The 72089-nt window shown below is 36.1% G+C and overlaps 3 protein-coding genes across 9 annotated transcripts; 1 reads left to right on the top strand and 2 right to left on the bottom strand.

Moving 5' to 3' along the window:
• Positions 1 to 2054: 2054 nt before the first annotated feature.
• On the bottom strand, positions 2055 to 7764 carry LOC109049751 (ganglioside-induced differentiation-associated protein 1-like). Of its 2 annotated transcripts, none has more exons than XM_042756243.1 (6): positions 7432 to 7764; positions 6820 to 7012; positions 5288 to 5614; positions 4233 to 4327; positions 3912 to 4026; positions 2055 to 2870 (listed from the first exon to the last, which is right to left on the bottom strand). In XM_042756243.1, the coding sequence occupies exons 3-6, from the start codon at positions 5487 to 5489 to the stop codon at positions 2518 to 2520; spliced, it is 765 nt and encodes a 254-aa protein (XP_042612177.1). In that variant the 5' UTR covers positions 5490 to 5614; positions 6820 to 7012; positions 7432 to 7764; the 3' UTR covers positions 2055 to 2517. The 2 variants fall into 2 exon arrangements, with proteins under 2 accessions (XP_042612177.1, XP_018922953.2); XM_019067408.2 differs by having other exon boundaries at positions 5288 to 5461; positions 7432 to 7761.
• Positions 7765 to 13729: 5965 nt separating this feature from the next.
• LOC109049753 (junctophilin-1-like) lies at positions 13730 to 56602 on the top strand. Of its 5 annotated transcripts, XM_042756236.1 has the most exons (6): positions 13730 to 14490; positions 16147 to 16909; positions 40946 to 41064; positions 50902 to 51557; positions 51639 to 51735; positions 54466 to 56602. In XM_042756236.1, exons 1-5 carry the CDS (start codon positions 14112 to 14114, stop codon positions 51717 to 51719), a joined length of 1998 nt encoding a protein of 665 aa, XP_042612170.1. In that variant the 5' UTR covers positions 13730 to 14111; the 3' UTR covers positions 51720 to 51735; positions 54466 to 56602. The 5 variants fall into 5 exon arrangements, with proteins under 5 accessions (XP_042612170.1, XP_042612173.1, XP_042612174.1 ...); XM_042756239.1 differs by lacking the exons at positions 40946 to 41064; positions 50902 to 51557; positions 51639 to 51735; positions 54466 to 56602 and adding an exon at positions 30303 to 30381 and having other exon boundaries at positions 13733 to 14490; XM_042756240.1 differs by lacking the exons at positions 40946 to 41064; positions 50902 to 51557; positions 51639 to 51735; positions 54466 to 56602 and adding an exon at positions 21007 to 21559 and having other exon boundaries at positions 13735 to 14490.
• A 6097-nt stretch (positions 56603 to 62699) lies between these two features.
• Positions 62700 to 66158, bottom strand: LOC122145009 (thiamine-triphosphatase-like). 2 transcript variants are annotated; one of them, XM_042756247.1, is made up of 4 exons: positions 66092 to 66158; positions 65692 to 65767; positions 64989 to 65531; positions 62700 to 62845 (listed from the first exon to the last, which is right to left on the bottom strand). In XM_042756247.1, the coding sequence occupies exons 2-4, from the start codon at positions 65759 to 65761 to the stop codon at positions 62745 to 62747; spliced, it is 714 nt and encodes a 237-aa protein (XP_042612181.1). In that variant the 5' UTR covers positions 65762 to 65767; positions 66092 to 66158; the 3' UTR covers positions 62700 to 62744. The 2 variants fall into 2 exon arrangements, with proteins under 2 accessions (XP_042612181.1, XP_042612180.1); XM_042756246.1 differs by having other exon boundaries at positions 65990 to 66146.
• Between the last annotated feature and the right edge of the window lie 5931 nt (positions 66159 to 72089).

The raw sequence follows: 72089 nt of genomic DNA, 5'->3' as shown, positions 1-72089 counted from the left end.
GCAGGGATTTTTGGTCGATGAATCGTGCCTTGAGTTTGGGCCGGCTGATTCCAGTGCAACACAGAGACCTCGGCTACATGCCCAAGGTTTCTACCACCACCTTCAGGGACCAGGTGGTGCACCTGCAGGCGCTGCCCCTGGAGGAGGAAGACCCAGCCCTAGCTTTGCTCTGTCCTGTTCACGCTCTGCAACAGTACGTTGATAGAACTCAGAGCTTTAGGACCTCAGAACAGCTCTTTGTCTTTTACGGTGGACAGCAGAAGGGGAAGGCTGCCTCCAAGCAGAGGATGGAGGATAATGGATGCCATCACCTTGGCCTATGAAGCACAAGGTGTGCCCTGCCCACTCAGGCTGCGTGCTCAGTCCACTAGGGGTGTCGCATCATCCTGGGTGCTTGCACGTGATGCCTCGCTACACGTTCACTCCGAACACGTTCGCTAGGTTCTTACCTCAAACGTGTAGTTGCACTGAGAGCCCTGATTCAGAGTCGGCTTGCGGCATCCTGGACGCCTAGTTCTCCAGCGGCCAGATGTGACAGAGCGTCCAGCACCAGGCCTTTTAGCCACTGGATTCCAGAAATCTAGTGTGAGTCTAGTGCCAATAATTTGTCGGTCGTCACTGATGTGACATCTCCATTCCCTCCTTCAGGAAACAAGGGTTACATACGTAACCGAGACGTTCCTTGAAGGAACGTGACGCTGCATCGACGTGCTTTGGGAACACCCTCTGCGTGACCACGCTCTGAATCACTTGTGTAATCAGTCCAATGGAAGGGCAAGACGTCATGGGCGGGTGACATCATCGACCAGGAAGCTTAAAAGCACATGCAGTGGAGCTGGCGTCAGCTTCTAGGAATTTAGCAAGCGCTGGCAGGGATGCCGGAAGTATGCCACCGGGACGCAGTGTCTTGTTCCTTCAAGGAACCATGGTTACATAAGTAACCTGGAGACGTTCATCTTCAGGAACTTGAGCTGCATCGAAGCCCTTTGGGAACGAGAATGCCTACGCCACCAGACTTTCAAATCCCTGCCCATGTGTGTAGCTAGGGCAAGAGAGCAGAAGAGCCTGGAATGGCTTACATATCTAGACCCTAAAATTTGACAAATGTACTGGGCGTGGACCAACCCGCAGCGTCGCAGATGTCCTGCATAGACACACCTGCTAGAAAGGCTTTGGAGGCTGCCATACTTTGGGTCGAGTGAGCCTTGACCCCCAAAGGCGAGGGGAAATCAGAGGACTCATAAGCAATGGATATGGCATCCACTATCCACCGGCTGAGGGTCTGTTTAGTTAATGGAACACCTCTCTTAGGGGGACCGTAGCAAACAAGCAGTTGGTCTGCCCTCCTCCACAGGGCAGCTCTGTGGATGTATGTATCCAGTGCTCGCACTGGACACATACAATTAAGCTTCTGCTGGTCGGGCTCCCGGAAGGGAGGAGGGCAGAAGGCCTGAAGTATGACAGGCCGTGGTGCAGATGAGGGGACTTTAGGGGCATACCCCACTCGAGGGTACAGAAATACTTTGGCCAGGCCAGGCCGGGCACAGAGTCGTGTAAATAGCAAATCTGTCATGGCACAAGTGCAACTGGCTCTTAAAGGGAATGGAAGATGAGACTGATTGATTTATTGCATGTTATGCCCAAAAAACACCCATTATTCATAAAGAGAATAGGGACAACCCGTATAGACCATGCGCCTGGGCGCGCTGTTTTCCCGTCATTAAACTAGCAAAAATGGATTCAGACACTCCCTGAGTGCACCTGCGCCTTGCGCTTTAGACCATTCACTGCAATTATACAGATTGGAACAAACAGGACCATTTTGAATATAACTCTGAATGTGTTCATCTGAAAGAGGAATGTCAGACACGCCTTGGATGTACTGAGGGTGAGTAACACAGGCTAATTTTCATTTTTGGGTGAACTATCCCTTTAACCTAAAAAGATCTGTCAAACTATTTAATAAACCTGTCTGAAATTGATATCAGTTATCTAAAAAGATATGAGAAAGACACACACACACACACAACTATACTGTAAAACAGACACTTGCAAAACTGATAAATATGCTTTATTATATTTGACTTTTCTGTGCAGAGAAATTACTGTTGGATATACAGTAGTATTATATATCCTTTATCAAGTGAAAAGCATGACTGAACTGATGAAACATACTAATGCAGAACAGACAAATTCTTAAACAAAATCAGAAAGTTTTGTTTCTGTAATTGCTTCTACTGTATTTGTGACCAGACATTAATACAAACATTTTAGCACAAAACACAATGGCCACAAAGGACCTACAGCATGAACTGAAACCATTTAAGTCTGTTTAATGAACCTATCAATAAAAATATGAATTGTGTCTGTTTTTGAAACTGCTTTGCTTCTTATTATGACAAAAAAGTGCTTCTTGTGCAACAATTATCAAACTGTTAAAGCATATATAAGCCAAATGTGATAATAAACATACACAAGTCAGGACAGAGCAATGCTGAATGAGTCCCAATAGCTGTCTTAAGATATGAGAAGTCTCCTTTTAAAATAAGTGAAAGCCAGGTAAGTGGCACCCCCTATCAAACCAACCAATAAGGTGGCACCAACAAAGGCTGGAGCCTTTTTCTTTGCCACCCTGAATGCGGTGGGCAGCACAGCAGATATAAGGATGTTGTTGACATGTCCAAGCACTCTGCGGAAAGCCGGACGATTCAGGACACGTTCATAATACGTCTCCAGGTTGACCCGGGCACCATTTCCCCAGTACCGACGAGACAGACCCAGGAACTTGAGGCGGTGAAGGGTGACAGCAAGGGAGACGTCAGCAATGCTAAAGAAGTCGCCACAGAGCCAAGCCTGCTGACTGCCCTCTTCTGGAAAGATGATAAGTGACAGGTTAAGAAGCCAGATTTTTAAAAATGCTTGGCATGAAAAAAAAAAAGAAGTTGCATGAAAAGGAAATTTATTAATGAAAACTGTTTCTTAAATGCATCTTAATGATTTTAATGTAAACAATTCATCCATGCATATTTTATTTATTTGATTATTCACAATTCTTCTTATTTGCCTTTATTACAATAGGACAGTGTAGAGTAGCCTGGAAGTGAAGTGGGAGAAAGAGAAAGAGAGGGATGGGAGGTCCTCGAGCCAGGATTCGAACTCGGGATGCCCGTAATGCAACAATAGATAGTTATGTTTAGTGTAGAATTTAAGATGATTTTTAAAACTTTATAGTTATCATTGGTGTGAACAGGCCTTAAACGTTTTCAAAGGTTTTTGAGTGTTTTAAAATTAATATTATTATTATTATTTTTTTTTTTATAAAACCAGCTGTTCCCACGTCAAAGTTACTTGACAACACGTTTGCAATGCACCATAAAAAATTAATTGTACATAAAAGTTAAAAACCAAGGCAATGTTTTAGGTTTTCTCAACTATTGTCTTCATAATTGTACTAATTGATACTACTTTGTTTTTTCAATTTTAATTTGTTTGTTCACTAAATGTAAAATGCCTCATTCTGCCAATACATCCATTCATCAAGACAACTAATGACTTCTTGTTCAGCAAATTTTTATTAAGGAACAATAAATCAAATTATATTTTGATAGCTGTAATCTTATAGGACACTTGACATTTTAAGTGAACTATGCTATCTTTGTTTGTGAAGGAACAATCATCCTTCAAAGCAAAGGCATACTGTAGGCTTCAACACTTAACAAACAAACCTCAAGAATGGTGACAATCAACAGATATAAAAAGATGAGCTCTTTACAAATACAGTACACTAGTTGGGACAAAAGTTTAAAAGGCCATTTCTGTTGGTCTGACATGACCTGGGTTTTAATGTAATTTTTTTTTTTTTTTTTTTTTTTTTACAGTGCTTTTACTGATAACACAAAAAATTCTCCCACCTGGTGTCTCCTCAATCCTTCTCTGCAGCTCGGTCTCAACTTGATCCATAACATTCTCCAGTTCATCCAGGAGTTTCTTCAGGTATTTCATATTATCATGGTCAAACAATTTACTCTAGCGAGATTCAAACAAATAGTGTTTTGTGAAATTCAGCAATCACATTCTTGGCATTGTATACAAGATTGTAATCTAAATTAAGTGCACATACTCAAAGGAATAAAATCATTGAGATCATCTGAGGTCTTGGGTACTGTGCAACAAAGAGCAGTTGCCCAGAAACTTAATAATTGAAACTGAACACTGCATGAATGTTTACTTACTTTTAGACGTCTCTGTTTTGCAATATAAGCATCTTTAAGATCAGGATTCTCCGCTGCTAGTTTCTTAAGCTCGGATTCTGTGTTTAAAATCTGTGCTATAATACAGAAATTGCTGTTAAAGGAATAGTTCACCCAAAACCTAAATTTTCTTGTAATTTACTGACCCTTAGACCAGGGGTGTAGTTTTTCAATCAAGACCAGTGAGTGTTTTTCTGTTTTTTTCTTTGATTATCGTTTTTGGACACTCCCACCCTCAGGCCATCCAAGATATGTTTTTCTTCCTTGGAACAGATTTGGACTCCTCACCAATGGATCCTCTGCAGTGAATGGGTGCCGTCAAAATGACAGTCCAAACAGCTGATAAAAACATCACAATGATCCACAAGAAATCCAAACGACTCCAGTTCATCGATTAACCTCTTCTGAGGAAAAGCTGCTTATTTAAATCCATAATTATATCCACAAAGACATTTTTAACATTTTCAAACCATTGCCTCCAGCTAAAATACATATCCTATATCCAAAATATTGCTTTCTCCAGTGAAAAAAGGTGTCCCGTTTAAATTGGGAGAGAAATATGCACAGATCATGCACCGTTTACAAGCGAAAACACTCCAAAACAGTTCTAAACAAATATGTCAGTAGGTTTTGTTTTGAGAGGACTATAGGGGATGGACTTTTTGACTGGAGGAAGTGACATTATGGATTATGGACTGGTATTTTGGCCAGAAGCAATGTTTTAAAGTTAAAGTGCCTTAATCAGAAGATTTGATGGTCTGGAGTCGTGTGGATTATTGTGATGTTTTTACCAGCTGTTTGGACTCATTCTGACGGCACCCATTCACTGCAGAGGATCCACTGATAAGCAAGTGATCTGAGGTAATGCTAAATTTCTCCAAATCTGTTCTGATGAAGAAAAAAAACTCATCTACATCTTGGCTGGCCTCAGGTATGTACATTTTCAATTTTGTTTAGGATGAACTATTGATTTAATTCACAGTATTCACAATAATTTAAGGTTCATATTAAGTTATTATGCTCAGTCCCCTTCTTACTGCGAATGTGGGTGGTGGCATAAGCTGGGATCTGGGAGTCTACTGTGATCTCTGGGTGGAGGATGCAGCCATGGGTGTACGCATCCATCTGCAGGGAGTCCAGCAGTTCTCTGTAATGCTGAACTCGATGATAATACGTGCTTCCCTCTTCTGGAATCAGCTTTGGGGTGTGCTCTGATTCATTGAAGTGTACAAAGCACATATACAGTATGCATTATGGCCCAAAACTTTGGCTGCAATCTACATGAGCTGCTCTCCAGGGCAAATATCTTATTTTGACTCACCCTTCAGTGCCTCTCATTTTATCCAAATTTCTGCAGAGGCATGCTGAATGTAAAAGTACATGCAAACATAAATGCAACCAAATGAAAAGAAGATAACAAATGCACTGAACACAGCAAAAGAATCTAAAAAAAAAAAAACAAAAAAAAAAAAACATAAGCCTGCACTATCAAACAATTACAGCTATTAAGACATTGGAAATTAGCTGACATCTAATACAGATATTATGGAAATTAAGTGTTTTAAATGCATTTATTAATTGTGTATTCGGGTGCAGGAGTAAATTTGTTTAGTTGTACATTTATTGAACCCCCTGATGCATGAATTATTAAATCACTAAGACAAAACAGTAATTTTATGTAAATTAAAATAACTGTTTCCTATTTTAATGTATTTTAACATGTAATTTACTCATGTGAATTTTTAGCGCCCATTACAGTGTCACATGAGCCTTCAGAAATCATTCTAATATGCTGATTTGCTATGCAATTGTTATCAATTATTATTGGTGATCAAATGGTTCATATTATTATCAGTTTTTGCTTAATTTTTTAATCTATGATACTTAGATTTTTTCAAGATTCTTTAATGAATAGAAAATTCAATGAAAAGTGTTCATTTAAAATAGAAACCTTCTGTATTATTATAAATGTTTTTACTGTCACCTTTGATCAATCTGATGCATCCTTGCTGAATAAAAAAAAATGTATTGCTGCAAATCATCAGCATATTAAAATGATTTATAAAAGATCATGTGACACTGAAGACTGGAATAATGACAATTAACCTGAAAATTCAGCTTTGCCATCAGAGAAATACATTTTAGAATATATTAAAATAGAAAACAATTATTTTCAATTATAATATTTTACAATATTACTGTTTACTGTATTTTGATAAAATAAATGCAACCTGGTAAGACATTTTCACAAACATAAAAAAAAATCTTAATTATGTCAAACTTTTGACTGGTAGTCTAGAGATGCTTGGTTAGCTGTGTTGAATTAAATAAAAACATAAATTAAAAAATAAATTAAAAAATGACATATACAGTTAAATATAGAATTGCTATTATTATTTTTTTTTTTTTTTTTTTTTTATGTCACACCCTGAATTAAAAGGATTTTAAAGAAGCACTATATGACCTTGAGTACTCTTTTGTTTACAGCATTTTACGCTTCAAATCATGCCATTTGTAATTTAAATACTGTTTTACACATGGCATTAACCCCAAAATCCTGAGCATTTACCATCACAGAAGTTCTGCTCCAAATAGTCCATGATTTGTGTGGGGTCACAGACGACATTGTCATTGTGAACCAGCACAGGAACCTCTCCAGTGGGGTTCAGACGCATAAACCAGGGCTCATTGTGTTCACTCAGAGGCAGACTCACATCAATCTCCTCACACTGAAGACCTTTCTCAGCTATTGCCAGTCTCACCTATCACAGAAACACAACGTGATCATTATACCAAAGAAAGACTGAGACAGCAGTTATTTTGCACTCGTACTCTCATCTTGTTTAAGAAAACAACAGCAGGTTATGCTCTTGTTTTACAATTCTACAATACAGTTGTAATTCAGGCGTATGTGTTATGATTACAGTAATTCAACACAGCCTACACACTTGCATCATTACACTTCATAAATAATGCATAATTTATTAAAAATTAACATGTATGCTGTCAATCAGCAATTGTTTAATTGAGACAGCCACATGAATAGGAATAATTCAAATAATGCCAAGTTTTTTTTTATAATATGCGAATATCACAATCAAAACAACAGATCAGATGCTGTCTCCGCCCTTGTGCTCCTGGCCTGCCTACGCTAGTAACGTTGAATTATGGGACGACTTACCTTCTGAGAGCTGAATGACTGAGTCCAATGATACAGAATCAGTTTAGACTCTTTGTTTTTTGTTTTCTCGACAACCTCACCGCTGTCTTGTGACAGTGCATCCTTCTTAATAAGGATTTCCTTCTCATCCTGAGATTCACCGATGTTTTCAACCGCCATTTTATCAGACATTGGCTGTGTCTCAAAATCTAGTTGCCTAAAACGGAATGTCTGTGCATCTTACGCGCGTGCAGCATTCTTGCGCATCAAACGCGTTTGCAGTGATTTTCAGAAATGCTGTCTAGGTAGTCAGCACACTAGGTTTTGAGACACAGCTAGCGAGTCTAACGGCGCAGCCTCCAGTGGTGGCAGCGCCGGCGCTGTGGTGGGGCATTCGAGGGCCGTGCCCCCCCTAGCAGTCATTGATGCCCCTCCTAAAGGGCCATGGCGTGGCCCAAAAAAAATATCCCTTTTAGTTATTATTTTAATATTCAATGTTCAAACTGTAACTTAAATTAAATAAAATAAAAAGAATGGGGAAAATGCATAATTTTGGTTGTTCATGGCACGTTACTAGCAGAGCCGGATTATCCATAAGGGCACTTGGGCCAGTGCCCAGGGGCACCAACCATTCACAACCACTAGGGGGGCACCACATGACACAAGCTTTAAAAATATTTTTCGTAAATTGTTTTATTATTAACTTGAAATTCTTGAAAGACCATACATAACTTGTTTATGAACACTAACTTAACAACAATAATAATAATAATAAATTATAAATAAATAAAGATTACATGACTACTATTTTTAACCTTAAATAATACTGCCAGCTGAAAGGGCTCTCTGTATGTTTACAGCATTAGGTGAGATTTATTTTTTTTCTTGAGAAAAATTAATGCCTATCTTGTGTACCTAATATTTATCCAAATGAGTCAATATTAAATCAAATCACAATAATTGAATTGAATTAAAATTGTGAAATTTGTGTCAAGCAATAATAAAAAAATTTAGCTTACCAGAAATTGTACCATGTGCAAGTTTGGAGCTGTAAATATCAATCAATGTATTTTTTCTCTGACTTCACATTCAGAATATATTTTGGATTGAGACATTTGAATATAGTGCTCACTGCTTATATGCCTGCATGTATGTAGTTGGACAAGTTAATAAATTACATTTGAGAAATCACCTTAATTATGTCTGATGGGGGCGGGGCTTTTGAGGTATAGTGCCCAGGGGCACCACACTGTCTTAATACGGCCCTGGTTACTAGGCTTCGTCATGGTGAATGCTTATTGGTCGCCGAGTAAACTTGTTACATTTGATTTGCAGCACGCGTGCAAAATCCATTTCAAATTGAAGAACAGTTTGTCCGTCTATATTATAGACAGTTGTTGGCAGCTAATTTAAAAAAATTCTAAAAAAAAAAAAAAAAAAAAAAATGGATTTACGAAAATGGTTTAGACCTTCGCAGCCTCGTCAATCAGCAGACTTAGATACTCCGGCCACGACCACCAGTACCATGGTCTATGAGAGCCGAGCTGGCGCTTCTTCTGCAAATGCTAGCTCCGGGCAACCGCCAAAAGATTTAATACGCAGACATTTGTGTGATGATGTCCAACTCGTTTTATGAAGAAAAAAAACCTTAAGTTTTTAGAAACATCTATACGAAAAAACTTTGTCTGATGGGGACATTTTTTTTGCCGGTGTTTCAAAGCTTCAAACTGATTCAGTGTTTTATTTTTGTCGTCGTAATTTGTTAATTATTTAAGTATAAAAATATATATTGCTATTTATTGTAGGCCTATTTTATGTTTTTTTATTTAGCCTATATTATATTTATATTATTATTTTCTGTCCTGTTCTGTTGTTTAGGCTATCTGTTCTGGGCCGGGTTTCCCGATATCGATGTAGCCTAGCCTATCTTAGCTCTTAAAAGCGCTCTCTACGTGCAAGGTTATAAACATTAGCCGCAATTCCTCGCGCGTTTCCCAAAAATGTAGGCTACTGAACTTGTAGAACGCGAGAATAGGCTACTACGTGCTACTTGAGTCGCTGTCCATTCGCAAAGTGCTGAACTAGGCTATACTAACCTTATATGGAATCGTATTCTGAACGTTTTAACTAACAATCGTCATCTGTTGTGTATTAGGAATCAAGACAGGTAAAAATAAAAATAAAAAAATTATACAATGACATTCTTGTAATAATAAAAAACTCAATAGTCACGGGAAGAAGGAGGCGGGAACCGGCGAACATTCAAATAAAATTTTAATAACCAAATAAAGATAAAACAGCGCGACAGCCCCTCACGGTCGACTGCCGCGCACAAACAAAAACCAAACACAAAATAAAGCCCAGGCCTGGTCCTCTCTCGTCCTTCGCTGTCGTCGCTCCTCTTTTGTATCCTCCCAATCTCCTCCGTGGGACTCGAGACCGGTGAGTGGAGCAGGTGTCGCTCATTTCCCAATCACTCCACCGGCCTCGCTCCGTTCCCACGGCTCTCGGCCCCGCCCCCACTCGTCACAATTCTATATAGATAGATCATTGGAGCTAACATTCTAGGGTAGAATGTCATTCTATATAGATCATTGGAGCTAACTGACTCTTGCCGTATCCGGTCGGCAAAACAGCAAATTTCAGCGCTGTCTTCTGTTCCTCTTTTAGATAAAAACCCAAGTCTAAATCGTTCATTGTCATTCTATATAGATCTTTCAGATTTAGGTCTGGATTTCCATGCTACTATGATGTTGCCAATACGTCAAAAAATATTTATCAAACGACAGTGCCCCCCCGCCGATGATCCAATGCCCCTCCAGTAGATCTGCTCTGACGCCGACTCTGTTTGAGACACAGCTAGCGAGTCGAACGGCGCAGCCTCCAATATAGGCATAATATAAATTAGATATTTATGTTTTGATTTTTTTTTTCAATCTAGTGAAAATCTAACTCTTACTTTTTATAGTGATTTAAAATAAAAACAGTTAACAGTGAATATTTACATATAATGCATTTTCATCTTTGAAGATTATAAATTAGAAACGCAATTTTTAAATGAACCAATAGATGTCTCTGTAGACTATCTTCTCTATCAAATTACATTAAGCCGTTTATTACAAATTCACTGTTATAACATGAGATTTTTGTTTCTGTTGAGAAGATTGAAAATTTAGGCTACAGTTTATTTTTCATAATTTATAATATGCAGTATACTGCTAATAAAAAGCTTTCACACAATAAAAATAAACTATGCCAAGTTTCACAAATACTATATTATTTTGTAAACTATTACCAGCATGTAAAACACATAAATTGACAATTTGATTTAGTACACCCAAGGTTTGATTATATTGTAGGCCAATATGATTCATCTATCCAAATCACAGAGATTTTATATAACCATAAAGGGATGGCCGTCCAGCATATCAACCAAATAGTTGAGAGGAAGTATAAAGAGACATCTCCATAAAAAAAAAAAAAATCAGTGTTGGTTATAATATTAGTAATAATAATTGAAAATTGATGTTTACATAAATTGATTAATAAATAAGTAATTAAATCTGAATATATTTTATCATTTAATGGTATAAATAACTATATCTGTTCATGATAATATTCCAAACTATTAATATAATAAATCACAATTAGTTGAGGAGACAAATTAAAATAGGGAAAGATTAAATTAAGAAACATGATGTCATGTTTTTTTTTTTTGGTTTTGTTTATTTCTGTTGGTATAATTAGATTCAACACAATTGAGCTAATGTACAACAACATATTTACATTAGTCTGAACAGGTGTAGGCTGAAGCTCTTGCTTATAATGTCTACCCTTTTTTAAAACATCTTATCTTTTAATAAATAAACAAATAAAAATAAAGGAAAAAAAAACTGTTGTTTTACATCAATATACTGTTGACAAACTAGTATAACTAGACTACAATAACATTATTTTTGCCAATCAATACAGTTCCACAATCCAAAATACAACAAAAAGCCGCTTTCATTTATCACTCTTTAAATAGTTTCATATAGTTTCAGTGTTTTATTCTTAAATAGCTTCTTTTAATTTGCTAAGTGACCCACATATTTTTAATTCCTCTTGACAGCTGTTCCATAGAATTACACCTTTAACTGAAATACAATGGTATTTTGCATTGGTCCTCACTTGGTTCTTTTTAAACATACAAGTTCCCCTTAAATCATGTTGACATTCTCTTTCTGTAAACAACCCTTGGATACTTTCTGGCAATTGATGATTGTTTGCTTTGTACATAATTTGTAATGTTTTTAGTTCTATTTGTAAACTATACCTCATGCCAGTTTGTAGTGTTTAAATTCATTTATATTATTGTAATGTATTGGAAAGAAATGACACTCAGAACTATTCTGAGGCCCCCTAGTGGCTCCCAGGTCCCTGGTCTCATAAAAATTAAAGACCTTTCTAGATGAAAAAGAGTGGATGTTGCTAGTTGGCAGGCAAAGTTATCGGACAATTGGGAGATTTCAACAAATTCAGGCCTATGTCTACATTTCTACTCTTATATGCTTTTATCACAGCTAATGCATCTTTTTCAACACCCTGCAGATCATCTGTCCATGACATTATGGCCTATTACAGAAGTACTCTGAACACCCTGACCATTTTTAATTCAATGCCACAAGAACAAGCAGTAATACTAGTCACAGTATTAACAACATAAATAACCAAAAACAGTGGTATTAAAACATTACGTTTTCTATGTGTTTTTTTTTTATTCCAAAAGGTTAATGTGAGTCATTTATAAAATGTAAATCAAAAACTGCTTGCTAAAAGCCTTACTTAAATTAGCCTACTTAAATTGCTACTAAATTTCACAAATAATTTCAGAATAAGAAATTAACACAGAATTTTCTTGTTCTACTTTTGTTGTACATAAAGTTCGAAACATTCGAAATCAAACAATTTTCAATGACTTACAAGCATTTCACACAACTGTTTCCAGCACTTTAAAGCTCCTAAATGATCCAATTTGAATGTTATTTTCAATGGGATGACCAAAATATACTGTGGTGAACGAACACCTATGTAAAAATTTATTAGTCATTAATTTATACTTTTTCCTATATATTTTGAAATGATAAAAAAACAATTATAAAATCACTATTATAAAATATCAAATCATCAAGAAATCAGATTTTGTCAGTTTCGCTCAGTGCTTCGAGCAGTGTTTTGAAAAACAAACTTTTCTTCAATTTACGACTAAATCACACATAATCACTGAAGTTGTTGGTCAGTTTCATATAAGATGATAGAAGATAGTGGTACATTTAATAAGAGTACAGTATATGTCTTTTCTATATGAAAAAATAGATTTTGCATGTTACTGTTGTTAATAAAGTACATTTTTGGAAGCTTCCCAACTCAAGCTTAGTGCTTTACTGTCAAATGTGTATAAACATGAAATAAATAAGAACTGAACGTGTATTAGTAACTGCCCTTATTAATGCCAAACAATAGCAATTTTATCATATAATATATTTGTCATATCTCTCTGAAATTAAAAGAATACTGCACATTTTAATCTATGAGTTAAGTCTATTTATTATCAAAACAATTGCAATGATTGCATTGCAAGCCGATTCAAGTGTGCCCCTAAACTTTAGAGTAAATTAGAGTAAATTTGCTACATTAGAGTACATTAGAGTAAATTTGCTGAACCTAAACATAGAACATAAAAAATGCTCATTTTAGATGCCACTCAGGCTTTTGCATCCATCGGAACTCTTCATTTATTTATATATATATATATATATATTTATATATATATATATATATATATATATATATATATATATATATATATATATATATAGCATTTTTAAAATATGTATATAGGATTTTCCTACTAAGTAAATAATTACTTAATGTACTAACGCACAGCAAAAACAAAGATTTCTATAATACATCTACTTATCTATGATAGACAACATATATGTAGATCAGTGCATACATCCAGGTTCATGTGAATAGGTTTCCAAATCATCCCTGAATAATCTTGAGTAAGTAGAATGATTAAAAATGCAAAATATTGTTTTGTTTTTTTCCAGGCCACAAAATTCCCAGGTTTGTGTAATTCAGCTTAAATCTTTCCAAAACATGCTTAGCCTACATGTGCAGTATTTTGTAGAATACTTCTTTAATTTTGTTATTTATACAAACTTTGTTTAGCAACTTATTTTTTTAACCAAATAAAGAAGACACAGATCCGACTCTAGGAAAAGAAAAGAGACAAAACAATTGTAAACAATGAGCATTTCTTACAACCTCTGAACCTGCTCTCTTTCATTTAGTCCGGTGAGGGTGAAGTGGGCGGGGCCGCGGTGATGACGCGAGAGGATTGGCAGCTGGTTTCGCCGCCGCGCCGCGGTCTCCCTGTGTCTGCTCTGCGCAGCGCCTGCGAACGGAGGGAGTCGGTGAAACGCAGCGGCGGTTCCAGCGCGTGCGGCTTCGTTAACGATGCACTAAACCTGCCTCTCCATTCATACTCTCACAACCCAAAGCAGAAATACCAAACAACAACATCTCAATTGTGATTCGTTCTCTCCGGTTTATCTTTGCTGCTGAACTCGGCTTAGAAAAGAAGGTTTAATGAAAGAGAAAGACAAGAAGAAGCGCACGGCAACGTTACGACTGTTTTCATTTCCATCCCTTTCTGAATGACGGGCGGACGGTTCGACTTCGACGATGGAGGCACTTACTGTGGCGGATGGGAGGACGGGAAAGCCCACGGACACGGCATCTGCACGGGACCCAAGGGTCAAGGCGAGTACGCCGGGTCCTGGTCCCACGGTTTCGAGATAGTCGGGGTCTACACCTGGCCCAGCGGGAATACCTACCAGGGCTACTGGTCGCAGGGCAAACGCCACGGGCTGGGTGTTGAGACCAAGGGGAAGTGGGTTTATCGTGGGGAGTGGAGTCACGGGTTCAAGGGTCGCTATGGAGTTCGGCAGAGCACCAATACACCTGCTAGATACGATGGGACGTGGAGTAATGGACTACAGGATGGCTATGGAGTCGAAACCTATGGGGATGGTGGTAAGTGCCACTGCAAATGTCACGTATGTTTAGTGATGAGAATCATAAGCAGCTGAACGATTCCTCTTGTCGATGTCCCATTAATGATTCTTTTAGTACTTTTGAAAGATTAGAAAGAAATGTTTGAAAATAAGACATTCTTTGGTTTACATAAGAGTGATACTGAATGATCATATAACAAATCAGGGATAGCCTTCATTTTCTGTTTACAAAGACAAATGTTAGTCCTAACCATATATCGTAATCGCAGGCCTAAACATACCGAAATATGGTAACGTATTTCATTAATTAATTAATCCACACATACAGCAAAACTTATATCTTTGACTACAATTTGAACAACCAGTCAGTTACGACGCTGATTTAAGCTTCGGAGTCTTAAGTACAACATAACACTGTAACAGCTGTTGCTTCATTTCGAAAGTAATAACTTGTGGCTCAGTAAGTGAGTCAGATTAGTAACCGCTCCGTCTGATTCACCAAAAGAACCGGTTCATAAGAGTCATTCGTTCGTGTGTCGAACACAGTTTGATAGAGCTGAATGTTTTTGATTCTCTTAAAAGAATCGGATCAAACGAGTCATTCGTTTGAAAATTAGTTTTCTCTTAAATAAACTTTCTGGACTACTGACATAAACTGGTCGCATTGTATTTGTTTATTTATTTATTTATTTTTACATATTTTCCATTTAAAGTACATTAATGGCAGTGTTTTTACATGCAGTGTTGCCATGCATTATAAACACAAGTAATGACAAGAAAAAGACATTTATATTATTACAATAATATTACAACAAAAATAATATTAAAATAAAGTGATAAGAAATGAATAAAATACGATTAAAGAAAAATAAATTAAATCTGTACATATAATATAAACATATATAAAAAAAAATACTGTAATAGACTATGTGTACATATAGGTTGTTTTGAACATATTGGTTAATACAGTATATTCTCTAAAAACAGCCTCATCATGAGAGTCATTTACTCAGGAACTGTGAACACACTGGTCTCCCTGTATGTTTTTGGTTCAAAGAATCGGCTGGTGAGAATTATTCATTCAGGAATCAGAATGCACTGATCTATGTAGCTATGTTTTAAGCTGTAGATTCAGTAAAGGTCAAATTCCATAAGAATAAAATTTTCAAGGTTCTGATTCTATTTTTGCCAACTCTCAGGCCACACACAGGTCATAAATCTACAGGTGTAAATAACACCCAATTTTTTCAAAGTACACTGAAGAAATGCCGGTGACATGATGGTGAATATTTATATTCTTTGACATAAATTTGCATTTTCGGAGCCTACATCAGTTTCCGAATTAGTTTTGGGATCTGTGTCATTTGTGTCAGTGATTTTAGATTAGGCTGACTGATGAACACTGTGAACATAAAACACATTTGTCATGCATCACTGAAGGGGCAAGAGATTTTAATTATCCAATTTGCATTAGTTACACTCTTACGGTTCATGAGTTATGAATTGTTAACAAACATTAATTGATATTTGGTATGCTAATGTGCCTAAAGTGCATGCTTTTTATCATTAATATTACCACTGAATACGATTCAAACCAAATTAAGCAAGGTATGACACTTCATGCGCTGTTTGCTGACTTGCTCTACATGAGTTTAATGTTCCTTTCTGTTTCAAGGCACATATCAAGGCCAGTGGATGGGGGGCATGAGACATGGCTACGGTGTGCGACAGAGCGTGCCTTATGGAATGGCCACCATTATCCGCTCTCCGCTTCGCACCTCCCTGGCCTCCCTAAGAAGTGTGCAAAGCAATGGCGCCGTTCTGCAGGACGCGGTACCTGACACACCAGTTGGAAGCCGTGGTGGTTTTGTGCTGAATTTTCACAGCGACACCGAAGTCGTCACCGGGAAGAAGAAGGGCCTGTTCCGCCGCGGGTCCCTTTTCGGCAGCCTCCGCCAGCTACGTAAATCTGATTCCAAAACATCCATCTCTAGCAAACGGAGCTCGGCACGTAGCGACGCCACCATGAGCCGCATCAGCTCCAGTGACGCCAACTCCACCATCAGCTATGGAGACGGAGAGGTGCCTGATGAGTACACCCCCATGGAGGACCATGTGGACGCCACCACCACAGAGTCCTACATGGGCGAGTGGAAGAATGACAAACGCAATGGGTTTGGAGTCAGCGAGCGATCCAACGGGCTGAAGTACGAAGGGGAATGGATGAACAACAAGAGGCATGGATACGGATGCACAATATTCCCAGATGGAACCAAAGAGGAGGGGAAGTATAAAAATAACGTGTTGGTGCGTGGGATAAGGAAGCAGCTTATTCCTCTTAAAAACCATAAAACTAAAGAAAAAGTGGACAGGGCTGTGGAAGGGGCTCGAAGGGCGGCAGCTATCGCCAGGACTAAAGTGGAAATAGCAGTGTCAAGGTAGGGCACTTCCTTTGCTGAAAATCCTTTTGTAAAGCCAAAAATGAAAATTCTGGCATCATTTACAAATTCTGATGTGGTTCCAAACTCATGTGGCTAATGTGATAATCACTGTTTTTCATATAAAGAAAGTGAATAGGGATCTGAGCTGTTGAGCTGCAGAATGACAAAGAAGTAGCTATATTCCAAATCTTCTGAAGCCATACAATGGTTTTGTGTGAGAAAAAATAAATCTGAGCCAAATTCGAATCTTTCCATCCACTGAAGTTTTTGCCTAAAAAACCTAAAATTAGACTTTATAATAAATAATACAGAGAGACAGACAGACAGATAGATAGACAGACAGATAGATAGATAGATAGATAGATAGATAGATAGACATAAATATTCAATAAAATAAAATGAGATTAGGTTAAAATCCTAAAAAAAAAAAAAAATGAATAAAAGCTAAATATAAATTTTGAAAATCAAAAACAAAATGAATAAAAAAATCACTAAAGCACAAAACAAAATGACTACAACTTAAACTAATCAAACCAGAAAACATCAAAATAAAACCTAATTCAAAATATTAGTAAATACTATATAAAAAAATACTAAATTAACACTGCTTCACCGTAGCTTTTATGTCTTAGTTGCACTTACACATTCATTTTCAGCATATTAGAAAAGTTTTCGGTCAAACTTTGGTCTGTTAGTCATTCGTAAATAGCTCAGTTGTTTTGACTGTTTTTATGATACTTTGCTGGTGTGTTTTTGTCATTTTGGAGTTCAACAGCATGGATCCCTTTATGTGACCAGTTCATTATACTCCTTTTTGTAGTCCATGTAAAAAAGCCAAATGTGTGTTGGAACTAAATAAAGGTGAGTAAACAATGACAGACAATATAAGAAGAATATATGACTCTCACAACTGTAGGATCATCACAATTTAGTAATATATCATGTCAGTCATGACAGGTTGACTTGAAACTGCTGTGATCAAGTGCACCAGCCACATCAAGGCTTCTGTAACATTCCCCAGATTGTTACTACTTGTACTGTTAAGCTGTGATGTCTGCATGGTTCAGACGTATGGCGTATGGGGCATTTATTTAGATGTCATTCATTAACCATATGTCATAGACCTATTTTAAGATGTTGCTTCACACACCAACAATGTTCAGCAAAGCTCAGGTGTTTTTAACAGATACCCTTTGTTCGAGCTTCTCAAATGGTTAGAAAGTCTGAGTTTTGAAAGGTTGCGCAAGCAGCCTTTTTGAGGATTGGTGTCTATTATTTGTCTATAGCTCAGATGCACAGGGAGCAGTCATGGGGTCATGCATCGCATGTACACTATTATGATGTCTGTTCCCTTGCCAAGACCCATACTAGACAGACATTTTAATGGATGTGTTGTGTTAACCAATTATTCAAGGCACACAAATTCATAACATCCTAGACAGGTCTTGGGAAACTCAAATGCTCATGTTCCTTCCATTGACCAACCAAACAGATACTCTGTCCAACATCTAGACACTATTCAAGTATAAGTTATGTGTGAATGTATACACACACTTTATGAACATACTGCATGGATTAGAGAGGTTACTTGCAATGAAGGATTATCCAAGTCAGTGATTCTTATACAAACAAACATTTTAATATAGTTTAAATATGTCCTTAAACAAGCTGTCCTTGAACTCACTGGATAAGCAAAACCTCTTAATTGGCTTTAATTAGTCATTTTTAAAACTTGTTTTTCAATTAAAAACTAGAAATAGGAGGATCCATGAAAAACAACACTGAATAAGATATTAAGACTTGTCATAGATTGTATCTTGAATATAAGTGTATTTTGTTTTAATGCACTGGCACATTTCTTTTTTCAACTTGTTTTTAACTGGTTTAGATTTTTTTTTAAAGGGGGTAAATCTGACTGAGCAGTAAGACTAAATATATTATGCAGTTTTCCTTTTTAAGTAAATTAATTTAAATATTTTTGGATGTTTTCACTGGAAAATTAGACAAAAATACTGCAGTTTTACAAAGTATGTCCTGCTCAAGTGATCAGATACAGGGTCAGTAAGTTTTTTTTTTTTATTATTTACATTTTTTTATATATTATTTTAAAGAAATGAATACTTTTGTTCAGCAAGGATGGATTTATCTGATCAAAAGTTGTCATAAAGACTGTTGTAGAAGATTTCGAATTCAAATAATTGGTGTTCTTTTGAAGTTTCCTCAAAAACAAAGAAGAATCCTGAAAAGAATATGTATAAAAGTTTCCTCAAAAATATTAAGCAAAACATTTCTCATAAGATGATGTTTCTTGATCACCCAAACAGCATATTAGAATGATTTCTGAATGATCATGTGACACTGAAGACTGCCGAAAATTCAGCTTTGCCATCACATGAATAAATATTTATTTTAAATAGTAATATTTCACAATTGTAACATTTTTACTATAATATATTTATTAAACAAATAGAGCCGTAGTTGGGAAAAGAGACATCTTTTCTAAAGACATTAAAAATCTTAGTGACCCCAAACTTTTGAACGGTATAGTGCAAATAATTTCAGTCAGAATGTGACATTTTAATGACACTTTTTTTCAAATTGGGACAGAACCTGTATGTAACCCTTTAATATTTCAGCCCTGACAGCCCCTAAATAACATGACGCAGAATAAAGTATAGGCAGCACTTGTGCTGCTTGTATTCAGCAGGGTCATACAGCTTAACAGTTGGTTTCAGTGCCACTTTCAGGCTATTTACAGTTTCTGTATTTATCTTAACATCAAATCAGCCACATTGCACGTACTGGGCACCAATAGCCAAGTATCTGGCATTTGTCCCTTTTAGGAGTGGCCTATCTTCTGTGGTTACCTCTCCCTCAGTGAGCAGTGGGTCAGGGTTACAAGACTTACGCTCCAGGGTCATTACCAGTGCTATGAAACTAAAGTAAAGCCATTTTACTATGCATTACTTGCATTCATTTACAGCTGAGCAAGAGTCTTGGCTGGGTAGCAGTACTTTAAAGATTGATATAGCAATACTCTTCACTATTGCCAATCCACCTCAGACTATATTTCCTTCAAAGGGTCATAAATATAATCCCACAGTCCCCCTTCCCTTTCCTTCAGGGCCAGGGCTTTTGCTGTGGTCAACAGAATCTGCTGTTTTAGGAGGTAATGTGAAAGGTTAACTGGCATACTTGGCCTCACTGTGAAAGGAAACGTTACAGATCCAGTGTCAGGACAACTACAGAATATAACAGGTTCACTTCAGTTGTTAGCAAAGATAGTCATGGGAGTGAGCTTTAACTTATTTTGGACCTACTATTAGGTTAAATCTCGTATTAATGGACAAATGAATAGCATTTCCCTGTTATCGCTTCTTAAAGGGATAGTTCACCTAAAAATGAAAATTCTGTCATTAATTACTCACCCTCATGTCGTTCCAAACCCGTAAGGCCTTCGTTCATCTCTGGAACACAAATAAGATATTTTTGATGAAATCCGAGAGTTTTCTAACTCTCCATAGACAGCAATGCAACTAACATGTTCAAGGCACAGAAAGGCTGTAGCAACACCAGTAAGATGTTTGTGGGAGAGTTGTTTATATAATCAATGTTACATTGTTGTTTAAGATTTCTTTTTGTGTGCAAAGAAAACAAAAATAATGACTTTTTTAAAACAATTTCAGTCTGTTTTTGTTTTTGTTTTGACATAAAATATGACCTTAGCAACAATTAGAAAAATGTGAGGGTCTCTGTAAGGCATGAATATTTATTAACTTTTGGGTGTTGTATGGCACGAACATATTCATATAAATTTCGAAATGTGGCAGAATCATAAATAAACCCCTCCTGCCCCATTTATAATGACAGCTTTGCCCCTGGTTATGCTAGTGATTATGAATGAGAGACTGAGAAAGGTAAAAGAGCCCTTCAATTTTTCCTCCCACCTTTTCTCACCCTCTTTACACTCAGCTCCATTTGATATTAGTCATTCACCATAAAAAGGAGGGAGTAGAGGAGCATTTAATTGTTCGGTCAACCTAATGCTCTCTCTCTCTCTCTCTCTTTCTCTCTTATGCTCACTGGTGTGTCAGCAGCACAGAACTCAGGCTGACTAAATAAGGCAAGGATGGAATCAACTTATCAGCTCTGGACAGAAATACATAAGCCAGTAGCAGTTGATACAGTAGCGTAGCCCATCACTGCCTGGCTGTCATCTGCCCTACGTGCCAATAGACTTCACAAATGTTTATCGTCAGTCGCAACAATGACTTCATCTGCATTTGTCTCTTACCCACATGCAAGCACACAGATATAAACATGACACACACACACACACACACACACACACTTTTTGAACCAATAAGTTAAGGAAGGAAAGAGCAAAAGATAACAGTAATTATGATTATAATAATGACATATAATGTACTGATAATTTTGTTGAACATGCATAGATAGATAGAGAGATACTTTATTGTTTTATAATTGTCAAAAATCAAATATAAATAAATTTTAAAATAAATTCTTAATATCGGTTATCATATCATATTACTAGTGTTCAAAATTTTATGGTCAGAAAAAATGTTTCAGTGTTTTTTAAAAAAAGCCTCTTATTCTCACCTATGTTGCAATTATTTGATCAAAAATAATATTATTATTACAATGTAAAATCCCTGTTTTTATTTTAATAATTTCAAAATGTAATTGATTCCTTTGATGGAAAAGCTGAATTTTCAGCATTACTCCAGTCTTCAGTTTCACATGATCCTTCAGAGATCATTTTAATATACTGATTTGTTGCACAAGCTTACATGTTTTTACATAGTACTTATAATTTAAAAATGTCTGCATGTAATTACATATGTAATTAATTTCTGTAACTACATTTATAATTACACTGTTGACTCATCCCTTACACCTTAACCCACCCTTAAACCTACCCATACCACCAAAACTGTCCCTAACCTTACCTCCATCCCACCTCAATAGCAGCAAAAGTGTTTTGCATACAACATGTTTACAATAAGTACATTGTACTTATTTTTTGATGTAGGTACATAGTAGTTAAGGCCACTTAATATAAAGTGGGACTGAAATCGGTATTTTGTAACATTAGAAATGTCTTTACTGTCACTTTTGATCAATTTAATGTGTCCTGAATAAATGTTTTAATTTGTTTTATAAATAAAAACATATTGAAAACAATACTGGTCAATCTCTCCAAACAAACAGCCAATAAATACTGCATGAGCTAATACTCCAACAGTTTAAGATAATATGTTATTAAAGAATTAATTTTAGGGTGTGCTTTTAAAGAAGGAACAGAACCATCTCTGAAAACACATTGTGTTTTACAGTGTGTGAAAAATCCACTTACTGGAAAGAAAAAACTCTGATTGGTTCAAGAAGCCATTCGTTACCTGAGCCACCCAGTCCCTCTCATCTGGGTATCGCTGTGGCTGAAATGCAGCGAGGGATTACTTCATGTTGACAGGTTATGAGTGAAGAGCCTTTCCACATCCAGCTCAAAGCGGGCCCACGTGAGAGCCATCGTACCCTCCAGCACAGTGCACAGACCACTAAAATTAAACATGCTGATGCCGAACTCCAGACAAGTCCCCTGACTAGAGCTTAATATGAGCAACACATAAAAAGACTGATAGACGTAGCCATCGTATTTTTAATTAATGCATTCTGGAATGAGGACACATAAATTAAAGCTGTGGTGAAAATGGAAAGCATGCTCAATCACATCTCAGTTTCACTCAGAATGCTGCCATAATTAGTTTGTACAGTTGTGAAGTCCATTACTGGATAAGTAGGATGACAGTTCTGATTTAATTTAGGCAAATTTGTAAAATGGACGTGAAATGTGATTTCTGAAATGCTTGCATAATTTATGTTAATATCTAATGATGCACAGCTGTAGTGATTGATATTAGCAATTGCGTTTAAAGGCAAGATTAGTGTACCAGCTTTGTCATGCGGCCTCACCCTCCCTTTCGGAACATCACATGGTATTAATAACAGAAAGATCTCTGTGTACAGTAAATATTAGGAACGGCACAGCATTGGCACGTAAAACTACTCTGATCCACACCTCTGGTCAGACCAACCCCGTGTCGAAGAGCCTTCACAATCTCTGGCTGTTTAAGACTATATCTCTTATTCAATTCCCAGTGCTATATCTCTGGCCTTTGTTCAATGCCACCACCGCTTCCTAAGCTCATTATATAATTCAGCCGACTTTAAATCCTATGCGCTTATCATAGAGCTTATGGAAGTCTATATGACCCAATATGGATATAAGAATTGGTATAGTATTTATATATATTGTGTTCATAGTGCATAAAATCATTAAAATGTAACCTTAAAGAAGGACAAACAAATTGTCCAGTGGGGTAAGAAAATAAAAATTCAAGATGTATTCTGTTTTGATATAATAAAACAGTTCTGCTGTATGATAAATTTTGATTTAATGTTGATGTTTCTTTTTGACTACCATTCAAAAGTTTGTGGTTGCTAAGATTTTTCAGTGTTTTTGAAAGAAGTCTCTTAAGCTCACCTAGGCAGCATTTATTTGATCAAAATTCAGTAAAATTTTAATATGGCAAAATATTGTTACTATATAAAAATTCACTGCTACTATTTTTACGTTGGCTATAGTTTACAATGTGATTTATTCCTTTGATGGCAAAGCTGAATTATCAGCAGCCATTACTTCAGTCTTAAGAGTCTCATGATGCAGAAAAAAAAAACATATTAATATGCTGATTGGTGCTCAAAAACATTTATTATTATGAATGTAGAGAAAGATTGTGTTGCTTTGTATTTTTGTGAAAACCATGACACATTTTTTTCAGCATTTATTAAGAACAGAATTTGTTTTATTTATTTATTTATTTATTCAGCATTTATTAATTTATTTTCTGTCACTTTTGATCAGTTTAATGCATCCTTGCTGAATAGAAGTCTTAATTTCTTTAAAAAAATATGAATATCAATAATGCATAAGTAAACAATATAATAGTATTAAGACCTAATACTAATAGTATTAAGAAGTGTACTGTCCTGTTCCCCTTTCACCTAGATTATAATGAAAGATGTGTGCTGCAGTTGACCATTAGGGCCATATGGATTTGTTTGCATGTGAATCAAAGCGGTAAAGTGGAAGACATGCCCACTTCACCTGCTTGTATTGACCGCATGCTTGTGAACAGAAGGAGAGGAAGCAGAGGGCAGGAAACAGTTTTACCCTAATTAAAATTGCAGCTGGAGCTCAATGCATTCAGTTGCCAGGCAATGTGACCTTTCCTCTAACAGAGTGCCGTGAATGCTGTACAAGAGACATCAAGTTTCTCAACGACGTGCGTGATTGTGTGTTTTTAAGCTCCCAAAGCTTTCGCTTGGATGCGCAATATGTACTATCCCACCCTGCTGGAAGATGCGTGTTTGTATATGCCAGTGTTAATTGAGTATATGTGATCCTGAATGCGTGCCAAAGCCGTAAAGTCTTTATTCCGCTTGGTTTATAAAGCTCTTGCTATTTGTTAACACAGGGCCAGATGATGTGTTGAAGCACCTGCCAGAGTGCTGTAGCGTTGCCATGGCGATTGCATCCAGTCATCATGTCAGCCATGCACTGCTTTTTCTGCAGTAGAAGTGTTACTGTGAGGGAGGCAGATGGTTCGCTCCTACTTCCTGTTTATTTATTTATTTATTTAAATAATTTAATAAAGAGCGAAAATTAGAACGCAATAGCAGCATGACCACTGTATACTGATCACAGGCTAAAAAAACAGGATGCAGATCTCACTGAACGGATGCAAAGATCACAAGCTCTTGCTAAAACATGGCAGATATAAATAAGGTTCACTAATGGATGAACTAGTGGGGGGGTGGGGATGGATGAACTAGATAATCAGTGATACATGTATATTCTCAACCTTAAAGATGCCATGAAATTAAAATGAAGGTTTTGTGGCTTTTACTTAAAGTTGCAATATGTGATTGACTTCAGAAACATTTTTTGTTATGCAGGTTGAAAGTCTCTTCACATCCTGATAGCAATCATTAAGTAGTCTAAATGTGTTTATCTGTATTTATATATTCTGTGGATGGCATAGGGCCAAGAAATGTCCGTCCAATCAAATTTAATTGACTTTCTTACCTGCCTGTCAACGTATGTATCTGCATACCGTAGCGCATTCACAAACACTGTGCAGACGGAGCGAGAATGGCAGACAAAATTCAACAACCCAATCTTCCTTCCTGGTATTGTGGTACTTTTAAAGTTTTCTCACCGGTGAATGACACATGATGTAGCCCAGCGGTTCCCAATTCCAGCTACAAGCTACGTTCATGAACTGTGTTCCAATTGATATGATCCCAGTGTTCATTGCTCCCTCCTCCCTGAGCAGGGGAAATCCGTTGAATTTTACTTCACTTCGGAAAATGGGCTGGAATTGGGAACCGCTGATGTAGCCTATTGTAGTAATGTTGTCTTTGGTATTCTGGTCTGTGAGCGTAAATGCATTCAGTGGGCTTGGAGGATTGCGGGATGCCAGGCAGCGGAGAACTCGCTTGAGATCCTGATTGACTCGCTCACACTGTCCGTTGGTCTGGGGATGAAAACCTGATGACAGACTCATAGAGGCCCCAATCTGTCGACAAAATTCCTGCCAAAAATGGGAGACAAACTGGTGACCCCTATCAGAGACCACGTCAACCAGAAGACCATGGATCCGGAAGACGTGGTCAATTACCAGTTGGGCTGTCTCCTTGGCAGAGGGGAGTTTGTGTAGGGGCACGAAATGAACCGCCTTAAAGAAGTGATCCACCACCTAGAGACCTTGTTTTGGGCACAAATGGAGCAAGCCAATATAAACTGCCTGACAGTTAAAGGGCCACCAAAATCGCTGGTGGATGGCAGCCAGCGATCTCCTGACTCCAGGATGGCAGGCAACCCTAGATTCATGACCCGACTAAAGGACCTCAGGGTGCAGCGCCGCCGGCGCGAACAACTGACCCGCAGGACACTCAGTTAGCACTTCCTCCCCTTGTCCGGCCTCTTCGACCCTCCGTTAGACTTCCTAGGAGACGGCCCCTACCACCACTCCCTCAGAGAGTATGGGATCGGCAGGGGTGTCCTCTCCCGGGTACTTGAACTGGCAGGATAGAGTATCGAGCTAAATGTTTTTGGACCCGGGTAGGTACGAAAGGGTAAAATTGAATCGGTCAAAGAAGAGTGCCCAGCGAGCCTGGCGCGAACTCATACTCTTGGCCGAAAGGATATATTCTAAGTTCTTATGATCTGTCCAGACCAAGAAGGGCTGCACAGACCCCTCCAATCAGTGACACCACTCACCCAAGGCCAACCTAAACGCCAGCAGCTTCCATTTGCCAATATCCTAATTACATTCAGCTGGGTTGAGGCGATGGGAGATATATGCATAGGGGTGCACCTTCCCATCCTTAGAGGAACACTGGGACAAGACTGTGCCTACCCCGAACTCAGAAGCATCCACCTCAACAATGAATTGCCGTTCGGGATCTGGAATGGACAGAACAGGAGCAGAGATAAACCGGGACTTTAAATTATCAAAGGCCTCCTGAGTCTGAGCACTCCAGGTGAACGGTACCTTGATTGAGGTAAACGCCATTAAGGGTGCAGTTACCTGGCCAAAGTTCCTCATGAATCGCCAGTAGAAGTTGGAAAAGCCCAAGAAATGCTGCAGAGCCTTCCTGGAGTCGGGGACTGGCCACTTGACAACAGCCTCAACCTTAGCCGGATCCGGCTTAATCTCCCAAGCTGACACAATAAAGCCCAGGAACGAGGCCAATTTGGCATGGAACTTGCACATCTCCGCCTTTACATAAAGCTGGTTCTCCAGCAGCCATTGAAGGACGTGGCGCATGTGGTGAGTGTGTAGTCACCCGGATCCAGTACGTATCCAGCCCAGATGGTGGATCAGCACCTAGAGAGGACCTCTACAGCCCCAAAAGTCAGCAAAGACCAGGACAAATAGATGAGCCCCAGATTCCCTGTAAAGACCTTGTCTCAGATGGCCACCGGGACAAGACCACAGGAACCAATTGAGTCCTCTGCACAATGTGACTTGCTGCAGCCTGGAATTGAACTGCTGGTTTCGTCTGGCCAGAGGAGAACTGGCACCCCAACTGAGACTGGTTTCTCCCAAGGTTTTTTCTCCATTCTGTCACCAATGGAGCTTTGGTTCCTTGCCACTGTCGCCTCTGGCTTGCTTAGTTGGGGACACTTCATTTCCAGCAATATCACTGACTTGATTGCACAGATACTATTTAAACTGAGCTGGATGATGACATCACACAATTTAATAATGAACTGCCTTTAACTGAAAAATGAGTGTTTACTATTGTCATTTTGCATTATTGACACATTATTTTCCTAATTAATGCTGCACAGTTGCTTTGACACAATCTTTACTGTTAAAAGTGCTATATAAGTAAAGGTTTGTGCAATTGTACACAACTGTGCTAATTGTAAAAAATTAAAAGCATGCTAAACACTAAATTTCAACATCGGACTGATTATTTGAAGTGTATTCCACTCTATGTGCTTATTGTATTTTACTTGTATTGTAATGCAGTTTCAAAATATACTGTGAAAGTTTTCTTAAAGCAGTAATAATTATTTCATCTTTTACTCAACCTAAGTTCATTCCGAACACTGTGGTATTCACAACACTTTGATCTTTTTGAAGAATCTGCACCTAAGTATTTTCTTTAACATGAAAAAGCTCCATGTCAAGATGACGACTAAAAAACAACATAAATTGCTTCATATTACAGTTTTGTATGAGGAATTGACTCCAATTTAGTTAGTATTTAGATAGTATTCCACTCAAGTGAGATTTGAACTGATTCATAGTCAAGAATCGGATCAATATAGGCGAGGTGGCCTGGGTCTTGCTGAAAACCAGCCGCAGATCACGGTACTCCCCCGGAACCCCGGTGAGATCAGCTGCCTCAACCTGCAACACAGGAGACACAGACACAGTAGGAGAGCCAGCACCTAGGCAACATGCATGACAAGACTGACTCCAAGACACAATCTGACTGTGGGACCAATCCACATGAGGGCTGTGCTTAGCCAACCAAGGGTGCCCCAGAACAAGACTAGCATTTGGGGACTGCAGGAGGAACAACACAACCGACTCATGGTGATTGCCCGACACAACAAGACTTACACAAGGGGTGGTGTGGGTGATAGTGGCTACTGGCTGGCCAGAGAGGCCCCAGACAATGACAGGAGAAGAGAGGGGAATGGCAGGGATGCCTCAGCTCTTGGTCGTGCTGCAGTCCAGGAAGCTGGCTTCATGCCAGAATCAATTAAGGCCATGCAGGAGTGGGTGGGGTGTTTGTTGAGTGATTGTTGGTGGGAGTTGGGTTTGTTGTTTGACTGGGGGGTGATAGGAGGAGAGGCGACCACGACTACTCGATTGTTTAGTAGTAGTTGTCTTTTAAAGGACAAGATTGAGCAAAATGACCCGGCTTTCCACAGTAGAGGCAGAGGCCCTGCACCAGCCTTTGTTGTTTCTCCTGTGCCGACAATCAAAGTCACCCCAACTGCATGGGCTCAGGTTCAGCCAGAGGCTATTGAGGTGGTGGCTGGCCCTTAAAAGGCTGGGTCTCCTCTAGCCCCCAGGATGAGCGGGGAGCCAAGGGTCCCTGACCAGGTCTTAGGGTAGATCGTGTGTAGCTATCTAATCTTGGATTTCGAAGTTAAGCCCCTCTGGAAACATAGCACGCAGCGCCCCCTCATTCCAGTCGCAAGAGGCTTTTAGAGTCTTAAATTAAATGGCATATTCAGTCACGGAATGGCCTTCTTGTCAGAGACGCACTAATTTGGATGCAGCTTCATCTCCCTTAACAGAGTGATCAAAAAACCTTGTCATTTCACAGCGAAACTCCTCAAAGTCTGTGCAGAAGCGGGCTCTTACATCCCAAACAGCAGTCACCCAATCGCGATCATTTCCTGTCAGCAAAGTAATGACATAGGTAACCTTTAACTGTTCTGTAGCATATCGGCGTGGTTGCAGCACGAACACCAGTGCACAAACATCCGATATGAATTCAGATCCCCATCATACAAGAGCAGGTTGTTGGCGTGCGGCTCAGGCTCACAGTCGCAGTGAGAGAAAGACAGAGGAACCGCCTAAGCGGAGGACGACAGAACGTCTTGTTGGAGTTTGCGGAAGTGGCCGCTTAATTCAGCCATTTGGGCAGTGAGGGTCTCCACCTCCTGAGTGGTGGACAAGAACTGGCTGGCTTGGTGGCCGAGGAGAGCTCCTTCATGAGCGAGAGCCGATCAAACAATCTCCTCACCTGCTGGAGCCATCTGCTGGACAGTCCATACTGTCAGAAATGAGACAGAGATCCAACAGCAGGTGAAACTAAAAATTCTAAGTTTATTGAAAACTGAGACAAAAAACTTGATTAATCAGCCGGATAGCAAAACCACCAGCAATCAGTCAGCTAGGTCAGCGCGGAGGTCAAAGCGGCTTCTGCCCAACCAGCGGTGAAGAGAGTCGGCAAGCCAGCAATCAAAAGCCGCCGCTGAATTCCATAGGCTGCGCCAAGTGTGAGCAGAGAGGAATCAGATGGGGCTGCCATGAAGACACAGGCATACAGGCAGAGAGAGCCAAGGCAGAGAGCTGACCAGAAACCTAGAGGGGCAGGCGGGTAAGAAGGGAGGGATGACAAAAACAGGAACACAAGACCAACGAGACTGGAAAACAAAACAAAACAAAACAAAACAAAACAAAACAAAACAAAACAAAACAAAACAAAACAAAACAAAACAAAACAAAACAAAACAAAACAAAACAAAACAAAACAAAACAGGGTCAGAAACACGACAGGCACCGAGATGATCTGAGCTTCAGAACAATGCTTATGGACTAACACAAGACAGCAAACACGAAGGCATGATAAAGGGAAGGTAATGAGGACAAAACAGGGTGCAGGTGCGGGAGAATTAGCTAACAGGGATAACAAGTGGGGAGGAGTATAAATCGAGGTGATGGTAGAGGGAATGTAGTGAGGTCAAAACAAAAGGCCATGTGCTTCAGGACAACAAAGCCTAGGCAGACCCCACCAAGATCGTGACATTAATAAATGCTGAATAAGTATTGTTTATTCGCTCATGTTAACTAACCTTATTGTAATGTGTTACTAATATTAATATAAATTCTGTCCAATTTTATTGTTACTTTCAGTAATTTTTTTATTTTTTATTTTTTTTATTCAGTATCATTAAAATTGAGTTAAATTAAAAAAGTCTTACAAAATTACTTTGTATTATTTAATAAAATAATAAATAATCATTACAAAGCATTTTCGGTTTCAGTTTTCGGCCAAGTGCATCCAGAAGTTTTGGCCCAGAATTTCCATTTTGGTGCATCTCTGATTAAAAACATTGGAGATTTCTGGCAAATAAGGTAATCCCCTGTTCACTTTACAGTTCTAAAATCTGCGACGCTTGACGTTGTATTCTCAAATTCTGAAAACTGCTTGCTGCTGCTGCTAATGCTACTGTTGTTTTATGAACAAGGCATACTTAGTAATTACTCCTCATGCAAATAACCTGCACATAGTTTTACAACTTGTATGTTTTCTAGTTTAAAAATGTAAACCTGATGAATGCAATAATACACTGACATCACTGTGAAGACCGTTTACTTATCTAGCTGTTGAGTTTCAGCTAAACTCTGAAATCGGGCTGCAGGAATCTCAAGTGAATGCTAGCCAGCCATATAAATGCAAGGCAGTAAGCTCATTGGCTGCATATGCAGCATGAAAAAATCAGCTTGTGCCAAGTCGTTTAACTCTCTGAATATCATCAGTTATGTTAACAACACGTCAGCTTGCTCCATCTAGTGTTTCATGGCTGAACTATATATTTAACCAAAAAAACCCATTCAAAAAACTTCCATTGACTTCAGGATGATGGAACTGAAAGTAAGCTAACATGCTAACTCATTTCTGGATTTTGGCCTACAAAAATATGTCATCCCTGCAGCATTTTACTATCCCACAAGGCCACGGGAGAGGATTTGTGAATGGCAGTGAAGTGACTGATGTTGGTCGCATAACAATGAAAACATATGTAGAATGTCCAGAGTGCAATTATACTATATAGAATGTACTTTTTAATGAATACAGAGTAAGTACTTATTTAAAGTAAGTAGGTACTTAGAGAGTATGCGATTTTGGACTCAGCAGACAAGAAATGGGAAATCATATTCAGAATGGAATACTTACCGCACAATATAGGCTATACTGCCTACTATTTAAGGATGAAGTGAAACTTTAGTAAAAATGAACATTTTATTCAATTTTGTGTAAAATAAAATGTCTTAACATTTGGCAGTCCAACAGAATGAGTCAAGATGAAGGAAAGATATGTTGTGACTGGCATTACTTCCGGTTCATCACATGGAAATGGAAGGTCAAGTCAAGCTCACTGCATTGTGCAGTACAGTATTGCACTCGCGAGCTCTGCTCATTTTGGCAAATATTGTAGCTCATCTGGGTTATTCTGTCTATTCAGGAAATTTGTAAACTGTGTAAAGTGTACATACTATACACTGCAGATGTAGCAAGAGCACAGTATGGTATTATGCTATTCAGAACATAGTGCGTGCATTATGTTTGTGACGAAACTAAATACTATTAACTATTCATCAAACAATTTCAAGGGCTTTTTAAGAAAGAGATCAAATAATGCTCACTTTGGTGGTATTTTGTAAAGCGATGTGCTGAAATGCCTCAGGTCGACTCAGGCATGAAAGCAATACTTTTCACACTGATCTGAGATCTGTCGTGCAGTTGCTTTGATTTTGGCATGTGAATATTTGTTTTGGGCAGTATTTTCAAAGACTACATGTTTTTTTTACCCTTTACTACAGCCTTTAAGCTACTTCTGCTTTCTCATATTAACACGCAGAATATCAGATGAGGTTTGCTTTAAGGAAATGTGGCTTTTTGGCTTTGATATCGCACAAGTATCCAGGATGATTGTGAGCAGGTGATATCTGGAATACTTGAAATTGTCAATGACTGCCACTCAAAGTATGTCAAAAAGAGATTAAAAAGCTAATCCAGGCGGAAATGCCCATGCACTGGGTATTTTCTATTTAATCAAAGCTGATTTTGACTATTCTCCTGCCAAGCATCTGTCTGTGTTTTAGTAATGGATGCTGAAAGGATGGTGTCTTTTTAGAATTTTTGGTATATTGATGCATTGAACATCTCACTAACCTGAGTATGCAACAGAAAATCAGGGGTTTTTTTTTTCAGCCTTGTCAGAAATTCTGAAATGTGCAAATTTATTCCACCCCTGTATCAGAATTTGAGTGACAAGTTGGATGAGGTGGAATATGTGATCCTTTAGGCTGAGATCACACTTTTTTTATCCTATTTTTGCTCACCAACGTATGCCTACACCAAGAAAGTTTATCGGCATAAATTATTATAGTAAACCCAGTGCAAATGTTGAAAGATGATCTATATTGAAAAACCTTGGAGTACATCCATGCAGTGATGTCAAGAGTGTGTCTTTTCTTTTGTTGTGCCAACTATCTGCTTTTTTTCAAGTGTAAAGCACAGCTTAATTTTTGTATTGCTCAGTGCCAATGGCTGCATCTCATCCTTAAAGTCTTCTCTCATTTTATACCAGAGAAATATTATGGTCTGCTTTTTCTAGATTGAATGTCCTCACAGTTTGCTACTTAACCTAAAATCAGTAAGACTAACAAAATATCACAGCATTAAGATCTCCATGATTACGACGGCTGACTGTATTTTTGTCATCATTGTTGTTTATTTTAGCAAGGCATTAATTATGTCTGCATAATACCACATTCCCACCTGCTGCCAGTCCGGCATTAGACATTGCATGTATGTAAAAGCATTCTGCTAATTGTATACAATTTAAAGCATGCTAAGCAATACATTTAAACATCTGACTGATTATTTGAAGTATATTCCATTCTATGTGCTTAATGCATTTTACTTGTATTGTAATGCAGCTTCAAAATATACTGTGAAAGTTTTCCTAAATCAGTAATAATTATTTCATCATTTACTCAACCTAAGTTCATTCCGAACACTGTGGTATTCACAACACTTTGATACTTAAGAATCTGCGCTTAAGTATTTTCTTTGATATGAAAAAGCTCCATGTCAAGATAGATTAAACATAAATTGCTTCATATCACAGCTTTGTATGAGAAATTGAGTTAGTATTTACCTTCCACTCAAGTGAGATTTGAACTGATTCATAGTCAAGAATCGGATCAGTCCAATTCCTAAACTAATCGTTCAATCTAATGATTTGTATTTAACTCATGACTCAGTGATTTGGAATAAGAGTGAATAAGAACTTAAATTTATATCCTCACACAAAGCTGTCACATGACTAAAATATGCAAAAACAATATGGATTACACTACTGTTCAAAAGTTTGGGGTTTTTAGAAAATGAAAAGGTCAACGCAGTTTCTGATCAAAAAATACAGTAAAACAATAATATGATTAGAATTTAACATTACTGTGTTCTATAAATATTTTGTAAAATGTAATTTATTCCACTGATGGCAAAGCTGAAATGGAAAAATAAATATTCTGTAACATTATAAATATCTTTACTGTCATTTTTGATCAGTTTAATCCTTGCTGTATCTTATTGGCCCTATACTTTTGAACAGTAAAGCATAGTTATGATACTTTTATTGAGCCCTTTTGTCCTTTGTGGCAAAAGTATCAGATGTGTGGGCACAATGTACTGTATGGAAAAGACCTGTGTGAAGACTTCAATTTGTCATTTTGTTTTGCATGGAAGGCAAAAATCATACAGGTTTGGAACGACTTGAGGAGGATGAGTAAGTAATTGCATGATTTTTATATTTGTGTGAACTATCCCTTTTAGGTACTGTTTATCCAGTGATTCATCAGCCTTTTTCATAGCCTAAAGGGATTTGTTATTCAAAGTGATATAACCAAAATCTCCCTCTTCATTAGTTATTCAAATGCTCAATACTCAGTTCATTGTTATGATTCATCACTGAGAACTAGAACTGAGAACATCACTGAAAACATTTATGTCTGTGTACCATGTAAACATCTTAGAGGGGAGATTTTGGCTTGTTGAATAAAATGCAAATATCTCCTGTATAACTGAGGAAATGTGGGAGGGAGAAGGTCACGGAAAGAGAGAGAGAGAGAGAGAGGCAGGCACATACCAACTGCCAGCACGGGCTCACAGCAAAACGGTGTCAGCAAATGTAGCAGAGATTCCGCAAATAGCTCTGGGTGGAAGTGGACTTTTTGCTGTGATCTGGAGGCAGCCTTTGCTACCAGATTCCTCATCTTAACCATCATATGAAAACTTGCAAAACTGATCTCAGATCAGCCATGCTAGCTCTTCTCAAAGTGGGCCAATGGCCTGAGGGAGGACCAGCCAATTCTGCAGGCACATGGACGCTCATTTGTCTCGGGCCTGGCCTGAAAGGAGGTCACAGAGGGGGTGAAATTCAAGTGCACCATTAAAATTAGAGGGGTGCAGAGATGCATACCGGGGTTTTAAATACCCGAGGTCTTGAAGTAGGTACACACAGAGACTGATGCATTTTGAAGAGATGCAGTATATGAAATAGAGAGAGATTTTTAATTGTTAGTCTCTTATATTTTATAATGCTTTGCAGTAGGGCTGGGTTTTGACACAAATTTCACGATTCGATTCGATTCTCATTTACAAGCTTTCGATTCGATTCAATGTCGATTATTTTGGATATATAACAGGTATAGTACTTGTTAAATTTTCTCAAGAAAAAAAATCTCTCAACTAATGCTGTAAAATATACATGAGAATCATTTGGTACTACATTACTATAACATTGAAGGTTAAAATTGATTTGTAAGCTATAGCATACAACTGTTAAAATTTTTAAAAGTTACAATTACCTAATAATATTTCTACTACAATTCATATTTTTTATATATAAAAATTTAAATGGTGGCTGTCATAAAAAATTTATGGATTTTGGCAAACATAAATTAAACATGTAAAAATTATAATATAAATGTGACGTTACATGACATTGTTTACAAGACTGTTTACAAGACTTTATATTGACGTATTTGTGTGGCTGAAACACTCTTTCTTTTAACTTACCTTTTGGATGTTTAGTCATAACTCATGTTTATTTTGTGCTGAAACTGGTATTAATGTGGAGGAGATGATTAGTTCACGTACGCATCGCGCTGCCACGTCTTTTAAACTGAAGCGCTACAGCGATCTGTCACTCCACATTAAAAAGTGAAAAATGGCATTTATTGTTTGAATATTGCAATACAATGGACATAAATTGAAACCTGAGACTTTGTTTCATATTAAATGCTGCATTTATTTGATCAAAAATACAGTAAAAATACAGTAATATAGTGAAATATTTTTACAGTTTAAAATTTGGTAATACTTTATTTTAAGGTGTCCTTAAAATAACCCTTAACCCTAAAATAACCCTATAAACCCTTAACCAAACCCTAATCCTAACCCTACCCATATAGTAAGTACTAGGGCTGGGCGATATGGGCAAAAATTCATATCTCTGTATTTTTGGCCTATTTGCGATATACGGTATATATCTCTGTATTTTCGTTTTTTGTATTTGGATTTTTTAAAAATCAGTATTTCTCATATTATATATATATATATATATATATATATATATATATATATTATATATATATATAAATATTATTTTTATTTTTATTTTTTTATTTTTTTTACCGCCCAATATTGTCCATTTTTTATAACCTTTTTTAAAACATAGAGCAATAGAAAAAAAGTGTTTACATTTAACCACTGTATTTTTTAATTAACTCAATTTATTGACAAACAACAAATATATATATATATATTTTTGTATTAACAGTCAAACACAAAATAAAAATTAAACAAATATCCCATTTGTAATGTTTTATATGCAGATTAAATAGGTTAAAATTTTGGTTAATTTCCCGAGGCCACAGGAGGGCACAATGAGCAAAATAATGCAGCACATTAAATTATCAACGCAAGGAAATAACTTTCTTTAAAAAATATGCATTGCGTCTAAATTAACTCATATAAATCAAATATAATTGTCTAAATTGCATAAACAATTATGAACAAAACAGCATCACATATTTTTGCATTGCTTCATAAAAAATATCTGAATCACCCATCACACAGATTGCCTTTAAAAACATATGAGACGCAGTGAAAAGGAATAAACCTCTAAAAGAGTGTTTTCTAAAAGATTAAACTGTTTTAACTTTGCATGGCTTTCTGTACATCTCTTGTGTGAGACGCAAGTGCAGCAGTCATATTTGTCTGTCTAGAAAAAGTGCTGAATATGCGTTTTCTGTGAATGGCTTGGTTTAGTTTTTTAACCTAATCAAGAACTTCTACGAATTGAGCTACTATATTTCGCTAGTATTTTGAATGAATAACGCAGAAACTGTGCGTCTCGTGGGCTAGACTAACAAAACATTAAACTACCATGTCACTTACATCATCATCACCGCATCTCGTGCTCCACTTATGACGCTCCCTGACGCACACCTAACATTCGATTGTACTAGTTTTGCTGTTTATTATAAATTGTTTTATTCACAATCTCCTCATCACAGGCAGGCACAGCACTCATGTTTGTGTTTGTGTGTGCTGTCTGTGTCACTCATAGCGCGTACCTATATCGTGCACTATATCGAACATTTTTTATATCGTTACCGAAGAAGGTGTACCGTCGATAAATATCGATAACGTTTTACCACCCAGGTCTACTGTGAAGTTTAGTGGAGAATCGCAAACCAGAAGGCTCATGTACTTGCAGCCTTTCTGTCAGAGCATCTGACAGGCTGAGCCATTTAAAGTATGCAAAACTATAAAATATACTCTTGCCAGTTTTTAAAGGCCTTAATATGAAGCTTGTCACATGTTTAGAACAAATTGGATTATGCATTTTCTCCTCAGCAGCTCAGTCTGTGTCCTTCGTGATAATTTAGTTTTTCAGAATTCTTAAAAATTCAAAAGAACACCATTTATTTGAAATAGAAATCTTTAGAAAATATATATATAATTTATGTTTTGTGTGGATTTATATAGTCTTATGGTGGGCTTTGAGGTTATACAAGGAGCTCACAGACTGGCCTCCATAACCTCAGTCTGTCTCATACCCCAAATAGATGCATCTAGAACTCCCTCATACTTCATCACTTCCTTTGCACGCTTCTGCGTGAGGATTCTACAATGATCAGTATTATGTGACTATCAGAAATAGAGGCCCATATGTGTCAGAATCTGAAGCTGGGCAGAAAGTACCTCTTTGTCCCTCAATGGTAAGCTATTTTTTGCACTGGCAGCCAGAGTGTCCCAAAGCATCTGGCTTCTTGCATTTCAAATATGGTTAACGATTAAAACAGACATCCACTTTGTCTAAGAATGGTTTAACAAAGCTGTAAACATCTAAATCCATCATGGCCACAGGAAGGAGGTGATACTTTATAGGGAACTAAAAGCATGATTTCTATGCAAAGCACTTAAAGATTCCTCTCAGACATCCCATTCTGCTGATGCATCTTGTTTTGACGTGTATTTGGAGGTTGGTCTAGCTGACGCACCAATTTGGACTAATCCACTGGATTTTAGAGTGTTTATCTTGTGCATTTGATGCTAGGTTGCAGAATAGTTATAGTAATATCCCTGAACCGATGGGAAAAATCCCCGATGCCTAATGCATACGCTGCACAGACTCAATCTGGCTGGTCTGCGAGAAGATGAAAACAGTGTGTTGCAGCACGTCTGAGGTTTTGAAGGGATTTGAGAAGCAGGTCACCTCTTGATTTCTGTCCATAAGCTTGTGTTTCAGTATGATGCAGGCCTCATTAAAGCCACCCAGAGGCCAAGCCTATCATGATCCCAATATAAACCTTTTTCTCTTTCTCTTTTTTTTTGTGCTAGTTTACTTTAGAATCACACCCTTTAGAATCAGACTTTTGCTTTTGTTCTTGAGGAAAAGACCTTAGTAATCTTATTTGTTTCCAGAGTTTCAAATATCAACAGTCACATGCTGTGCACAGCGATAAAAAAATTTTTCCCTAGGTAACTTCCTCAGGCATGTCCCAACCAAGCATATACAGATATTAGATATGATTTATTGTATTGATTAATTTTCTAATTTTATTGTATTAACGTTTAATATTTTAGATTATTTGAATGAGTACATTTATTATTGAAATATTAAAATATATGATAAAATTAATTAAATATGGTATAAATATGAAATGTTATAAATATTGCATGCAAATAATGTTTTGCTTGTTTATTGTAATAATATTTTAGTATTTTAAAATGTACTTTATACTGTAAATAATTAAAATAATTATATTAAAAAGTAATATATTAGGTGTATATATATTTATACATATATACAGTCATGGCCAAAAATATCGGCACCCTTGGTAAATATGATCTAAGAAGGCTGTGAAAATTTATCTGCATTGTTAATCCTTTTGATCTTTTATTTTAAAAAATTCACAAAAATCTAACCTTTCATTGGATAATAAGAATTTAAAATGGGGGAAAATATCATTATGAAATTAATGTTTTTCTCAAATAACCGTTGGACACAATTATTGGCACCCCTTGAAATTCTTATGAGTAAAATATCTCAGAAGTATATTTCCATTCATATTCAAAATTTTGAGCACTCCAGGGTGATTATGAACATGAAATTATCCATCCAAGGCTTCCTGTTTCACAGAAATATTAATATGAGGGAAAACAAAGCCCAAATTCCCTTTATCATCCATCACAATAAGAAAAAACAAAGAATATATTTCTGATGTGCAGCAAAAGATAATTGAGCTTCACAAATTAGTGAAGTGGCTTTAAGAAAAGAGCTAGAGCAGTGAAAATTACCATTTCCACCATCAGGGCAATAATTAAGAATTTCCAATCAACAGAAAATGTTATAAATCTGTGTGGAAGATGACGTGTCTCTATATCGTCCTAATGCACAGTGAGGAGGAGAGTTTGAGTGGCTAAAGACTCTCCAAGGACCACAGCTGGAGAATTGCAGAAAAAAGTTGAGTCTCGTGGTCAGAAAACCTTAAAAAAAAAAAAAAAATGTCAAACAGCACCTACATCAACACATGTTGTTTGGGAGGGTTTCAAGAAAAATTCTCCTAGCTCATTCAAAAACAAACTAAAGCATATTCAGTTATCAGCCATGACTGGAACTTTATGTGGGACTGGCTTCTATGGTCAGATGAAACCAAAAAAATTAGCTTTTTAACAGCAAATCTCAAGATGGGTTTGGTGAACACAGGGATAAAAAGTAGCCCCTGTGTACAATGAAATATACTGCTGTATTTTTGATGTTGTGGGCCTATATTTACTGCTGGAGGTCCTGGACATCTTGTTTAGATCCATGGCATCATGGATTCCATCAAATAACAACAGATAAAAAATCACTAAGTGACTGACTCTGTTAGAAATCTTATAATGGGCCATGTTTGGATCTTTCAACCGTACAATAACCCAAACACAAACCTCAAAAACAACACAAAAATGGGTCACTGAGCACAAATCCAAGCTTGTACTATAGCCATTCCAGTCCTCTGACCTGAACCCTTTAGAAATGAGTGTGGTGAACTGAAGAGAAGAAGCACCAATGGAGCTGGGAATCTAAAGGGTCTGAAGTGATTCTGGATCAAGGAATGGTCTCTGATCTCTTGTCGGGTGTTCTCTAACCTCATCAGGCATTATAGGAGAACATTTAGAGCTGTTAAACTGGCAAAAGGACGTTTCAAAAAGTACTGAATAAAAGGGTGCCGTTAATTGTGGCCAATGTGTATTAGATAAAAACATTTATTTCATAATGAGATTTTCCCCTCCATTTTAAATTGTTATTCCCCAATGAAAGGTTAGATTTTTGTAAATTTTTTAAATAAAAGATCAAAAGGATTAACAATGAAGATTTATTTTCACAGTCTACTTTGATCATATTTACCAAGGGTGCCGATATTTTTGGCCATGACTGTAAGTATTTTATATTGTTGATATTGAAAATATTTAAAATGTGTGGGTTTTTGTAACATAAATATTTGTTATTTTACAGTATTTCAGTTAAAATTCAAATAAGTTAAATATTATATTTTTATCTAATATGTATATGTATATATAAGATTTAAATGCAGATCTTACATTCTTTCAGTACAAGCTTAGTTTTCTTAAATGTTGTAGGACTGGGAAGTGATGCTATATATATATATATATATATATATATATATATATATATATATATATACTGTATATAGCGTCAATTCCCAGTCCTACAACATAAAAAAAAAAAAAAAAATCTTATTTTATTTTTTATTATTATTATTAATGATTTTTTTTAAATGTATTTTTTTTTTTTTTTTTTTTTTTATTCAAGTCTTAGCTTTCTTGCCATGTATGCTGTCTGCTGAGTAAGAGGGATGTTTTTTGTGGTCTATGCTCTCTGTCTGGATTAAATGCTTTGTCCCCATTCATTTGTAAAAGCAGGATTTGGATTTGACAAAAACGGGGGATCAGCACACCACATAGTACTATTTAGGCAGAGGAATCCTCCATTCTCAATATACATACATGTATTGAGCACACATGTGCAGATACACACAGATCCCCTCTGCCTCCCTCCTCCTCCTCCTTACACTAAAGGCAGCCCACATCAATACATATGTTAATGCATCCTCGTTTCAAAACCCAAGCACAAGCATTCAGCAAAGCACTCATTCAAAGAAAAATATATATATATATATATATATATATATATATATATATATATATATATATATATATATATATATACTTTCTTAGCAAAACATTTATTTACATTTATGTAATATATGCTGTAAAATTATTATGTATGCTACAACTTTCTCTGTATTGTGTGTGCAGGACATCCCACGCAAGGACTAAGAGTGAAGCAGCAGACCAGGCCGCACTTGCGGCTTGTCAGGAATCAGACTTAGCCAGAGCTGTGGCTCGTGAATTATCTCCAAGCTTCCATCAACCAGGTAAGTTACAGAGGAAAAGTTTTACTTTCCCTAACACACACCCTGAATATAAGACTTAATACTCCCGATGAAAGCCACCAGATTATAACCACACACCCTCACTTACATTCCTCGCAACAGATACTTAGCTTCACATAAACCTAGCTCAGTGGAGCTCTGCTGAGGGAACAGGACAGAAAGACATGAATGTTTTTTCCCTGGTTTATCAAGCTGATCAAGGTTTTTGTTCACATTTTATTTTAAGGTTTCTCGCTATTAACAAACCTTTAACTAGGGCTCCACGATTATGACAAAAAAACATAATTGTCGATTATTCCCTTGAAATTGTAATTGCGATTATTAAATACGATTATCACAATTTAGATTGAAGGATGTTTATACCATTGTTTGATACAATTGTATGCCATATTTTTATATGAAAATAAACAAACTGAAAAACCTTTAGTGCTTTTCTATAGTATTAAGCCTCAAATGTCAAATATACATCGGATTGGTTTCTTCTGTAAATTATAAAAAAAGTAACAATATGAATGGTATTATAATGTTATACTAAAATATGCATCTTAAGCACACAGAATAACATAAGTGGACTTTGAACGATTAATTGCCACTTTGAACGATTATGTAATTGTGACATCCATAATTGTAATTGCAATTAGAAACTCGATTAATTGTGCAGCCCTACCTTTAACTATTACTTTTGCCTCAATAAACTAGAAATTTGCTGCTTATTAATAGTAAGTAGTTGTTAAGTTTATATATTGGGTAGGATTAGGGATGTAGAAAGTGGTCATGCAAAATATATGCTTTATAAGTTATAATAAACAGCCAATATGTTAATAATAGGCATGCTAATAAGCAACTAGTTAATAGTGAGAATTGGTCTCTATACTACAGTGTTTTTTGACAGTGATATGACATATTTTCCAGGCTCTCTCTCAGTTTATCAGGCTGTTATGCTGCTGTACCTTTAGGATTTCAGACCTCTGTTATGATTGTCTGACCTTTGCATGTCAGTGTAGTTCTCACTGTCATTTTTCTTAATATTAATATGTAAATATTAGTAAAAAAATATTTGTAATGTAAAAAAAATGTAATGTACTCATGGTTATAAGACAAATGACATGAAAATTGCCAAAGGAATGCGTTTTCCTTAGTATTGTCCCTGTAAACTTTTCACTTGCAGATTCACATATAATTCTAATACTTATGTGGTTGCAGATTAGGGATTTTTTTTTTTTATGTTTAATGTTATTTTTATTAGTAATTCTGCACAATGAGCATATTACACTGTAAAAAAAAAATCTTTATTTTATTTATTTATTATTTTATTTACTTTACTTATTTTTTATCTGTTTTAATTAAAATGTAATTAAGCAAGTTTATACTTACTTAACATATATAATTTATATAAGTGCGGTAAGAAATATGAACCTAAATGCAAAGGGAAAACAAGTTTTTTTTATTTACCTTACTCCATTTGTAGATATTTGTTATTGTTTGAAGCATTATGTCACTTAATTTTTCAGAAAACATTATATTTGACATACTTTTGCTTTCAGTGTATCTTGATTTAAGAATGTTTAGATATTTTACTTTGTTTAGAAAATAATTTTTTGCAGTCTTATTCAAAACAAATGATAATTAAATATTATAAGTAATATTAGTAGACTGTTCCTCTGTGATTGTTCTAGTTCCCTTTGGAAATACCTCCGACAGGAATGTCGTCCATATCAAACTGAGAATGTTCTCTGGATGAGGAATGTAAGGCTTGTTGAGTGTGTCGTGCGTACGGCACATTGCTATCAGTAAGCGGATTCAGATAAGGAGTGGGCATGTCAAGTTACCGCTCACCTCTCATGGAAAGGTTCCAGAAACACTTCTCAGTTTTCAGAAGCAAACCCCACCCAAACTACACCATAAACTCCTGCCAGCTGAGCACAGGGAGGTCAAGGGAGAAAGGTCAAACTCCCAAGGGGCCTGGTACATAACCTTCTGCAGATCTATAACTGAAAATCACCTTGTGTTGGACAGGATATGACTGTGAAAATGAATCATGTCTTACAGATACTAGAGAAATCTTTGCGAGAGCCGCCAGGGGATAAAATCTTAATTAAACTGAGCTTCAGGAGAACTACTGTTGCTCAGATTTGCTCACTTTTTTGTTCTACCATTTATTTTTACTCTCTTAGTGACCTGATTTACCGTTTTGTCTAAACTACAAACCATTATCAACAGGTAGAGATTTTGGACTATCGTCTGTATCGTGGTTACACGCTCACGTTTTTTTAAGCATTGCGGTTTTTAAAAAAAACTAGTGATTTTAAGCTGTTGAAATGCAATCAGGAGCAAAAGATAACTGATTTCACCATATGCACATGAAGACGAGAGATATTTTTACCACTTTATAGGTCTTGAATGGTTAAATACACACACTTGTATATGTCAAAATGCCCATCTTTGCAAGTATCCTTGTAAATACAGTAATTTAGGTCTTAAGTAAAAACAAACAGCTGAGAAAGAAAACGGATGTGTAACAATATATTGGATCTGGGCAGCTCTTAATGTGACAGCAGTCTAATATTCCTGCTGTCTGTCAATCATGTTAATCTAACAACAAAAGAGAGAAAATCTCTCACTGCTCTTGACTGTATCACGTTTGTTACTTTAATAAGACGAAATATATATTTAATTTACACAGTGAAGAATATGCACTGTTTTTGTACATGTGATCACTTTATACAATGCTTGTAGCATTTATTTATTTGTTCTACTGTAGTTTTTTGTCCTATTGCGTGTAATTAATTTTTTATTGTTATATAATTGCCAACTCTTTACTTGTCTTCAGTGAGAGATTTTTTTATTATTATTTAGGCTAGTATTTGTTTTTGTGATATTGACGCTGGTGACAAGAATTATGATGGTATCAAAATATATACCCATCCCTACACATTACCGTAAAAAGTTTGGGGTCGGTATGATTTAATGTTTTAAGTCTCTTATGCTCATCAATTCTGCATTTGTAATCAACAATACAGTAAAACAATAATATTACAATTTCAATTTAAAATAACTGTTTTCTATGTTTTAAAATGTAATTTATTTCTGTAATGGCAAAGCTGAATTTTCAGCAGCAACATGAACTTTTAAAATCATTATAATATCCTGAGTTGGTGCTGAATACAAAGTTCAAAAGAACAGCATTTATTTAAAATATTTTGTAACATTATAAATGTCTTTACTGTTAATAAAATGCATCCTTGCTGAACTGCTTAAAAAATGTAATGATCCCAAACTTTTGAATGGTGCTATATGTAAAATTTGCAAATAATAGTAAATTTTTGTTGATAAATTGAATACAGTGGGCGTGATGTGTCAGAATAGAGATATTCAAATAGACAGGTTAATTTTGATAGTAGCATTTCTGATAGTTCAGATTAATCCAAGGGAGGATATAATTTGTTAATGAGCCTATAATAAGTGCCACTAGATTTAATGACTAACACACTTGAAGTCACAACTGCCATGTGTTTATTTAATACGATACGTTTTCAGTACATACCCTGCATGCTAAAACTGGCCAGACATTCACATTTCAAGAGTTGCAAGTGTTAGCAGTTCTCTGTGTATTTATTTAGGTGAGGTTTCTTTTACAGGACTCGCATGCAATATGCTGCCCATATGTTTCCATGTTAATTAGAAATACCTGGTCGTTTCCTGGTCCTGTTTGCTCATTTGCAATGCCTAGACTTTACTTTTATTGTTTAATGAAGGCAATATCCTCATATCATCATCTTTCCAAATAGTAACTATACACAGTCTGCTTGAACAAACTGCAACCAGTTAAACAACACTTTCAGTGTAATACAAACACTTTGTGACTCAAATGTTTCTTGACCTTCAGAGTGATTTCTGAAAGATCGTGTGACACTGAAGACTGGAGTAATATTGCTGAAAATTCAGGTTTGCCATCATAGGAATAAATTACATTTAAAATATATTCACATGGAAAATAGTATTTTTTTTTTAATAATAATGTATCATAGCAGAAACAAACCTACTTCAAATGGAAGTGTCGTATGAAAACAAAGTGGCTTTCTGATATGATCCGGCCTGATCCCCAGCGTTGCCTGGTTCTCCCACTAGCTCTCAAACATCATGCTCAGAAGAGTAAACACTAGCACTGATAATTGACATTTCTGGCTTATGGCAGATTAGTGCAGAGGCTAAGTACGCCTTTGTAACACATCAGGAAAAAACGCTGCACTGTCGCCATGGTTTTCTTTAGGTCCTGATTGAAATGGTCTACTTGACGAGATTTATAGAGTGACGTTAATTGCTCTATATTTGGAGCAAGTGTAACTTCCTAACTTTCTAACTACCTTTCTAATCTTTTTGTATTCGATCTATTTTCTTTTCATTTATTATACAATTATAAAAAAGACCTCTAACACTAGCTTGCTCTATTCTTTTTCTATTCTATCTGTTTTCTTTTTATTTATCATATTATTTAAAAGCCCTTGCTACGTATACTGTGTTTAGGCTAACTGAGACTTGTTATAGCACTTATATATCATTGCTCTTTTGTTGTTTTTGATTGCTTCCATTGTCCTCATTTGTAAGTCGCTTTGGATAAAAGCGTCTGCTAAATGACTCAATGTAAATGTAAATGTAAGTGTGTTCTTTACGGGGAGCTAGCGGAGGGATAGTTGGAAGGGTCTGGCCAGGAAGCTGGTATGGCAGGACAGTGAGCAGGGCTCTGACTGCAGTGCAGCTGTCCATTCCTTCAGTCAGACATTTTGAACCCTAACTGGACCTCCTCTTCCCTCCTCCCTTTAAATCACTCAATCACTGCCCAGCTCCTCAATGCATGGTGTACAGAAGCTAGGTGCTGCCCTGACCTTATGACCCCCAACAATAGATCTCTCTTTTTCTCTATTTATTTATGCTGTTTCAGTACAACCTTGATAGCTACATATATAAGGTGCTGAAATTACCTTTGTGTGTGTGTGTGTATACTTGTTTATCCACAAATATCTTACTACGTTATATGTATATTTCTGTGTGTGTGTGTGTGTGTGTCTGTTGGTACTGTATGTGTGTATACTTGTTTACCTACACATTCTTGCTACGTTATGTGTATATACATTTGTATGTATACATATACACATATGTACATAAAGTTGCAATTGAGAGAATTAAATACACATATGTAATGTTTTTTTAATTATTATTATTAAAGAAAGCCAAGAACATGTATTCATAAGTAAATAACTGATTAATGTATGTATTATTTTTTATGTATTGTTTCTTGTATATATGTACATGTATGCACATATTTACATTTTCATAAAATATTTTCCGAATACAGTCGCAACTACTTAAAGAAACAGTTACAATTGTTTCTCATAATAAATAAGAAATATATTATTATTATTATTATTAAAGAAGCAAAAGAACATGTATTTATAAGCAAATAAAGTATCATTTTCTGTATAAATGTTTATTAAAGTCGCAGTTGTGAGAAAAATAAATACATGTATGTATTTAATTTTTCTCACAGTTACAGCTGTCTCTAATAACAAACAATCATAATAAATAAGAAAAAACATTATTAATATTATTATGTACATATTTACATATTTATAAGGTATTTTCTTAATACAGTCGCAATTAAAGTCGCAGTTGTGTGAAAAATAAATACTTTATTTTTGCCTTAATTGCGAAAGGTCAGTACAAGTAAAGTGGTGGAGAGAGGGGGATGTGATCGCAAAAGTCCTCGAGTCGGGACTCAAATTCCAGTCACCCGAGGCACAAATTCATTATTATTAGTTTTTATTTTATACAAAGGCCAGGAACATGTATTGAGAAAGTCCACAGATAATCTGATCTACCGTTGAGAAAATATTGCTACAGTAGAAGATAAATATACATAGATCGACTATAAATCAGTCATTATTATTCCATTAAATGTCTGTCAGTAGAAAATACATTATGGCACGTTTCATAAATACACACAAGGCTCCACTGGCATGAATTTATGAAGTGCTTAATAAATTCAAAACCCCCATATCACATGCTCCTTTTATTAGGTTAGGGAGCCTATTAATATTCTTCACAATGTAGATAATAAACAAAAGGTTAAGGTTGATTGCACAGACTGCATCTGTATGTTTGTTATGCCCTTGATTGATTTGTTTGTGCTGTGTTGTAGCGTCGCTGAATTTGATCGATTGCATGTTGAGACAATGGTAGCGCTTCAGTGCCATCCACCCTCGTGTCGGGGTAATTGAGTTGTCTCTTAACTGTGGGTGAAAAGATTTCATAATCCTTCTCATGTCATAAGAGAGGCCTTTGGATCTTTGTCAAATGCCTTATGCTGATTTTGAGCCTGTGAGGTTCTATTGCCACCACTTATTTTTAGAGTTGAATTTCACATGACAACATGACAGTTCTCATTATACATCTTGATGCCTCATCATGTTGCGAGATCTTCTTTTAAGGTAACAAGTACTTTCCAGTATGTTCTTATTTAATTATTTAAGTAACTAGCATTGTTTTGTTTGTGTGTTAGAATATAAAAATCATTTTCTTAATTTTTTTTGTCTTTATCTTTAGTTACAAATTCTTACAGATGCTTTTTAAGCATAAACACTTTTTAAAAATTAATGTTAGAGAACTTAATATATCTTCTCTGAAAACAAGTCATAATTAATGACGTTAAGATTTTTTTATTATTATTATTGAAAATTTGATTAAGTAAATGATGAACCGCACAGGTGCTAGAATCTAATCCTAAAAGGCAGCGGATGTGATTACATAACTCCGGCACAACCTTAGAATATGAGGCCTTTCCTTCCCATCGACTATAAATGAATACCTCTCGTTATTGACGCTCAGTCTAATTTAAGGTTGATGAGGGTGCAATGCTCCAGAGGATTTAAACACACCATTCCTCCACACAGGCCTTTTGCCAGGATTATCCATTATAACCATCATCTCTGGATAATACAAAGGAACATATTAGTCTAATGAACCTATGAGGTTGTTGTAGTTTTTATATTAGACTTATTACACACATGCTGTGCTTATAAAGCACTTGTAGTGATTTGGTTTACACATTCTGATTATGCATAATCCTATGATTGTTGCTTTATGTATCTGATATACAAAATATATGTCCCATAATCCTATCAGTGACATTCAAGTTCCCCTTCAGCAAAATAAAACATGATATGTTTATATTTTAACTCATTTTACATGACATATTATTTAGCATGATCAATGGTGCAAATAAAACTATTTAAGTGAATGTTTAATATTTCAGTATTCCTTATTTGCAGGAATTTCATAACCCTGTGTTTACCCATATTATCTCGTAATTAAAATATTTATTTATATAAAATAAATAAAAAATAAAGTTCAATATTTTTTTTTTTTTTTGTTTAGATATTTTTTTTCTTTAAATGTATTAATTTATTTGTTAGATTTATTTTTATTTTTTTCACTCTTCTAAAAATGCTTTTAAATGAAAAACGTGTGTGTGTGTGTGTGTGTGTGTGTGTGTGTGTTTGAAGTTATAAAAAGTATGTTTTGCAAGAAAATACTGAAATTCATATTTTCTACTTTAAAATGTTTAATTCAGTGTTACTTGTGCTATTTCTTTGTAATTTACTAATTTTCTAGCAATTTCTGAGTGACTTTTTTTTTTTAGTTTATGTGTGCTGATTCAATGTTTTTTCATTTTATAGTAATGCAGGATTTAATATTAAGATGATTTGGGATAAAATTGAGTAGTAAAAAGTACATTGTACATTGTATTTATTGTTTTGTTTATCAAATACAGTATTTTACTATTGTGCCATCCCAGGGAAGCAGACTTCCATTTGCAGAGTATTGCTTGAGGATTAAAGAGAGATCAAAGCAATCTTAGAGCATTATGTGGACTTTATATTTAAGTTGCTCTGTAACTACAAGATTAACAGTTCTTGGCGTTGGTTAGAAAACAACACTCTACACAATGGTTTGTAACATGAGAATCTGAATGTTGATAGATACATATTTTCTTTCATATATGTTATGCTTAATGATTTTTAAAAACAATTAGCTTAGTTAATAAGTGGTATATACGTATATATATATACGTAAGTGTCTTCCGTAAATGACAGAAGAACAGGCTTGTGTGTTTGGCAGAGAATTATGCCTGCAGTGAGCTAACATGCTCCCTTTAGACCAGTAAATCATGCAAACATTGCCAGGAACTTGTGACAGGAGTTCAGATCAGACAGAAAGAAACAGAATGGACCCTCCATAAAGCATGAGCTCTTATCAAGTTATTGTGAGAAATTATCTTCAGAGGATACTTTAAGCCTTTTAAACATTAAGAATGCCCTCTCACTCTTTGAAGCTGGTCATCATGGATGCCAGAGATGTCAAGTGAAATAAACTGCAGTTAAATTGTTTGGGCTTAAGCTAGTTGGAGCCGTATGATTTTCCGGAAAGCTCTATTATGCAAACTCAGCACTGCATCATTCTTAGTTTTGCCGCTGTCCTCTAATCAGTTTCACCAGTTAATTGATCCAGATTGGACCGAGAGTTTTCATTGACAGGGTGACCGAGCAAACCATGATTTGAGAACTAGAACAAGTCACACATTACAAAAAGTGTCTTTTATTTTACAGAATAGACTTGAGAAGGTTTCCATAAATACATGAAGTTGCATTAAATGGATAGTTCACACAAAAATGAAAGTTGTCATTAATTACTCGTGCTTATGCTATTCCAAACCCATAAGATCTTTGTTCATCTTTGGAACACATATTAAGATATTGTTGATGAAATCCTGCATAGACAGCAATTCAACTGACACGTTTAAGGCACAGAAATGTAGTAAGGACATTGTTAAAATAGTTCATGTGATATCATGAAGTTACGAATAGAATACCACGTTGAAGACTGACACGGAAGAGAAGAAATTGGTAAATAAAGTCATTATTTGTGTTTTCTTTGTGCACAAAAAGTATTCTTGTAGCTTCACAAAATGAAGGATGAACCACTGATGTCACATGGAATATTTTAACGATGTCATTACTAAACCTTTCGGGCCTTGAAAGTGGTAGGACCCTTACTGTCTGTGGACTGTCAGAGAGCTCTCGGATTTAATCAAAAATATCTTAATTTGTGTTCAGAAGATGAATGAAATAAAATCTGTTGTATGTTATATTGTATATTATAATTTTTAAATTGAAAGTGGTGTTATTATGTATGTAGATATATATATAGATATATATATATATATATATATATATATATATATATATATATATATATATATACACACACACACACACATACATACATATATGAAACATAAAATAAATTAATAGAATTATATATATTTAATTAGTATAATTTGATAAATGTTATATTTTACACACTAATAATATAAATATATGAATGTTTATTCATTATATATTAATTTTGTATTCATTTATATATTTTAATATATTTTTTGTAAATGTTTATTATATTTACTGTATATGTATATATATATATATATATATATATATAATAAGAAACATAACATTTATTATATTTTTGAAGTATATAATATAGTATATAAAATCTATATATTAAACTTGATATTTTGAAGTAGAAAAACTGAAATAGTATTTTCTTATAAAATGTTTGTCAGTAATATTTTTTTAATTTTGTAATTATTTTTAAATTACAATTTCTGTACTTATGCCATAAATTATTTCAAATTGCTGGTTAACTTGTACTGACCTGTATTGCAATTTCCCTGACTTTGTTCAACATTTTATGCCTCCCTTTCAGGACTTGACTACATCAAACAAAAATTCATTGAGCCGGTGGAGGAGATCAAGGAGGAAGCACCTAAAGAAGAGAAGGAGAAGGAGAAGCCTTCTGGCAGCCCTTTCTACCGGCGCGGCACGACTCCAAGCCACTCTCCGGCCCGGAGCCCAACCCCGTCACCTCTTCACTCCCCTCAACAGGGCCAAGCACCCAACCCCAGCGCCAGCCGCAAGATAAGCAAGGACAGTAGTAGTGTAGCTCGCAAGATAAGCAAAGAAGAGAGAGCCTCCATTGTGGCAGAGATCACCAAAGTATCTGCCCCTCCTCCTGTACCGGCCATCAAACACCAGGACATCCCCCCACCAAAGCCCCCCAAGGCCCCTGAACCCCTGCCCAAACCTGCCAGCACAGGTAATGGGCAGCTACATGCTGCTTATCACAGTTACTACGTGAAGCCGGTGGTGAAACTGCCCCCACCAGAGGAACCAGAAGATGAAGAGCCTGAGATGACACAATCTAGCCTGGCCAGGATGCCTCCACCACCCAAAATGGTCAGGACACCCACTCCCAAACCAGAGCCCAAGATCAGGAAACAAGAGTCTATCAAACCAAAGAGCTTAGCTGAAACCAAGAAAGCCAGCATAGATATGGCCCATGAAACCCTAGCAGGAGAATCTGTAAGTGTCTTGTTTATACTTACAGATGTGTGTTTTATGGATTGTTGCTAGAATTCTTACATCATGTGGTTTTTTACCCAGGGTCCTAACTCAATTTTGGTTGCCATGGTGATGCTTTTGAATATTGGATTGGCAATCATTTTTGTCCATTTCCTTACATGAAACACTACCATCTCAGGTAAACTTTTTTATCTTTATACATTATACTTGATTTTTCAAAATTGTAAATGACACAAAGATTATTGACATAGATTTTATAAGAAAATACTATTTCAGTTTTTCTACTTCAAAATATCAAGTTTAATTCAACCTGTTATTTCCTGTTTCTTTGTAATTGTTTGTGAAATTCACAAGCGTTTTCTGAGTGAAAACTGTTTCTACACCAATTTTTTTAGTATACCATTCAAAGGTCTGAGATCAGTTTTTTATAATGTTAATGTTAAAGGGGTCATATGATGCGATTTCAATTTTTGAGTGTTACAAGCTCTTGGTGAATAAAGAAGATCTGTAAAGTTGCAAAGACTAAAGTCTCAAATCCAAAAAGATATTCTTTATAAAAGTTAAGACTCGTCTACACCCTCCTAAAAAGGCTCGTTCTAACATGCCCCCACATATCTACTTCAGTATGTGGGAAGATTTGCATAACACCGCCCAGATGTTCATGTAAAGGAAGAAGGCATACCTTTCATTCTCATGGAAGTGTTGTTGTTGCCGCCGCCGCCATTTCGTATAGACACTGTGTGTTTCACTGTGAAAGCGAAACTACCTTGTTTGGCCTTCCAAAAGAGGATGATATCTGCTTCGTCATGCCTGGAGCTGATCCGTGCTGGTCGCTGAGGAAATACATCAACTTTGCACTGTTGATCGCCGAATCGGCTTTCAGCCCGGGGTCGTCACATGTGGTTGCCGCAAGCCCAACGGACGCTCCTTCGTAGAATCCGCCGGCCACACCTTTCTCAAGCCACCCACCTCTGCTCACTCAAGCCGGCCTTCACTCACTCAAGGCCGCGGTATGTGACGCTGTTTGGTTGAGAAAGCGAAACTACTTGCTTTGGCCTTCCAAAAGAAGACACGACTAGAAGGGAAAACATTTATATCACGTTAATAATGGGTTTTATGTTTATATCTCATTGCTCTGGCCGGACAGGGAATCACAATATGGTAAGGGGCGTAACATTTCCATCACATGCTTGAGGTATTTGGCCAATCACAACGCGCTGGATAGCTGGCCAATCAGAGCACACCTCACTTTTCAGACCGATGAGCTTTGTAAAAATCGTCGAGTTTGAGAAAGGCGGAACAATAATGTACAGTATGTGGAAAATAATGTGTTTTTGGAACCATAAACTGCATAAACACATTTCTTTACACCAAATACCCAAAATAATGTTCTTTTTAGCAGCATCATATGACCCCTTTAAATGACAATTTATATATTTGTAATGTTACAAAAGATTTGAGATTTCTATTCATCAAAGAGTCCTGAAAAAATGTATCACGGTTTCAACAAAAATATTAAGCAGCACAACACTGATAATAATAGGAAATGATTCTTAAACACCAAACCAGCATATTAGAATGATTTCTGAAAGGTCATGTGACACTGAAGACTGGAGTAATGATGCTGAATATTCAGCCTTGCCATCACAAAAATAAATGACATTTTTAATATATTAAAATAGAAATTTAGTCATTTTAAATTATAATATTTCACAATATTACTGTTTTCACTGTATTTTTGATTAAATAAAATGCAGTCTTGCTGTGCTTAAGAGATTTAATGGTGGTATAGTTAAAATATGTTAAAATCAATATTGAATTGTCATTGGCAACATATTTCAACTCCATAATTTGACATATTTCTGATATTCAACCAAGAAAAAATGAGAACGGGACTTAAGTCTGATATTATCATGTTGCTAAGTAAATGACTCGTGCTAGTATCCACACAAAACATATAATTATTGGATGGAATAATGTGTTTTTAGGTGGAATTGTTTGAGTATTGACATAAATATACTCAACAACTTTCTTAATAATCTCTGTGTGGATTTTTGATAACATTTTACACTAAGTGCATTGCGATGCATTCTGCCATTGCTTTATCATTGCATGTAATATTGCCTTTGGTCAAAATTTAGACCGTTCATCCCATATAATAGCGAGGCATGTCATCACATTGTATGAGGTAAGCTGTCAGAGCCTGCTGTTAAACAGCCTTTTAGATGCTTTTCGGCAAAATTATAATAGTAAAAAATTAAGCAAAAGGGCAAATTCAGAAATCAGCACAATAGAGTTAATTTTACCTACAGAAGGTAAATAATGTAAATAAATATAAAATAAAACTTGATGACTTTAACCTTGTCCCAAAACTCCTAAGTTCTACCTTCATTATATAGTTCTTTATTTTCACTTTTTAACCAACAATTATTACCAATGGTGACTGGAGAATATATTTCACAAAAAAATTGTTATATCAAGTTCTAAACACTGAAAAGTTAATATATGTATGTCTGTAACTTTTACAACAAAATATAATCACTTCACAGAGCTAAAACATCTATTAATTCTGAATAACAAATACTTGTCATAACGAGTATCCAAAAACACAAACTTGCATCAACAGTGATCAAACCGAGCAAGCCCAGCAACCTGTTAGCTGACCCCTTACCACAAACCTTGACATTTATAATAAATGACCTATAAGTTGACCTTAATTGTTTCTGTCTATTTCTGTCTACTTGCTACATTCCATAGATCGTTCAACCTTTAAAATAGAGTTCTTTACAGTTGTTTGAAGCCAACATCCAAAACACCTGCTATCTACAGCCTCTGAGACAACTAGCCCCATCTGCATTTGTTACGGATGTACTGTAACTTTTAACCCCGTATTCCATTATTCTTTTAGTGTTGGATGGCGACCCACACAGTGTCAATGATCTCTCTGAAATCCAAATGGCACCAGGCAGTCTCCAGAGGGCAAAGGGAGCTGAAGAATCAACATATGGGAGTTCGAAACCCAGAGCATCATCCCTGAGAATGACGTGGTCTAATATCATGTGGCTCTGGCAAAAGAGATCAAAATATTTTGGGGGGAAAATTACCATTAAAATGGAAAACGAAGAAGAGAATGCAGTGCAATGTGTCTCTTATCTGCTGACGGAAAGCCTTAATATCAGCCACTCCATAGGTCTCTGGCAGAGCCTTAACTGGAAATGTTTGATGATGCACTTTTGTGTGATGGGCAAGAGCAGCTGCCTTACTCATTTACCATCTGACGCGTAACTGGGAGATGTGCTCGCAGTGCCAGAGGAATGCATTCAGGGGGCTTTGCTGCAGCGGGCGTACGTTCCAGCCAGTCTGGCCAGAGGAAACCGAACGCGCACACCAGCGTCACTCATCCGTCTTACACCCTTTACCAACCCACTGCAGTTTCTTCTAGCATCTCCTACATTCTTCTCGGAAGCTCTTGAATCGATGCTCCCTACTGTACTCCTCACATTTCATTTTTTTGTTTTCATGTAACTTTATGTTTGTTAACCTCATCGAAAGTCATGTTTGAATTTAATGCGAAGCAAAATCACTCCCACTTTTTTTGTGAGTATTTCTAAACCAGACGAGGGAAAATATGATATTATTTATTTAAAAATGTGCAATATGATTTATTTTTACACTTGCATAGTTTAATTGTTCACCAAATAGGGGCATTGTAATTCTGTCCCAGTATTTAAGAGATGGGAAAATAAGAAAAGTTTAGAGTTACCGATTTCCTGCTCTTTGTTGAACACGTCCATTTAGATCATGGCAAAACCAATCAAAAAGTCTTATAAAGTGTTTTTTTTTTTTTTTTTAAATTGAATTCTGGGATTGACTGTTTGTCGTGTTATGTAAATTAAGCCTATGCCATTGCGCATGCAATGTTGTGCAAGAGTTATTGTGCTTCAGATGTCAGGTTTGACACATGACAGCAACTGAGATGTTTTTTGGGGGAAAAAGGCGATGTTGAGGCCATGCTTGAATGTTTGTGACCTTGGATGCTTTGGATATCAAAAGTCAAGTTGTGCCACAGTCAGGTGGCGCTAGAGGAAGTAGGACATTGCCTTTAAGAGTCTTTAACAGTACTTCAGTTTACCTCAAACAACATAGAAAAGGAAATAAATGCCTCGTCTTTGTCTTAAATCTGTAGTATGCAAATTCTGACTGACAGAGTCATTGGGAATTCATTTTAAATGTGCCACTTTATTGTAAAATTAGTTTTTTGGTACATCCTGAAAGTGTACTTTATTTTGTTATTCTTATATTTATGGGCAGTTTCCCTCTTCAGAAGGTTTATTTATTATATATAACATTCTAGATATTGTTTCTAGTGTTTGGTGAGTGTACAAGGGCTTGGAAAACTCAGTTTCTCTTCTTCAAACCCTCATTTGCTTTTAGTTTTAATTTGCATGGGGTCTTTAAATGCATTAACACTTGTATATTTGATTCAAAACAGCTAAGGTAAAATATGTTTAAGGCATAAAACTTTACTCTTGAAGGATGTGTTTCATTTGGTTGGATTTCAGTTCTGTGCAACAATGCAGTGCAATGTGTACGGGCTCTTTTTATATGTTTTCTGAAGGAGAGTTGTGAGCTCTTATGCTAACAGGGCAGGACATGGAGATATTTTTCTAAAAACAAATGTTGCACAAACAAAAAACATTTGTATACTATATAAGGTTTATTCTACTTATAAGCATTTTTACAGAGCACAGCCATTACAATATGAATTCTAAGATATTTTTCTATAGAAATGCACAATTGTATTTTGTCAAATGCAGCATAGCTCCTTTATATCAAGCATTGTATCTCACACATCAGAATTAAGACTCTAAGCCTATATATGTTTCAATGTGATTTGAAATGCTGAGGATGCAGGAATTATTTTTGAACCCATGAATGCAAAAATCATCTCTGTTTCATTTCAAGCCCATGGGTTAGCCCCACGTATTTCTCTAATTTGAAAAGTTATGGTATTTATCTGTAAAATAAAATGTTATGCCTTGTAAGTCTGATTTCTCCATGATTTCTTTTTTTATTGTGCTAAATTTAACACATCTATGTACTGATTCTAGTACAGTGTTAAAGGGATACTCCACCCCAAAATGAAAATTTTGTCATAAATCACTTACCCCCATGTCGTTCCAAACCCGTAAATGTCTTTTTCGGAACACAATTTAAGATATTTTGGATGAAAACCGGGAGGCCAGTGGCTGTCCCATAGACTGCCAAGTAAGTTACACTGTCAAGGTCCAGAAAAGTATAAAAGACATCGTCAGAATAGTCCATATGTCTCTCCATATCACTTCTGTATCATCCGTGCCACAAGGATGCGCTGTTTCATGTATTTAGCTTTGATTGGAATGAAAACAGCACATCCTTGTGGCATGGATGACACAGAAGAGCATACGCAGCATACAGTGATATGGAGAGACAGAGAGGAGACTGTTGACAAAGGAATTGTTGAATAAAGTCGTTATTTTTGTTTTCTTCGCTTACAAAAAGTGTTCTCGTCGCTTCATAAAGTTACGGTTGAACCACTGATGGCAGATGTATTTTTCTGATGATGCTTTTCATACCTTTTCTGGACCTTGACACTGTTATTTACTTGGCAGTCTATGGAACAGTCACAAGGCTCCGGGTTTTCATCCAAAATATCTTAAATTGTGTACCGAAGACAAACGAAGCTTTTACGGGTTTGGAATGACATGAGGGTAAGTGATTAATGACAAAATTTTCATTTTGGGATGGAGTATCCCTTTAAAGGACTGGTTACTGAATTTGAATCAGCGAATCAAATCCTGTCGACTCTATTTTTCCTTTATTTAGTTGGGAAATTCTGGCCGATACATAGAATTAATTTAATGTTATGTATGAAAAACTGATTAGATAAACTTTTTTAATGATACATGGATGATATTTAAATTCTATGCAATTCTTAAAATAAAATTAAAATAAAATAGTAAAACTCAAAACAATCAATCATTTTAAATGCTGAAAGTGAATTTAGGTATCACTATACGATATAATATACAGTAAGAAAAAACGATATTTATTTTGATAGAGCTAAATATTTTTCTTAAACTATTGTTTGTTTTAAATATTAACATTAGATGTAAAAATAGAGAAAATGAGCATAAACAATTAAATATCCAAAATCAACCGATATCAGTTAAATTACAAATCGACCGATAACCAATATGGTACCGCATAGCACTATTTTAATACACATTTGTTCACTTTTGTTGGGTTGTTTTGCACTAGGCAGAAGTACAGTATAGTTATAATACAGAGCATGTTGCTCTGTACCCTCTGACTGTTTAAAATACTTTCAGCGTTTCACTTTTGCATGACTAAATGTAGACATGCATAGCGTGAGCACTGTGCTCCACACTAAAGAATCAGTTTCACATGTGTAATCTTAAACGTCTTCAGAGGCCAAAGCTCTACCAGCTTCTAAAAAGTGAATGTAAAGTGATGCTGAAATTGGATTAAGACTAGTAAGCAGTGAAGGGATATCGCTGTTGATGTCGCTAAAATGTTAACATAAGCAAAATAATATTTCTGTGTTTAGCTTAGCACCATCGCAGTAACCAGTGTCCACTTAGTTGACATTAAGATGTAGTACATGTAGTGAATCGCCCTTGTGCCCTTAGTTGTAAGCACTCTTAGAAAGCCAACGTCTGAGTTTAGCGTACTTGGCAAATGACTCACATACTGCTAGTCTAAACAAACCTGGGCTCTGCTTTCCTGACATAAACAGCTGTCAGAATGTAAAATACGTGTATCTAGATTGTTTCATATAATAAACAGCATTCCACATTCAGCTTAGATTACAAATTCGATTAGGGCGAAGCAATTGTATTGTATGGATCTCAGACACTAGCATTTCTGTGTTTATTTTATAATGCGTATTGGATGTGATTTGGTCTAATTCATTTTAGGAATTTGCCATAAGCCACTGTTAATTAAAACGGAATTGCTCACAGTGGTTTTATAATGTATTGGCTATATTTTGAGCCCCTGCCTTTACAGTATATTTACATTATTTGTCATCAAAATAAACTTTTAATAAAATGGTTACATATGACATTAATAGTTAAGGGATGCATGGGTGAATCATCAGTTTATGACAAATGAATTATGGCTTAACTTTTGGTTTCCAGTTGATACATAAGGATAAGAGACTTGAGAGCTCAAGTCCTTAGGTCACTAGTTCCTTTAGATATGCACACATGTGAAATGAGAAGTGACAGAACTGTTACAGGAGCTCAGATGTGGCTTTATAGCCCCAGAGGAGTGTGATGATAAATTAGATATGACATTGCTTTTCTTTTTAGAGAGAAAACCCACAATTTTCTTTTATACTGTATCTAAAACCTACTGTCCTTAATTAATGTAAAAACCTGAACATATATATATATATATATATATATATATATATATATATAATAATTTATTTTTATTTTTTTCACCCTCAGATTCCAGATATTTAAATAGTTGTATCTTGGTCAAATATTATGGCCCTTATGAGGTATACCACTGAACATCACCCATTGCAATGCATCAAAATATTCAACTGCTTCTTCATTTCCAATTTGATTCATCAATTTATTTATTTTTCTTGGGTAAGCCACAACAGCTGCATGTAAACATTTCCTCGTATGATTTATTGACCTTGTATCATATTATCAAATGCATGAACTATTTCTGTCACACTAATTTACTTAACTATTGCACAACATGTCATCTTGCAATGTCATACGCACTTTTAACCCTTAATAATTCAATGTCATACGCACTTTTAACCCTTAATAATTCAAAGACATACTTGAAGAAACTGTAAGTTTGTTTGTTTTGTTTTTTTACCTTGCAATATCATTTTCAAATTCATTCTGACAGCACACTGACTTCTAATAAGATGAATAGCTTCTGTTTCTTTCCCATGTCTGTTTTAGGAGTTTGTAAGTTTGGCGACAAAATTCTGCGAAAAGGGCAGATTGCTTTATGGCAGCAACAAATGCAGTGCCTTCAGCCAGTTCAGAGATTGTCTGAAAAGCCCTGTTCACACCAAGAATAATAACTTTAAAGATGACTAAAAAAAGATATGGATATTAGCATCCACACAAGTGGACCATATTGTCTGTAAGCGCACGTTCCTCTGCTGCTTTAAAGGGGTCACCGTTTGCCCGTTTTCCATAAGTTGATATGATTCTTTAGAGTCTTGATGAAAATTCTGTAACATAGTTTGGTTAAAATTTCTCAATGGTAGTGTAAAACAACACCGTTTTTTCCCTATCAAAAACTGTTCTTTTCAGAGCAAGCTGTTTTCTTGCATGCTGCTTTAAATGCAAATGAGCTCTGCCCACCCCGCCCCTCTCTGAGAGATGGTAAACTTTAGCCGCATTCATCATGAAACTTGTTAATTAGCACGTTATTAGGAAAGGCGAATTGTAAAGATTCATTAAAAAACCTTACACTTCTTCTGGACATGAAGCTGGATCACGAATGATTCGCACAAAGATAGATGCATTTAGGTAGATCAGGGTTTCAGATATTTTAAATCTTTATCCAGAACATACCTTTTATTGTGTCCCTTACTCTGACATTAGGCTATATTATCATTCATACAGAGGACTTCATTATGCTATTTTATGCTGATTAAATTATGCTCTCTTTAAGATACACAGTGCAGATGTGTTTTAGATTAGTTTATTACTCATTGGAGATGTTTTAAACCAGATCTGTGTGTGTGTGTGTGTGTGTGTGTGTGTGTGTGTGTGTGTGTGTGTGTGTGTGTGTGTGTGTGTGTGTGTAAAGGGCTGTAGTCACAGGCTTTGCCAAAGCCAAACCAAAATAGTGTAAAGCAGCTGCTGTGAGAGGAGTCAAATGTGAGAACTTCCAAAGCAACAGCCATGTGGCTTCATTTGATCACCTGTGTAAGTGTAATAGATGACAGGAAGGTCACTGATTGTTTGGAAAAAGAGAGAAAGGGGGATCTGTGAGACTGTGAGAACTTGAATGTGAATGAATTCATGTGGGATTGTAAGCAGATAAACTAAAGCTTTTATTAGCAAAAATTACAAGGCCTCCAATGGTTTTGATGCGAAAAATACACCTCTCTCCCTCTGCCACGCGGTTCCCGTCTGAAGGTTCCTCTGAAATAATGGCACTTTAATTGTATCCTGTCAAACCTTGAACAATAGCTTCCTTTCATTACTATAAAAATACAAAAACAAAGAAGATAGTTAGTCTATCAAAAGCACATATCTAGAGTCATTTCCTCAGGGATATCAGTGTAAAATAATAGAAATAGAAAAGCCCTTATGTTGGGGAGAAGAAAGCTGGAGAAAGGCTACTTGCACTTTAAAGCGAGTACACAGCGTCATATTTCACCTCTCCAAATATTTCCTCATAAAAGCCTTCTCTCTACACTCAAGCTGAAGTCTCGGGCTGAAATAAATAGCTTGTGCATCCCTCTACCATACCAGCTCTCTTTTATTTCAGCCTCACACGTGAGCTTGTAACCTTCATGACCTTTGACTGGTTGCTATTTTTAATGTTTTTTTAAATATTTACAGTATTATACACACACACACACATACTACCAGTCAAAAGTTTTAGAACAGTAAGATTTTTTTATATACATATATTTTTCTCCTCACCAAGCCTGCATTTATTTGATCCGAAATACAGCAAAATCAGTAATATTGTGAAATATTTTTTCATATTTAAGACAACTGGTTTCTACTTTAATATATTTTAAAATGTCATTTATTCCTGTGATCAAAGCTGAATGTTCAGCATCAATACTCCAGTCACATGATCCTTCAGAAATCATTCTGATATGCTGATTTGAAAACATTAATTATTATTATTATTATTATTATTATTATTATTATCATCATCATCATTATTATCAATAATTGAAACAGTTGAGTAAATTTTTTCAGGATTATTATATGAACAGAAAGAACCATAGATTAGAATTTTTAAGATTTTTATTTCAGATAAATGGTGTTCTTCTGGACTTTCTATTCATCAAAGAAAAAAAAGAAGTATATTTTATATAATAAACTATATTTTCTGACATCCTATATTAGAATCTGTTCTGAATTATACATGTATTTTGCAAATATTGTACACACTCAAACAATGACAACAGTTTGACACAAAATGTATTGCGGTTACAGAATTAAATATTTATGAATCATAAAAAATATTTCATGGTGGCATGATGTCCATAAGAGAAAAGCATTGAGAATAGCATAAAATATATTTACAGTTGTGCATTGTGCAATCTATTTCTGCTATTTATGAATCAGTAGTATATATATGCTAGATAACTGATGCGTCAAAAACCATTAGGATCATTTTAATAATTTCTAATTCTGTTCAGTATAGATTACCCAACCACCTGGTGTGAAAACAGATTAGAATGAACTTGTCAATGGTTTCCAGGAACATTGCGCCAACTGCTGGCATGCTGAGCGAACAGCTCAAAACAAAGATAACAGCGCCCTCTGCTGAGCAAACGTTGACTTTTACTATGATACGTTAATCTATTTAGGTCAAAGCAGAAAATTGCTAAATTTTGCAATTATCAAAATAAAAGTATCTGCGATATTTATTATATTCATGCAAGACATGATTCTATTGGTCAGACAATCCAACACATCAAACTTGCATGCAACTCAACAAAATTATTGCACACTTAATTAAAGAGCTTTTTGTTACCTATTGTCCACGATACATGTAATTTTTTTAGAAAGAGAGCAATCTTAGAACTTAATAACTCAAATCTATATGAGAAATAGAAAAAAAACAAACTGTTGTTTATATTTAATTTAAAAAAATCACAGATAATTATAATCTGTGATTCTATATATAAATATATAATCTGTTTAACTAACCCAAATTGCCATGATAACTACCTATATACTACTATACTACTACTTTTTTTAATTGACTACTGTACATCATGTACAGTACATCATATTACTGTACATCATGTTAACACAAGTAATATATTTGTTAATCACAATAATACACTATAAATTATGTCACCAGTGATTATTGTCTCATTAAAATATATGAAGAATTAAGGATGAATCATAAATGAAACTGATTATATGCCACACTAGTGATTCCTTATAAGATTTGAGCACTAAGAAGCTCTTCATAGTGTTCAGGTCGATATCTTTGAAGGTAAACATGCATTTTCCCCTTTACTTTCTTCTCACAGCTTAAACCTGTGGAGACAAACAAGATAAATACAGTATATATTATTAAGTGAAAATTTTGGAATTGTGATTTATATATCATCTGAAAGCTGAATAAATAAGCTTTAATGTATGGTTTGTTAGAATATGACAATATTTGGCTGAAATACAACTATTTGAAAATCTGGAATCTGAGGATACTAATATATATATGAAATACAACTATTTGAATATATATATATATATATATATATATATATCTATATATATATATATATATATATATATTATATATATATATATATATTGCCTTTAAAGTTGTCCAAATGAAGTTTTTAGCAATGCACATTACTAACCAAAAATTAGGTTTTGATATATTTACAGTAGGACAAAAATATTTTAGTTACTTGAAATAAAATCAACGTTAGCTGAAATGAAAAAGAAAAAAAAAAACTTTTAGTTAGTATTAGTATTTATTAGCATTAATTAGTAATATTATTAACTAATAATTAATAAAAACTGTAATAGAATATCAATCATACTAAAGAAAGAGTGGTGTATACAGGTGCTGGTCATATAATTAGAATATCATCAAAAAGTTTATTTATTTCTCTAATTCCATTCAAAAAGTGAAACTTGTATATTATATCATTCATTACACAAAGACTGATATATTTCAAATGTTTATTTCTTTTAATTTTGATGATTATAAACTAACAACTAAGAAAAAACCCCAATTCAGTATCTCAGAAAATTAGAATATTGTGAAAAGGTTTGATATTGAAGACACCTGGTGCCACACTCTAATGAGTTAATTAACTCAAAACACCTGCAAAGGCCTTTAAATGGTCTCTCAGTCTAGTTCTGTAAGCTACACAATCATGGGGAAGACTGCTGACTTGACAGTTGTCCAAAAGATGACCATTGACACCTTGCACAAGGAGGGCAAGACACAAAAGGTCATTGCAAAAGAGGCTGGCTGTTCACAGAGCTCTGTGTCCAAGCACATTAATAGAGAGGCGAAGGGAAAGAAAGATGTGGTAGAAAAAAAGTGTACAAGCAATAGGGATAACCGCACCCTGGAGAGGATTGTGAAACAAAACCCATTCAAAAAAGTGGGGGAGATTCACAAAGAGTGGACTGCAGCTGGAGTCAGTGCTTAAGTGTACAATATGTAGGGATGTATGCACCCTGGGGGTTTTCAGCTGTCGCATTCCTTGTGTCAAGCCACTCTTGAACAACAGACAGCGTCAGAAGCGCTTGCTTCAAAAGGACTGGACTGCTGCTAAGTGGGTCCAAAGTTAAGTTCTCTGATGAAAGTAAATTTTGCATTTCCTTTTGAAATTAGGGTCCCAGAGTCTGGAGGAAGAGATGAGAGGCACACAATCCACGTTGCTTGAGGTCCAGTGTAAAGTTTCTACAGTCAGTGATGGTTTGGGGTGCCATGTCATCTGCTGGTGTTGGTCCACTGTGTTTTCTGAGGTCCAAGGTCAATGCAGCCGTATACAAGGGGAAGTTTTTAGAGCACTTCATGCTTCCTGCTGCTGCCCAACTTTATGGAGATGCAGATTTCATTTTCAAACAGGACTTGGCACCTGCACACAGTGCCAAAGCTTCCAGTACCTGGTTTAAGGACCATGGTATGCCTGTTCTTAATTGGCCAGCAAACTCGCCTGACCTTAACCCCATAGAAAATCTTTGGGGTATTGGGAAGAGGAAGATGCGATATGCCAGACCCAGGAATGCAGTAGAGCTGAAGGCCACTATCAGAGCAACCTGGGCTCTCATAATACCTGAGCAGTGCCACAGACTGATCGACTCCATGCCACGCCGCATTGCTGCAGTAATTCAGGCAAAAGGAGCCCCAACTAAGTATTGAGTGCTGTACATGCTCATACTTTTCATGTTTATACTTAAGTTAAGTTATATCATTCTTAAGTAATATTCTGATTTTCTGAGATACTGAATTTGGGATTTTACCTTAGTTATCAGTTATAATCATCAAAAGTAAAAGAAATAAACATTTGAAATATATCAGTCTGTGTGTAATGAATGAATATAATATACAAGTTTAATTTTTTGAATTGAATTCTTGAAATCAACTTTTTGATGATATTCTAATTATATGACCAGCATCTGTATATGATATGTGTGTCCACAAACATGATCTTACCCAGTTCTACAGCAATGGCTGAAATCCTCTGCAGAGCTGCATTCATGTCACCTCCTTCAGGCACCAGAACCTCAATCTCTCCCACACAATGTCCGAAATCAGCCTGGTCCAGATCCACCCGCACTGCACCGGTCTCCCTCTCTAGCGTGTAAGAGCAGCGCTCGGTCTTGAACTCGGCAAAACAGACCAGATTGAGGTCATTCAGCCACTTTGTGTCATCTGCTGAACAGATCTCTGTGTCCTCATTTTCTGCGACTTTGTCAATTTGTTCCCTTTGTGAGGAATTTGATTCACTGCCTTCAGCGGTGTGTTCCCTGATTATCCTGCTGACTTCTGACCGAATCAGAGGGAGACTGGTTATCTCTCTGTATCGTGTACAAAGGGTCTCTGTGTCATTATCAGGTGTACAAGTTCCTGAAACTGCAGGGCATTTCAACTCCCACAATCCCTCTCGGCATCTCAACCAGAAATTTTTTAGCGTGAGGATGAAATTTGGTGAGTCGAAGTACTGGTCTCGGAACTGCCACTGACCGATGCATTTAGCTGTACAGAGATATGAAAATATAAGAAATAGACATTAAATGAAAGGGAAGTTAATATTGTTGCTTGTTACTTTAGGATTCTGTATAATAATGAATATAAGTATAAGGTGTGTGTGTGTGTGGTATAAATTATTCATTTGGATAATGAGATGTGAACGCACCTCCAATATCTTGTAGTTTTCCAATAATTTCTGCATCACAAACGAATTTTCTCTCAACTTCTACAGTCATTTTGTTCTATGAGACATACAAATCAAAACGAGAAAGACAGTTGAATACTGGCATATTCATTATATTAATTATATTAATTCAAGACTACAGTAATGAACAATCTGTAATGTTGTAGTGCCAAATAAAATCAGATCAGCTGTTTCAAAAGCTAGCTCGTTATGTTTTCGAGACACAGGCAACAGCAAATTAATTATTAGCTTTGACAGTGGTAAAAATACTGTAACTAACCTTACAACTGCTGTTAAAAATCCGGTTGAGATAGTCAATGAAAACAAACTATCAAACACAAAACAAGTAAACTGATCAAGCAGTTGTGTAATGAGGACAGACCTTGGCTTAGACTGTATGGGACAGACGCGGAATCGGGGTCCTGTGCAGCTTTTCCGTTCAGGCATATTTACGGACAGCCTAATATCTGTAGAACGATCATAAGCATTACTTACGGACAAATATTGTATTTCTATCAAGATTAGACATTTTACATATATGTTATTGCATAACACATGTTGCTACTTTATCCAGTGTGGTTTTGTGTTAAATATTTAAACAGCAAAATAAAATAAAAACTAACAACATGTTCAAACAGCATTGCCAAATTGCCAAAAAAATACATATAAGTGTAAATATTGTATCCATAATATATCATAATCAAATATATACTATATTCATGTTATATTCATGAGACTGCTCAAATATAATTTTGTTATAAATAAAAACAAGCTGGAAAGAAAGTAGCAACAGCACTACAAATCGATTATTTATATATATATATATATATATATATATATATATATATATATATTCTTTTATGAAGACAAAACCTTGTTAATTTTAATTCATTTGTAAGTTTCTTTGTGTAAAAGTATCTGCTAAATGAATAAATGTAATAGATAAGATATGTTTGTTTGTTTGTTAGATAGATAGATAGATAGATAGATAGATAGATAGATAGATAAAACATTAGCCTAAGATAGCATACAGAACCTTAAGACTTAATGACTTAAAAATATAAATTATATACAGAGTGTATGTTCGAGTGATAGAATAATATTCATACACTAAAAGCACTTAAGCATGGGTTATTTCTGTATTAATGTGCCTAAATATCAAAGTTGATCTTTTTTTTTGCATTTTTATTTAAATAAACAACTCTGTGCAATCAGTTTAATCAGCATTAGCCAGATCAGACTGCATTTTCATTTTAATTATTAGATTACATATATTCGCTTAGAACTATTTTATTCTTGTAATTAGAAAGCATATAATCCTAATTAACACAGCATTAATTATATAAAAACAGGCCCTAAATAAATAAATAAAAAATATTAATTAATTATTTGTAAGTTACAATCGCCTACATTTAAACATTTCTGTTTTGGCATGCGCTTTTTTAAATACTTCGCCTCTTCAGCTAAAAGTCGACAAAAATCTCAAATAGAGTATAAATAACTGAATTAATGTCAGTATAACAACATTGTTCCAACATGTTTTTAGGTGTGTTGAATCATTTAATAAACCGTTTAGAGGGAAGAGAAACATTCTTGGAGAGAGTGAGCAGTCAGCTTTTGGGGGAGCTGTCTGTGTGTTTACTAGCGGACGAGAGCAATGCGAGAGAGAGAGAGAGAGCGATCCGGGGGAGAGGGAGGACTGCGACGGGGTGAGTGAGTGAGTGAGTGAGTGAGTGAGTGAGGGAGGGAGAGAGAGAGAAAACTTTTCAGTTTTAAAGAGCGAGAGGAAGCGTGTGCTGGAGTCCCAACCATGCAGGTAAAGACTTAGCTAATTGCTTTAGTGTTAATTAAACGATGTTGACGCTGAATTGAGGCAAGAAGTTGCGATCGAGGGGCGATGCGGATCCCCTCGCGTCGCCCCAGCACGACTAATAATTAGATGCATGCCATTTCACGGCGAATATTTAGTTACAATTCGAGTGTTAAAATCTTAACTTTTCTGCCTCGGTCTCTCATTTTGGCCCCGCCACCCCCGTTTCGCTGCTCGTTGTGTTGCACGTCGCTCTTTTCGAGCAGCAATGCGCTTCATCCATCGTTAATTACTGCGTTTCTGCAATTATTAAAAACGCACATTCTAATGCTCAATAACAACGTTATGTACTAAACGGGGAACTTAGACCGCCGACTGCAAGGTATTGAGTTATATAACGCTGAGGGGTGACGGCAAACGGGTTTTTTTTTAACACATCTGTATGAAGCAAGCCCAAATTCATTAATTAAATAGCGTAGTCGAAGTAGGCCGCAGTATCCGCTGTGGGAAGCGGACGGCGGGCGGGGAATGTCTCAAATGCCCGACCAACAGGCCACAATCAGGGGGGGCGAGGAAGTAATCAAGCCCGAGGTTTTTACCTCTGAGGAGCCGAAAGCCTATTTACACAATTCAATTATGTGCGTTTAAAGCAGACTTGTACTGCAGCATCTCGAGCGTTGCGATTGTTTTAAGCTTTTAATTTATTCTCGCAGCTCTAATTCTGCGTCTTTTGAGAAGTTTGTGGGCGAGTTTGCGGCTTTGATATGCGATCCATAATTAGTTGACCAATTTGTTTGAGTGTGTTGTTAGCTGCGTTAGCTATGTGAAGTGCCACGACTGTTTATGAGCGAGAAAAACGGCTTCTTTTGTTTTAACACGCACCCTTCAAGTAAGAAATCACTAAAATCAGTCGCTTTGCAGCGATTAAAGTTGGAAAAGGGGGGTAATTATGGGACACAGCAGACCTGCAATGCGATCCACTTAAATGGGGTATTTTTATGTCACATGATTACACTGGAGTGGAGTGTGTGTGTGTGTATGTATGGTGTGTGTTAGCGAGGCAGGCTAAAGCGACCGCTCCGTTTCCAAATTGATTCAGCAGCACACGGGTCTTGCTAATTAGGCTGTGGGTTAATTAAACGAAATCATCAAGAGTTATGGCGGGCCTATGAGCTCGCTGTCGAAACGGCAGTGTCCCGCTGGTGTGTGTGTTCGTCTGTCTTTGACCTGTTTAGGAGAAGGTAATAGTACTTGTGTTGAGGATTCAGTGCATGTTTTCAGTCTAGCAGGGAAGCTAATTGGCGTGGCATTGTAGCACTGTTTGGCATTTGATGTCTGTTCGTTCCTTGACAGTGGCCTGGCAGTGTAAAAACGAAGCCAGAGAAACTGTATGAAATTTAAATGATTTTGCATGTATACGTTAAATGAAGTCGTTAGATGTCAATTAAGATGTTTATGTTCTCTGTCTTTCTGCACGTATGTGTTACTTTATTTATTTGGGTTATTGTTTTAAAGAGAACATTACTGCAATTATAATCCCTGGGGATTTGCACCCATTATCCGTTATTTACAGCCTTATTCAAATAGGGGCAAACATGTTGACAGATCCACACTATGATTTCACTCACATCAGCATATTATAAGACCAGTCAACCTAGGTCAACATTTAGGCCTCCTCTAGCCTGTTAGTTATTGCCAGAATTGATAAATGTATGCATAGATTCTGGGTGTTATCAGATGGGGGCGGGGGGGGGTGTTATTAACATGGGAATTGCCTCATATGAATTATTTTCATTCAAATGCATGAATTATAAAACAAGCCGCCAAGGTAATTGGTGATGTATAGATTTATGTTGTGTGCCCTAGCAAAAAGAACATGCGACTGCATATGTGGAAATCAATTTGATGTCTGGCCTGTTATTATAAGTGCCATAGGCACAGATTGTATGGAAGCCTATATAAGACAAAAATAAAAGAAGTCAAAATGTTAGCAAGACCTTATTGTAAATTGTGCTCTAAATTAGATTAAAGGGGTGGGGGTTGATCTATGGTGATATGTTCTACATTATTCGTATGCATAGTGTTTTTTGTTTTGTGTTTTATTAGTAAGTGGGGTTTGCTTACATGAAAGCAGTTAATCTAGTTAATGAGATGACTGTTGCAATTTTTTTAAAGTATTAGTTTTGATGATTTCGTTTATTTGATCTGAAGAACTATTTCGTGCTGATTGTACATTAGAGACGGTGCACTGTCAGAAGAATTTTATTGCATTAGATGCTGTCTATAAAGTATGTCCAGTTTTACAGATTTATGCTGTAATACTTTTTATGTTGGTTAAGAAAGGGCTTAATTCACCCCAAAATGATTGTCATTCCAAACTTGTATGACTTTATTTCTTCTCAGCAGAAACATAAAAATTGATCAAATTAAAAAATGAAAAAAGTCTTCAGTGGGGTCCAGTATGGTTTAGGCAGGATGATGTTCTACAAAACATCTTTTGTATTCTGCAAAGATAATCATACAAGGTTAGGAATGACATGAGGGTGAGTAAATGATGACATACTTTTTAAGGTGAACTAGCTGTTGTTAAGACTTAGCTTTGTAAAGTGCTGCATTTATTTCATGTATTTGTTAATATCAGATTTCTTTCAGATCACTGAGACGTGTTAAAAAAAAAGGACCAATTCAAATACACAGTATGCAGCATTGAGGGTACATTAAAAAAAAAATACTGTAAAATATAATAAAAATTTCTATATTAAATTAAAAAAAAAGCATTCTTTAAATTAATGAGTAAAGGAATATTTGCCCTTTTTAGATATGATTAAATACTATTACATATCATAATGTGACTTTGGTGTCAGGAGGAGCCAGGAGAAACTCTGAGAGGTGCCAATAACAATGGGGTCAATGTGGTTATGCCCTCTATGTCAGTGAGAAGCAACCAGACCGTGGAGAATCTCTCTCATCACCTTACAGATACAAACACAATGTCCTCCCCTGCTTGCCTTGATAAGTTACTGGATATTGTGAGTATATTTACAAAGAGCACTTTTATAAAAAAAACGAAAAAAAAAAAAGAAACATGAGTTATTACGTATTATAGTTTGATGTTAGCAGGTTGTCTGTATATATAAGGACAAAAGTAATGACAAGCTTATAGACGTGTCTTGGGTTTTTTTTTAAGTAAATAATGGGGTTTCCCTCTTTTTCAAAGGCGGCGAGGCTCCTACAGCACCGTTCCATTGCTGAAGAAGAAGAATCCCAACCGCCCAAAATGATGGCAGGGTGACTTTTTAGTCATCGGGATAAAGTTATTCTCAAGTGTTTTGTGTTTGTGGCCACAAGTGGTTCAACACTATCCTAGCACTGAGATACCAGGGTTCCAGTGTTATTGACTTGCCTACGGCTTAGGTTATGCACCACTGGACCCAAAATTGACTGTGTAGGTGACCACCTCGCTTCCAGTATTTTTGCCATGGCAATGAAGCACCTGTAGGTTGTAGGACTACTAAGTGTGGGCTCCCCCAAGTATTCAGTTTTTGTGCTGATTCCTGGATGTGATGATTGAAACTGAAAAAAATATTTATTTAACTGGTTCTGCTTTTAAATCTTGAAAAGCATGTTGTTTTCATGTTTGGGATATCAGGGGTTTCACAAGCTTTCTACGAGTCAGGATATGGACCAGGGACCTCCTGTTTAAATACTGTATAAACTGAGTGTTGTCTTTTAAGCCAGGGATCAAATAATAACATGTGTGATAGTCGTTTTATAGGTAATTATTTACCTACAATAAGATATTGCAAAAATACAAAAAAAAACCATTTATTTTGATTTGTGGATTTATATTCATTACAATAATCGTTACTTCGAGAGGATGTATTTATTGAAAACTTTAGCGTTGGGTTTAAAGTTACTTAATGTATTAGAGAAGTGAAAAGGATAAACACTTATTTTTTTATTTAAAAAAAAAAAAAGACACCAAACAACAATGAGTGAAAAATTAGGTGAAATGGTCCAAGACCTGTTGTCTTACTATTATGCATAATATTAGCCAAAAAATTGTTTGCAGAGTGTTACAAAAACTATTGTGGACTTTTTAAAAGGAATAAATGAAGTGCACTAATATGAATTGAATTTTATTTAATTCATCAGATGACGAATCTCAGCTGAAAACGCTTTAGAGAGAACACAAAATCCCCCTCAATGGGCTTCCCAGAAATGAGAGCATAGAGGAATCGTACAGAGATGCAGGTGACAAAGGGTGGTTCTTCTCAGGAAAAGAGTTGGATGAAGAGATGGAGGGACCTGGGAAGGAAATGCGGAAGGAAAGTGATGCCGGGGGGGCTGGACGTCAGATCAGGACAAGCAGAGCAAAACTATAAAAACAGCAGAGGCTTCTGTCAGCAAATGGCAGATCTGTCTGTGTAAAAACGTAGCCTCTGAAGGGTGGTGACAACCGTCCATTCAAGGTCGTAATGCGTGTTTGGAGTCATTTCCCACTAGAATGGCGTTGAGTGTTCATTATAATTCAGAACGCACCCCCATATTCAGAGGATGAGAACGGGCG

Source organism: Cyprinus carpio, unplaced genomic scaffold (assembly GCF_018340385.1).
Source record: "Cyprinus carpio isolate SPL01 unplaced genomic scaffold, ASM1834038v1 S000006820, whole genome shotgun sequence".
In the NCBI taxonomy this organism is placed as follows: Eukaryota; Metazoa; Chordata; class Actinopteri; order Cypriniformes; family Cyprinidae; genus Cyprinus; species Cyprinus carpio.
The sequence above is the reverse complement of the archived record's forward strand: the minus strand, read 5'-3'. Positions and strand labels throughout refer to the sequence as shown.

Excerpts from the sequence above, each read along its gene's own strand:
- LOC109049751 (XM_019067408.2), bottom strand. The coding sequence starts at position 7,602 with ATGTCTGATAAAATGGCGGTTGAAAACATCGGTGAATCTCAGGATGAG. Across the intron at positions 5,462-6,819 it reads GGAGCAGAACTTCTGTGATG|AGCACACCCCAAAGCTGATT; the intron begins GTAAATGCTCAG and ends TCAATGAATCAG. Across the intron at positions 2,871-3,911 it reads AAGGATTGAGGAGACACCAG|AAGAGGGCAGTCAGCAGGCT; the intron begins GTGGGAGAATTT and ends TCATCTTTCCAG.
- LOC109049753 (XM_042756236.1), top strand. The coding sequence starts at position 14,112 with ATGACGGGCGGACGGTTCGACTTCGACGATGGAGGCACTTACTGTGGC. Across the intron at positions 41,065-50,901 it reads TCCAAGCTTCCATCAACCAG|GACTTGACTACATCAAACAA; the intron begins GTAAGTTACAGA and ends CCTCCCTTTCAG. Across the intron at positions 51,558-51,638 it reads AAACCCTAGCAGGAGAATCT|GGTCCTAACTCAATTTTGGT; the intron begins GTAAGTGTCTTG and ends TTTTTTACCCAG.
- LOC122145009 (XM_042756247.1), bottom strand. The coding sequence starts at position 65,761 with ATGACTGTAGAAGTTGAGAGAAAATTCGTTTGTGATGCAGAAATTATT. Across the intron at positions 65,532-65,691 it reads AAAACTACAAGATATTGGAG|CTAAATGCATCGGTCAGTGG; the intron begins GTGCGTTCACAT and ends ATCTCTGTACAG. Across the intron at positions 62,846-64,988 it reads AGCCATTGCTGTAGAACTGG|GTTTAAGCTGTGAGAAGAAA; the intron begins GTAAGATCATGT and ends TTGTCTCCACAG.